The 71,610-nt window shown below is 44.4% G+C and overlaps 3 protein-coding genes across 10 annotated transcripts; 2 read left to right on the top strand and 1 right to left on the bottom strand.

Annotated features, from left to right (window-relative positions):
- The first annotated feature begins 25,570 nt into the window (after positions 1-25,570).
- On the top strand, positions 25,571-31,044 carry LOC136463768 (acetolactate synthase small subunit 1, chloroplastic-like). The gene is made up of 12 exons (XM_066462745.1): positions 25,571-25,898; positions 26,057-26,270; positions 27,358-27,441; positions 27,558-27,626; positions 27,715-27,798; positions 27,875-28,030; positions 28,779-28,868; positions 29,089-29,193; positions 29,270-29,392; positions 29,476-29,628; positions 29,937-30,002; positions 30,425-31,044. The coding sequence occupies exons 1-12, from the start codon at positions 25,666-25,668 to the stop codon at positions 30,506-30,508; spliced, it is 1,461 nt and encodes a 486-aa protein (XP_066318842.1). The 5' UTR covers positions 25,571-25,665; the 3' UTR covers positions 30,509-31,044.
- Positions 31,045-31,294: 250 nt separating this feature from the next.
- Positions 31,295-38,335, top strand: LOC136467271 (DNA topoisomerase 2-like). Of its 8 annotated transcripts, none has more exons than XM_066465905.1 (8): positions 31,295-31,817; positions 32,931-33,094; positions 33,658-33,949; positions 34,022-34,091; positions 34,177-36,211; positions 36,318-36,508; positions 36,586-36,824; positions 36,943-38,334. In XM_066465905.1, the coding sequence occupies exons 1-4, from the start codon at positions 31,478-31,480 to the stop codon at positions 34,036-34,038; spliced, it is 813 nt and encodes a 270-aa protein (XP_066322002.1). In that variant the 5' UTR covers positions 31,295-31,477; the 3' UTR covers positions 34,039-34,091; positions 34,177-36,211; positions 36,318-36,508; positions 36,586-36,824; positions 36,943-38,334. The 8 variants fall into 8 exon arrangements, with proteins under 8 accessions (XP_066322002.1, XP_066322003.1, XP_066322005.1 ...); XM_066465906.1 differs by having other exon boundaries at positions 34,177-35,861; positions 36,146-36,211; positions 36,586-38,334; XM_066465908.1 differs by having other exon boundaries at positions 32,230-33,094; positions 36,586-38,335.
- Positions 38,336-42,340: 4,005 nt separating this feature from the next.
- Positions 42,341-48,078, bottom strand: LOC136463769 (uncharacterized). The gene is made up of 12 exons (XM_066462746.1): positions 47,952-48,078; positions 47,149-47,304; positions 46,814-47,070; positions 46,625-46,693; positions 46,335-46,476; positions 46,074-46,165; positions 45,781-45,951; positions 44,439-45,147; positions 43,970-44,330; positions 43,777-43,888; positions 43,045-43,125; positions 42,341-42,752 (listed from the first exon to the last, which is right to left on the bottom strand). The coding sequence occupies exons 1-12, from the start codon at positions 47,992-47,994 to the stop codon at positions 42,675-42,677; spliced, it is 2,271 nt and encodes a 756-aa protein (XP_066318843.1). The 5' UTR covers positions 47,995-48,078; the 3' UTR covers positions 42,341-42,674.
- Positions 48,079-71,610: the final 23,532 nt, after the last annotated feature.

Here is a 71,610-nt window from a genome sequence, read left to right on the forward strand (position 1 = left end):
CATCTCTCAAGAGAAATACACTAAAGATCTTCTCAAGAGATTCAAGATGGATGAATGTAAGTCAATCAAGACCCCAATGCCTACCAATGGACATCTCGACCTAGATGAGGGAGGTAACTCGGTTGATCAAACTCTCTACCGTTCTATGATTGGTAGCTTGTTATACTTAACCGCATCTAGGCCCGACATCATGTTTAGTGTGTGTATGTGTGCTAGATTTCAAGCTAGTCCTAAGGAAACACATTTAATTGCCGTAAAAAGAATCCTTAGGTATCTTAAGCACACACCAAGCATTGGCCTTTGGTATCCCAAAGGAGCTTTATTTGAATTAATTGGCTATTCCGATTCGGACTACGCCGGATGTAAAGTTGATAGAAAGAGCACATCCGGAGGGTGCCATTTGCTTGGTAGATCACTTGTGTCTTGGTCCTTCAAGAAGCAAAATAGTGTGGCTTTGTCCACCGCCGAAGCGGAATACATTGCCGCGGGTGCTTGTTGTGCACAAATATTATACATGAAACAAACTTTACTAGACTATGGAGTAGTTCTAGAGAAAGTACCTCTTTTGTGCGACAATGAAAGTGCGGTAAAACTTGCAAATAATCCGGTTCAACACTCTCGCACCAAGCATATAGATATCCGCCATCACTTTCTAAGAGATCATGTAGCTAAAAATGACATATCACTAGAAGGTGTAAGATCCGAAGATCAATTAGCGGATATCTTCACTAAACCGCTTGATGAGGCTACATTTTGTAGATTGCGGAACGAGCTCAATGTACTTGATTTTAGTAACTTCACTAAAAATTGAGCTTGTGTTGTCCCTTGCATTCATTGTAATATACAACATGTTTAATTTTTGGCAATGCATATAGGGCTTGTCTAACATGGTTAAGATAACCGCCGAAAAGCGTGTGAAGAAGCTTAACCTTGGATCAAACTTGACAAGCAACTAGATTTACTTACAAGTATTACATATGCATGAATGTTGTTTTGTCGTTTTGTTCCATTTGCCCTCTTGTTGCCTATTTTCTTAAAAAGAATTATAGCCTAAGGCAAAATATTTTGAAAAATATGAGGGTTTGAGAGAGGTCACTCACATCAGTCCCAATTGGTGTTTATTTGGATCTTATTCAAGTTGGGACTTGATTGGGAACAGGCAGCGCGAAGGAAGGTTGAAGGTTTGCTGGAAAAAGGGCACCGGACGCTGCACCGGACGCTGCTGTCCAGCGTCCGGTCAGTTCACAGGAGGTGAACTGCTGTTGAAGGTGTGACCGGACGCTGCGTCTGTGCGTCCGGTCAGGAAAGGTTCAACGTCCGGTCGATCGAAGGGTGATCAAGTTGTTCTGACCGGACCCTGCTTGCGTCCGGTCATGGACCACCGGACGCGTCCGGTCACGATTCCAGAGGATTTGGACCTCTCTGGAATCGACCGGACGCTGGGTGGTAGCGTCCGGTCGCTACCACCGGAGCGTCCGGTCAGTGGATCTCGCGCGTCTTGAGGACTCTTTTCGGTTTCCTTTTCTGTCGCGTTTGGGGTATTATTTATCCAGATTTTTCCGCTGCTGTGACCTAGCCCAAGCCGCCGCCGTGCCCTAGCCCGAGCTGCCGCACCATTGCGCCGCCGCCTCCTCGCACCTCACCACGCGCCCGTGCCTGCGTGCCCCTGCCCAGCCGCGCCGCCGCAGCAGAGCCCGCAGCCGCGCCCCGCGCCCCGGCCTCGCGCGCCACCGAGCCCCGCGCCTCCGCGCTCAGCTGCCATCGCCTAGCCGCGCCGCCGTGCCCAAGCCAGCAGCCGAGCCACCACGTCTGTTCAGCACTTCGCCGCTCCTCCGTTGCCAGGCTGCCAGTCTTCACGACAAAGTGCTCTTGCCCAACCATCCCATTGATTGGTAAGGCAAGTCTTGTGCTTCACTCTTGATCTCAAATTGTGACCTAGATCGATTTGAAGTCACTGATTCCCCATTGCATTCAGGGCATTTGACCTAACCCTAGCCCGGTTCCGAGTATCCCCCACGTGATATCTTATCTCTTCTCGGATCGCCGTTTGTCAGGTAGAAAGCCACTCGATTCAATTTCGCATCTACATTGCTTTCTCTATTAGGATTTCGCATCTATTAGATATATGGTATTTATTTGTATATCCATCTATTCTATCGTGCAGCGAGTTGGTTCCATTGTGTTTCGTCTGGCAGCTGACAGTTAACTCGGAGCCAAGCTCGCGAGTAAGGATCGAGGCCAAGCCTCGAAAGCGGCAGGTTGATAGTTGATCTTCATCAGTGTCAGTTCACCATCTTGTCAGTTCAGATGGCTCGCACCAAGAATGTTGGTGGTGGCCCAGGTGATGATGATCGGAGGCCCCCGCCTCGCCAGCCAGCCGGATCGAAGGGCAAGTCAACCAAGCAGGTGACATCAAAGAAGCGGAAGTACCCCGACACAGAGACAGCGAGAGCAGCAGCTGTTGCAGAGGCTGCAGAGCGTGCCGAGAGAGGAGGTGCCCGCAGCGGAGTTGTCATTGCGGATCAGCCGGTTTCACCAGCAGTCAGAGCTGCGATTGAGGAGGTTGAGCGTCGTCACGGTAGTCCAGCTGGGACTGCCACGCTTGTAGGACGACGGGTCGCCATTGAGGAGGGTCCGTCAGCACAGCAGCAGCCTCCACCAGCAGAGCCTCAGCCAGCCCAGGAGACTCAGGAGAGTCAGGAGACTGAGCCGGCACCTCAGCTACGCCGCTCGAGTCGTACCAGTGCTGCAGTTCCACCGAGGCCAATTACACAGCGTAGGGGTTCACGCCCTCCGCCCAGACCACAGGGTCCGCCTCCAGTGGTTCACCTCGACTTGAGGGCCGCTACAGCCAGGCAGGTTCAGCAGCTGCGGTTTGTTGAGTTTGAGGTTTGGTTTCCTCCCAGGAGGGATGAGAGAGCAGCTGAGGGGTTCTACACGCCACTGCATGAGGATTTCTACAATGCATATCTTAACAGTGGGGCAGTGTTCAGATCACAGAGGGTCTGTCAGATAGAGTCCATTGTGGCAGCAGCCGGAGAGGGCATTCGGCAATACTTGTTATATTTGCCAGGACTGACAGATTTGATTGGACGGACGGGCATATATGTACCTTCTTGGGTCCGTCAGTTTTATGCCTCGCTCTACATTGATCCTCATCACAGATTCATTCATTTTGCTTTCAAAGGCAAAGACTACAGAGTGACTAGTGACAGAGTCAGGGAGATACTGAGACTATAGGAGCAGCCTGTAAAGATGCATGAGGTTTGCTATGGACATCAGGGGCCTCCTAGGCGTCCTCATGGAGGGCAGGTGCCCCCTACAGATCTAGTGCGGCATTGTTTCAAGGAGCCGTTTGGTGAGGGGTCGAGCAGGAACCCCACTGACTTGACTCCTATAGCGAGGATACTAGAGGCCATCATCAGGAGGACACTGCTTCCCAGGTTGGGATACAGGGAGGGCCTGACTCGCTTACAGGTCTGGCTTCTCAATGCCATCATGCAGATGACAGTGTTTGACATCTGGGACCTCCTTCTTTCAGAGATGGAGGATACTATAGCTGAGGGATTCAAGGGTCGCAGGCAGCTTCCCTATGCTCACTGGATCACGTTCCTCATCCGCAGGGTTGTGCTTGATAAGCCCCCTGGCATGATGGATGAGTATACAGGTGCCACTACAGAGTTCCTGGCTTACAACCTGTCACAGAGGGTCAGACACGCCACTCCTCAGGCACCCAGTCAGCCTAGTCGTCGCCCCGACGTGCCAGAGTCTGCAGCACAGCAGGACGAGATCATCAGAGGGATTGCAGCCACTGAGGAGGAGGAGCTAGAGGCACAGCAGGGAGTGAGTGAGTACAGTGACAGCTTTGACGACGACTACCAGCCTATACCTCAGATGCCTCCACGCAGACACGATGCAGAGGCCGGTAGCTCCAGTTCTGCTCCACCTGCTCCACAGACAGACCCCGCTCTCATTGCTATTCTTGAGCGGATGCAGCAGGACCAGACACGACAGGCACAGGAGACAGCTACAAACTTCGCACAGTTTCAGGCTCGTCAGGACGAGTTTCAGCGGCAGCAGCAGCTCCTTCAGCACCAGCAGCTACTTATGCAGCAGCAGCTCATGGGATTCATGCAGCATGTAGTGACAGCCATTGGGATCCCATTGCCACAGACTTCGCCCCAGCTTGCACAGCCACCTACCACTTCGATGACTCCAGCAGTACAGCCCACCGGGCTTCAGAGTCAGGGACAGCCTCTAGCTCAGTTCACGTCACCTCCAGTACAGGTGTCCCAGTGGTTAGCTTCACCTGGTGTAGCCCCGCAGTTCACTCCTTATCACACGGGTTTCTCACCAGAGCAGACTTCTTCGCTATTCGTGCCTAAGTCGTCAGTCTCTAGGAGTCTTGGAGCATCATTCAGCGAGTTGACCGGCATGCCTACTCCGCCTCACATGCATTCTGCCGGTCCGTCTACAGCAGCTCCAGCTATTATGACCACTCAGAGGCTCCCCTCGTCTGTCGCCTCGTCAGATCCGACGACAGACATACTTGCAGCGTCACAGGCAGCACCAGCCCCAGCTGAAAGCTCTAGTTTGGTTTTGGTTAATTGATGAAACCCTAAGTGCTAACCTAGTTTATCAAAGTGATTATGAGATAGGTAGCACTACTCCAAGTAATGAAGCAATGACGAAGATCATGACAATGGTGATAGCATGGTGATGATCAAATGCTTGAACTTAGAAAAGAAGAAAAAGAAAAACAAAAGGCTCAAGGCAAAGGTATAAAATGTAGGAGCCATTTTGTTTTAGTGATCAAGACACTTAGTGAGTGTGATCACATTTAGGATAGATAGCCGTACTATTAAGAGGAGTGAAACTCGTATCGGAATGCGGTTATCAAAGTGCCACTAGATGCTCTAACTCATTGCATATGCATTTAGGATCTAGTGGAGTGCTAACACCCTTGAAAATATTTGTAAAAAAAAAAGGCTAACACATGTGCGCAAGGTGTTTGCAGGGTTGAGATGGGTTTGGGTCCCTCTCGGGATTCGGCACTTTTGGAAAAATGAAATGTCTATTTTCTATTGCGCCAGATGCAGAATTCTTGGTGGTTGGCACATTTGAGCAAGGGTGAAGAAGTTAGAGTTGAAATGGAGTTGGTCGAAATGATGCTGGCGTCGGTCTACTGACCGGACGCTGGGTCACTCAGCGACCGGACGCTGAAAGGCTGCGTCCGGTCGAGCTATCAGACGGCACAGTCGCTGGGGTTGAGCACCGGACGCTGGTCTGCGTCCGGTCAATGTGGACCGGACGCGTCCGGTCGAAAAAACATGCCTCGGGGAGCTTACTGGAAACGACCGGACGCTGGGGCTTCAGCGTCCGGTCAGTTTTATCGGACGTGTCCGGTCATGCTCGGGAGCTTACTGTAAACGACCGGACGCAGGGGCTTCAGCGTCCGGTCAGTTCGAAGGAGCAGCGTCCGGTCGAGGCTGATGACCGTTGAGTCTGGACACGTGGCTGACATTGAGCGACCGGACGCTGAGAGCCAGCGTCCGGTCAGTCTGACCGGAGCGTCCGGTCAGAACGCGTTTTGCCCAGTGAAGGGGTATAACGGCTCTATTTGATGGGGGCTCTATTTATAGCCCCATGGCTGGCTCAAGGGACAACTCTTGCACATTTTTCATTGACATAGCAACCTTGTGAGCTTAGCCAAAGTTCTCCCACTCATCTCCATCATTGATCCATCATCATTGTGAGATTGGGAGAGAATCCAAGTGCATTGCTTGAGTGATTGCATCTAGTGGCACTTGGTATTCGTGTTGCGCTGCGGATTTTGCTTGTTTCTCTTGGTGGTTGCCACCACCTAGACAGTTGGAGCAGCGGTGAAGGATCGGCACGAGTTGGTGATTGTTCGTGGCCGCCTTCGGTGATTGTGAGGGGAGTTGTACCTTCCCCGGCGGAGCGCCGAAAGGTAACTCTAGTAAATTGCTCATGTCATTGAGTTACCTCACTTGTGGGTCGGTTCTTGCGGTGTCCAATCGTGTGGACGAGGTTTGTGAAACACCTCTTAGCCGCCGAACCACCAAGTGTTGGTCGACACAACGGGGACGTAGCGTGTTGGCAAGCACGTGAACCTCGGGAGAAAATCGATTGTCTCTCTTCTTTGTCATTCTCCCGGTGATTGGTTATATATTCATCTTGTGATTGGTTCATCCCCTACACGTCGGTATAATCACCTTACTCACTTATTTACATTCTTGCAAACTAGTTGACACAAGCTCTTTAGTGTAATTAGAATTGAGAGCTTGCTTTATTATTTATATTCATCTAGTTGAGCTCTTTAGAGTAGCAAGGTTGAGAGCTCTTAGTGAGTAATTACATAGCAAGTTTGTGTGCCTAAGTAATCATTGCAACTAGAATTGTTGGATAGGTGGCTTGCAACCCTTGTAGAGCTAGAGCAAGTTTGCATTACGCTTTTTGTCATACTAATCAAATTGCTCTAGTTGATTTGTAGATTTTTAAATAGGCTATTCACCCCCCCTCTAGCCATATTAGGACCTTTCACCAGCTCAGACCCAGACCGCTTCAGCGACACTTCCTGCCTCAGAGGGTCAGTCAGTTCAGAGCTCAGGGTTAGATGATGATGGCGCCCAGTTCCATCTTGCTCCACGTACTTCAGCGCCTGACTCGTCCGCTGCAGCCCCGCCGACCGACCCTTAGGTTTTGGTGTTTGACGCCAAAGGGGGAGAGGGTTTTGAGTATGTAGACTCAGGGGGAGCGAGCTTTAGGGGGAGCTAGTTATCCAGTATTAGCTTATTATATACATTTGGAGTTTTATTTGTGTGATACACTATTACTTATGCATTCGTGTGTTTACTTTCATGCATACTACTATATATACGTGATAGTGCTATCTACGTGATTGTGATATTTGACATGTGTGATTTCTATTTTGCATTATCTATATGTCATATCACTTGTGTAATGCTCATTTGTTTTTGCTTCCGCGTTTATACTTCGAAGCAAATGAGCTTTGTTAATTGTACTCATGCTTAATTCATATCCTTTGAGTACATTGTGTTGGCTTGGGTCACATAAGCTTGACTAACTCTTTTGTTCTTATTGACAAAAGCTTATATGAACCAAGCCCGTCAAAAACCTCACTCCATAACATACTCGAGGTGGTATTGTCATCAATCACCAAAAAGGGGGAGATTGAAAGCATCTAGGCCCCTAGTTGGATTTCGGTGATTAATGTCAATACAAGATTACTATGACTAACGTGTGTTTTGCAGAGGCAATTAAGTTAGGTCATGGTAATGGAGATCGATTGGGCAATCGAGGTTGTCATGCCCCTACGATGGAAATCGTTTCGGTTTTCAAAGGATGGACGACAAGGTTAAGGATGACTAGTTCTAAATGTCGATTGGAGTTGGAAAGACACTTAGAGTAGTTTAGGACTTTGTTTTTCCTTTGGCCGTACTATGAAGGGGGGTATGAACGGGTAGCTTGACCTAGTTGAGTCTAGTGAGTTAGGTGTGGTGCACACTTGTTAAAACTAGCTCTAGGTAGCTCCTATGAATGCCTAAGATCCTTTGGAGCAATCTTCATTCACATATGTTCGAAAGTTGGAAGTGAATGGAGGGTCAAACACTGACCGGACGCTGGCCGCAGGGTCCGGTCAGTTCGTTTGACTGAGGTGATTAAGTCTGGTATGACCGGACGCTGGAAGGTCATGTGACCGGACGCTGAGGGCCAGCGTCCGGTCGACTCCAGTAAGGGTCCAGACTTGGAAAAGAGTGACCGGACGCGTCCGGTCAGTGCTGACCGGACCCTGAGGGTTCAGCGTCCGGTCGAGTCCAGTAAGGTTCCAGTAAGGTTTTTATGCGACCGGACGCGTCCGGTCAGTGATGACCGGACCCTGGCAGCGTCCGGTCGACTCGTTACTACTAGTTCGCGGGTTGAACTGACCGGAGCGTCCGGTCATCACGACCGGAGCGTCCGGTCATCCCGCAGAAGCTCATAACGGTTCGTTTTTCAGGCTGGCTTATAAATAGAAGCTCCACTCGTGAGTGGAGCATCCTTTGCTCATTCCAACAGCTGAGAAACATGTTTGTGAGTGCCAAGAAGAGCAAGATCCTAGTGAGGTGTTTGTGATTTGAGAATCCAAGAGAGTAGCCTCATTAGCAAATCAAGAGTAGCAAAGTGTGCATCCATCTTCTCATTAGGCTTCGCGTGGTCAAGTGAGAGTTCGTGCTTGTTACTCTTGGTGATCGCCATCACCTAGACGGCTTGGTGGTGATTGGGAGTTTGGTGTTCACCCGGCGGAGCTTGTGGGTGACCCAACTCAAGTTGTGAGCGGCTTTGGGTGATTCGCCGCGACGGAGTGTCGAAGAATCAACCCGTAGAGAGCACTTGATCCTTGCGCGGATCAAGGGGGAGCTACACCCTTGCGCGGGTGCTCCAACGAGGACTAGTGGGGAGTGGCGACTCTCCGATACCTCGGCAAAACATCGCCGCGTTCCTTTCTCTCTCTATTTACTTTGAGCACTTACTTTGAGTATTTACTTTGAGCAATTCAATACCTGTTTTTACATCCATAGAATTGCTTGCTAGAGTAAGTTTGGAACTTAGGTTGCGAGGTTGTTGTGCTTTAGTTTGATTTAAACACTTTTCTAGGCACAAGGGGTTAATTGGGCTATCCGTAGGATTTGATTATTGAAAGAAAATTTAGAATTAGCCCAATTCACCCCCCCCTCTTGGGCATCTTGATCCTTTCACCTAGACACATGTTTCGATGAGGACGTCGTCGCGACGTGTTCACCTGCTGGCGGGAGCTCAACGCGGGGGCACGGGCTCCGGCGAATGGATTCAGCAGCGTCACGGATGTCGCCTCGTCCATGAGCGCCAGCCACCCACACGAGGAGCCACACGCCATCTTGCTGCGCACGTCGGGCAGCGTCTTGGACAAGACCTTCTTCTCTGAGACGCAGTAGAAGCCGACGCGGACCGAGTCGGGATCGAACGGGAGCAGCAGGAGCGGCCTGAAGGTCGCGAACGGGACGGCGGCGCGCCATGGGGAGCAAGTGGATCGGAAGGACGCCGCGTCGTGGCCTGACGCGAGGCGCTGCCCGATGGACTCGAGAAAATCCTCTGGCAGGTCGGATCTCCAGTCAGGGAAAGGTATGGACCTTCTTTTGGGATTGGGAGACTGAGCCATGAAAAATAGATGACATCAACTATGGTTCACGCAAGAAACAACAAGCGAGGGCAATGGAACATATGAGCGTGAAACCAAACGAAAGGAGAAAAAAAGATGTCCCTTTTGCAAATGCAAAGAGAGGAAATAATTAAATGTAGACAGATTTGACAAGGTTCTCAGAAATACAAAGATGTTCCTTTTGTCTTAATTCTCTTTCCTTCTGTGTTAATCCTCTTTCCTTTTGCTCGTTGCCATGTATATTGATGCATGTAAACATGCAATGTGTATATGGATAGCACAATAATTTTATACTTTCTATTTTACCGTGATTCCTCTATTATATGACAGGCAATATTCAATCAAGTAGAATGACACGATCAATCAGTAATTAAGATGTCGTGGAATCGCAGGCGTGAGCAGACGGACGAACCAAAATAAATGTCGCACAAAAAAATATCCACACTTTGTTTTTTTTAGTTGTAGGAGATTTGGTAGAGATTTATTTTGAAACCATACTTTGTATCAGGTTTGAGCACGTCAAGATCCATCAAATCTTTATGGGATGGCTACGGGCGATGTTGAGCCAGGAAAATTTCCTCACTCCAATATGGTACAGATGAACGGCACCTACTCTATCGATCTGCATCACCCGACACCCCGTGAGGTCGTGACTCGTGAGGAAGATCTCGCTTGCAACTTCCAAGAGGCTTCGAGTCGTCCCAGAAGTATATTAGTTTGTTTCGGTCCAATAAGAACAGATCCGGCTTCAATCAAATTTTCTTTTGGGCTGGGCTTCCTCTCGAAGCTGATTTCTTCCTGGGCCAGATTGACTTAATATTTCCCTGGATCGGTGGTGGCCTGGTGGGCGATGAAGGAAACACTAACAAACATATGTTTTCCACTAAAAAACCATATGCTTATAGGGGAAAATCATTTTAACCCTCAATCTTTGTGGTCGTCTGATTTTCTCTCAATTTTTAAAACCATTTATGTTTTCATTCTAAGCAGTTTTGTTAACGTAGCGCTAGTGCGCCACAACAGCTATCCTACATGGTGTCGCATTAGCTAAGAGCCTAAGAGAAAGGTAAATTGGATTTATGTTAATAATTCAAGGGTAGATCGAACTATAATTTTTTGTAAAAAAACCAAGATTTTTTTTGAAAAATATGCAATTAAAAAACCTATAATCTAATTTAATCTTACAAATTCATATAAATTTTGATTTAGCTAAAAATATGAAAATAGTTTCATATCTTTAAAATCATTCTCTATCTTATAGTGCCTAAATAGAATTGATTGAATCTTATATAGACTCCTTTACGTGCTTATTTGCTAGTAGATGATCTCATGATCTATTATAATTAGTCTATGTTGACAACCAAATGACTTTGATGACAATACAAATGTCATGTAATCACATCATACTTGACACTATTTATTAGTATTAAACATAAGTGTTGCTTGATCATGTTTGTGTCACTTGATCCTATCTGTACAAACATCATGTCTCATATGCAGCGGCGGACCCAGAAAATATTTTAGGGGGCTGAACAACAATGTTGTTCGATCTTAAGTCTTAGCCCCCCCTATAGAACTTTGCCTAAAAATTCATGGGGGCTCCACAAGGGTTCCACTGCTGCGATATGGGTAGGGGGGCTTGAGCCCCCCCCCCCCCCCCCCTCCCCGCCCCACCGCTGTGTCCGCCCCTGCTCATATGCTACAATCTTGATTTTTCTGTCATACTAAGCTCCATAATTCATTGTATTAAAATTTAATTAAACATAAGGTGTAATGCAACAATGTAGGCTAACACAGGAGCTTTGAAAATTTAAGTAGGGTACCATCGCCCACTATGGTCCTAACGCTTAACAATTCAACATCAACTAATTATAATAGATATGATAACTTATTCTAGCAAATAAATACTAAAATGAATCCATCAAGATTCAAAATAATTTCAAGCTAGGCACCTAACATAGATCATGATTTTTTTTAAATATAAAACTAGTTTCATAGTTTTTAAGATTTTAGAATTTTTATTTGCATCGTTTCTCCAATAACAAATATTTGGACATTTTTCATAAAAATGTTTTTTTAATAAATTATTAGATTTTAAAAATATTTATAGTCCGGTTTACCTCTGTGAACTTTTAACTTAGTCCGATTTATCTTCCTAGTAACTTACGTGGTGTTACGTAGGATGATTGAAGTGGAGCCACATTAGCGAAATCCGCCATCAAAACCGCCTAGGATGAAAAACAAATGGTTTAAAAAGTTTGGAGTTTAAAAAGATTTTATAGATAGCGGAGAAATCAGATGTGTGCGAAAGTTAAGGTGGTTAAAAGAATTTTTTTCTCTATTTATATGTGTTGTTTTTAACCATCTTCCTCCTCGATGCAACGGGTCTTCCACCAACCCTACCGGCACGCAGTCCTCCGATGTCTTTATGAACTTTTTCGTTAGCTCCTCGGACAACTCTTTAGAGATATCAATGAGCTCTGCTTCCTAGTAGGGAATTTTCCTATTACATAACGACGACGATTCGATTTAATCTCCACGAGAATTATGAAACAAGAAAAAAAATTCTCATAAGATTTTGCAGAGACTAAGATAGTGAAGCATTTTCGTCCTTACTTCGAACCAAACCTTTTGCATGTAGCCTAACACAGCTCTCTCCGTCATATTATAGCTATCGTTTTCATTTTTTGAAAAGTCAAATGTACTCAATTTATGTATATACAAAAATATTAATATTTATGATATATAATTAGTATTATTACGTAGATCGTTGAATATATTTATAATAATAAACTTATTTAAAAATATAAATGTTGCTAAGATTTTTATAAATCTAGTTAAAATTAAAAAAATGATCCGAACGAATACCACAACGATACCTAAGGAGTACAGGAAACAGTTCCCTATCTTTTTTTTTCCCAAAGTAGCACAACTGTCACTGGTGACAGGAGCCGTTGCTACAGCAGCCTACAGTCTCGCGAGTTCATCGTCTCGGGACTCAGGGGCTCAGGCAGGCCACGCCCTGTTCGCTTAAACTTATCGGCCATGGTATAATATTTTTCTCTCAAAATAAATCAGCGAATAATACTTTTCAGCAAGGCGAACAGGGCACGCCCGGTGCACAGGTTGCCAAGGGTGTGGACAGTGGAGTGGACATTAGTGCCTCTACTGTTGCAGGAGTTGGACGTATGAACACCGGAGGACCGGGTCACCGAGGCTTCAGAAGAGACCATAGGCAGCCGTCACCCCCAACTTTGCTCACCGTACTTCATAAATCGATAATGATTGGATACAGGTAACCGTCCTGTCCGGACGCGCCTCCCGTGGGTTGCGGAGCTGCGCGGCCCACTCTCCCTCATGGCCCATCTAAAACTACTCTCCATCGTTGAGAACAGACGCATTTCTTTTCCTCCCAGCCGACACAGCTCCTCTCCATCGCGCGCGCCCGCCCCTCTTCATCATGTGCGTCGCTCGCTCCTCTCCATCGTGTGCGTCGCTCGTTCCCTCTATGACCACCAGCAGCCCGCTCCTCTCCATCGCGTGCGTAGCCGGCTCCCTTCCTGGTTAGCGGCGGCGCCCTCCCCCACCGCGACATCCTCCTTCCCTGTGGCATCCTCCTCCCCATCGTAGCATCCTCCTCCACCACCTCGGCGATGCCTTCTCCCACACTGCCGGCTCATTCACGCACCCGACGTCCTCCTCTCCCCACCCCGACGGCTCCTCCCCCCACCTTGGCGTCCCCCCCCCCTCCCCGGCGGCGCCACTCCCCCGACACCGACATCCTCCCCCACAAGGAGCTCCCAACACCCTCAGATCCGGCGGCCATGGCGCTGCCCATGCGAGGCTCTCTCTCCCCCATGTGTTGTAATTGTATGTTTAAATTGTTTCAGACGTTTTAGAGGTATGTTGCAGTTGAATCATATGCATGTTGCAAAAGTAGATCGGGGGATATTGCACATGTTGCATATGTTGTAAGTGTTTCAAAGGCATGTTGCAAGCATTTGTTCAAAATGTTTCACCTGTTTCTTGACGTGGAATCGTTCTAATATGGATGTTTCATATGCTTCACACAAATGTTGCAATAATATGTTCCAAGTGTTTCAGTTGCTTCAGTCTTATGTTGCAGGAGTTGTTCCATGTTGTTTCAATTGTTTTATTCGAGCGTTGTTTCATATGCTTCATACAAATATTGTAATAATATGCTCCAAATATTTTAGCTGCTTTAGTCTTATGTTGTAGCAGTTGTTTCATGTTTGTTGCAAGCGTTTTATTCGAGTGTTTTATGTTGTTCGGCCGGGTTCGGGGGCGCGTGGCTCAGCGGGGGCCTAGCGGACGAAGGCGCTGGGGGCTGGCGGACAGGGCTGCGGTGCGAGCTGGGGCTGTGCGCCTTGCCGAAGGGCTAGCGGACTAGGCTAGAGGCGCGCTAGGGGTGTGCGCGTGGGGTGGGGGCAAAAGCGAACGCGGGGGTGAGCACTTGAGCGGGCATCCAGACGCGCGTGGTGCGCCGAACGTCCGGGCGTTAGATTAGTCGTTCATAAATTGGCCATTTGGCTTACAGGGAAAATTAAAGAAAATTTATCTTTGACAAAAACAAATATAATAAATTTTGGAACAAAGCGAGTGCATGGCATTATTTTTCATACGTGTTACGTAATGATGACACATCAAATACTAAGGCCCTATTTGGATACAAAGTATTTTTTAGAGTTTAAAAAAATACCATGGTTTTGTGAAATACTTTGTTTTTATAGTGCCAGGATGCAACAAATTTTATGGTTTTTGAGCACTATGGTATTGCTGAAACTATAGTCTTTGTGAAGTTTTAAAAACTCCACTTTAGACTTTTTTAAAAAAAAATCACGGTTTTACATATCAATAGTTTTAAAACTATAATTTCTTAATACTACAGCATCCAAACAAGGCCGTCTCCTTCCACAACAGCTAATGCGTCGTAATTTTGTTTCGGCAACTAAAGTCTTTATGCATAAATGACGCACCTACCAACAATATAAGAAATAGACATTTATGGACCACCGACCTGCAACTAGAACAGACCATGATAGTGGAAAAATATATATATTCATATATTCATGGTAGAAGAAGAAACAAGGAGCTTCTTACAAACTCCAAACAAACCGGGCTTTACCTTAGATGGCCTGTATTGAAAGAGAGAGCAGACCAGAGCAGGCGGAAGGGGACCGAAAACGAGAGCGAGATGGCTGCACGCCTGCACTGTACCGACATGATGCACGCGACAAACCAGAGTCTAGCATGATTTTTTCCTTACCCTCGCGGGAAGCCATCCGAGCCTGTTCCTGCAAGCCCGACTTTGGCGCCAGGAGTCCAGGACCCAGGAACAAGAAGGACGGACTTTTCATGCCATGTCATAAAATGATTTCTTTTACTCATATATAAACATAGTTTAGCGACCAATGCCTTTAGTGTCATTGGCCTTATCATCTTCTATCCTTTATGTCCTACGGGGAACTTATCTTAAATAGGGAAAGCTACCTTCAGTATCATCTTAGCTCCCACCCACATGGGACATCTGCTTTTGTTATGCGCTTTTTAAGTTTTAATAACTACTAGATATTGTTGTGAACTGACCTTTTTTTAGTTTCAAGTAGAGGAGTATATGTCTTATATCCGTGAATGTCCCCGGGAGGGGAAGGCTTTGACGCTTTGTCATCCATTGAACCAAGCAAACGCATTGTCATGTCATCCATACATGAGTAAGTCGCCAAGTCTTTCCACGAGAGCATAAGTGTATAACAAACCTCGAAAGTCGAATCGAAAAAAACAGGCTGCGCGTAACAAAGCCTATGTGCCCATAGCACGTGCTGAGCAAGGAAGATATAGGTTTCGTTTGGCATAGCTCAGCTTCACCAATGAAGCTGTTTTTTTTTTAGGTTTTAGCTTTATAAATATCTTTTTTGGTGAAGCTAAAGCTATTTTATAAATTTATTTGGCAAAACAGCTTCAACTGATAGACCAAAACAATGAAATGACTCACCGCCCTTTTTTATTTATTTTATTTTATTTCCTCATCTCCAGTCCTCATGGGTGTCCGCGACTCTTTCTTCCCCCGATGCCGGTCATGGAGTCGCACGCGAGCCGCACGAAGGCCGCAAGCCCGACAGTGAGCCTAAGGCCGCGAGCCCGACGACCGTGTCCAGACGGTCCTCGCGCCGCGCGCTCCTCTCCGATGGCTGCACTCAGCGCCTGGCATGGCGGCGTCACCCTCGCTCACGTACGGCACGGCGGCGGCTCCCGCTCTCGCGTACGGCACGGCGGCGGAGCCCACGCTCGTGTACGACACGCGACGGCACCCAAGCCCCACACGCCGGCTCCTTCGCCCGGCCGCATCCCGACAGCGCCCACAGTTCCTAGCTCCGCACCTCCGTCACCCGACCGGCTCCCCCGGTGGCGGCGTCCCCGGCCTCACGCGGGAGCCCCAGCGGCTACGCCAGGAGCCCCAGAGGCCCCGATGGTCGTGCCCCGAGCCCGGCGGCCGTAGTCTATAACACCCTCGGTGTTACCGCTTAAACAACTTGCTAAACTATGTCATGAGCATCATGTTTTTGTGATAATGCACGTGATAAAGTGTGTAGATCAATTTCTATAACTCAAAATGATCAATAAAATACTAAACGAAAGTTGGTTCAATAGTCATGCATATTAAGTAGGGTTTGAAACTAATTTTTATTGAACAAAAATACTATAGAACATGTATGTGATACTTAAATAAAGTTCGAAGTACAAACTTTGTAGATGACAGTGAAATACTTGCGGTCGAAAAATGATATTGCTAGCTAATATTTCCAATAGCTTAGAAACGGAACTTGAAAACAAATCCAGCTAAAAAACTTAACAATTTCTTGTGAGAGATCGGGTTAAAGGGTGGTGTAGTGTTACAGCTCTATTTGGTAGTCTCATGTGCCATCTTGAGCATGGTGAAGATGGTTTAGGTCCAGAAGCAACCGTTAAGTTTTTATGGCCGCTTTAAATTTTGTGCACGACACAGGTTTAGGCTGGTTGGCCGCATGGCCGCGATCACCATGCTCGGGCGCTCGGCGTCACCGCGTTGGTCGCGCATGCGCGCGCTGCTGCGCGCGGCCAGCTGTGGCCGCCTCTGGCCTGACTATGGCTCGGCTGCCGCTGGCCCCGCCGCATGGAGCCACTGCTGTAGCCACCTGCCCTGCCCCACGTCGCGACGGAGCCGCTGCCGACTCCATCACCTCGTCATCGTGTCCGCACTGCTGCCCTACCTCGCGTTGCCGCTACCAATGCCACTGCGATACTGTGCTGCGTTGCCGCTCGCCTTGTCCTATCGCGCATGTGGGTTGTCCCGTGCCATCGCCTCGCCTTAATGGCGCTGCGGCCACCCATGCCACGCCCCCACCTGCATCCGCGCGCACACGTGGTTTGGCCGCATTGTTGTGTAGCGGATGCGCAGACGCCACCTTAGGTCCGGTCGGCCACATCCCGCCAAGGCGAGGACGAGCCGAGCCCACCTGTCGCGTCGTCTCTCTCTCTCTTTCTTTCTCTCCGTCTGCTTTTTGCCGCCGTCGCGTCGTGGTCATGGTGAGTCAGAGAGTGTCGACGAAATATGGTCGACAGTCCACCGAGGGGGGTGCCCGTGGTGGTGGATTGTCGGTAGACGGTGCAAGTAATCAGGCAAACCAGATGGTGACACAAGGCGCAGAGACAGCGATTTAGACAGGTTCGGGCCATCTGATCGACGTAATACCCTACGTCCTGTGTCTTTGGTGTATTGTATTGAGATGTATATAGATTAACCTGTCCTCTAGGGGACCCTTGTCTCTCCTTATATACTCCGAAGAGACAAGGTTACAAGTAAAGTATCTAATTTGGTACTATTACAATATCTAGTGCAACTTGTAATCTTGCTATGCACACCTTGATCTTACGGGCCGGGCCACCTCGGATGGTGCGGCCCATGTACCATCTTGTGGTACCCGGGGGTATATCCCCCACAGTTAGTCCCCGAGCGCCATGTATTCTGATGCGACACGCCATTTTAACCTTCTCCAAACAGTGAGGCTTGAGTTCTTGACATCTCCGACCACCGTTGTCGCCGGAGAAGTAGGTTGTTCGAAGGATGTATGGTGCTCTTAAGAAGAAAGAAAAAGATTTCCGTCCCGGGAAGTGTGCCCACTTGTATTTCTGAAAAGAAATGTAAGTGCGTCTTGAAGCGTAGCATCTTTGATCATCAGAGGCGTAGTGGTCGAAAAACAAGCACATTCACCGCAAGGTGAAGTGTGCCCACTTAGTCTCCGAGCCTGGTAGTAGGTGACGTAGGCACGTGGTGCCAGGGTCTAAAAAGAATTCCCAGTTAAGTTGAGAATCCAATTGTCGTACAGGCAATACGAGATGCACCGGCAGGTGCATCGTACCGATGTAGTCCCCGAGCTTGCTAGAAGGCGAGGTATGAGCCTTGTAGCAAGGTCCAAAAAAAAATCCCAACTGTATGCGAGTTGCCAGTCACATGTAGTCGAGACACAAAGTCCCTGAGCCGTGGTCGGAGAGTGATCGAGGCAGTCCCCGAGCACAAGTCGAGGAGCGAGCGACGAAGTCCCCGAGCCGTGGTCGGAGAGCGGTCGAGGCAGTCCCCGAGCACAGGTTGAGGAGCGAGCGACGAAGTCCCCGAGCCATGGTCGGAGAGTGATCGAGGCAATCCTCGAGCACAGGTCGAGGAGCAAGCGATGAAGTCCCCGAGCCGTGGTCGGAGAGTGATTGAGGCAGTCCCCAAGCATAGGTCGAGGAGCGAGCGACGAAGTCCCCGAGCCGTGGTCGAAGAGTGATCGAGGCAGTCCCCGAGCATAGGTCGAGAGGCGAGCGACGAAGTCCCCGAGCATAGCTCGAAATTCCTATAGATAAATATGTAGAATGGTAGTACATGATGTACAAAATAATAAATTATGGAGAAAAAATCAGCGGTGAAGAAATAACGCTCAGCAGTCATTTGCAAATGAGCATGATGTGATAAAGCAGTTGGTGCTTTGTAAACATCAGTGTTAATGTGAAGTTTGTGTTTATACTTAATATAAACCGTCCGACCAGTTAGTATGTAGCTGAGTCTCCAGCCCTAGCTAGCCCGTGAACCATAACGCGGGGCGCGGAGCCCGTGCACGTGTAGGAAGAACAAAGCGTCGCTAAGGAGCCGCTGCCGACCACCCATAACACAGAGGGTAGACGCTCGTGCACGTGTAGGGAGGAGCCGGAGACAGGGCCGTCTCTGTAGGCATCGAGCGTCAACATGACTGGTCGAGGATTTGCATTAAGTATAGATGTATGTTATATTTAAGATTGTATACATGGACAAACGTTATTTGAAGAATAATTATGACAAGGACGTTGTGGAGAAACATCGTAATGAAAATTATATTGAATATAAATATTAGAAGTGTACTTATCTTTGGATAGAAATCTGGTCGATGGCGATGAAGTTGTCCAGTCCTCGAGTTTTTCGGCCTGTCGTCATGACTGTGGTCACGATTGTCGTAGCGCCGTTCTTCGTGGCGATCATCATTGCGACGTGGTCTGGTGGTCGATGTGGTCAGAGCTCAGCGGAGCCGCTCGGGACGTGGTCGACATGGTCGCGGTCGACATGGTCGGAGCTCGGTGGAGCTGCTCGAGACGTGGTCAACGTGGTCCGTGGTCGACGTGAGCTCGGATGGCTTGCTCAATCGGTGATGGTGTTGGAGCAGTAGGAGTAGCCTTTGCCGCTGCTGGAGTACTCGTCGTCGTAGTTGGCTTGTGTGTTGATCAAGCTTGGCTCTTGGAAATTGACGTAGAGCTACATGGCACGCGTATATGCATGCATACTTGGCCTTGCTTGCTTGCGTCGGCTTCATGGTGATGTTGTCGTACGTCCTTGCCTGCTTTGCCTCGTGTTGATCTGATGCCGTAGTCCACGGATGCGAGAGGTTGCCGAGCATCGCTACGAGTGAGCAAGAGGCGCGGCCGACTATGCAACGTATATGCATGAACATGAATACCTGTAGCCCCTGATTGCTTGCATGGCCATGACGTTTGCATGCATATATCCATATACAATGCATGCATATATCCATATATGCCTTGTCCCTGCTTGCTTCCTGTTTGCTTGCATGGCCATGACATTCACATGCATATACCCGTATACGATGCACGTATATATCCCGAGCACGGAGTGGTCTGGCGATATATCCTGAGCACGGAGTGGTCTGGCGAGAAGTCCCAGAGCACGGAGTGGTTTGGCGAGTCCCCGAGCGTGGAGTGGTCTAGCGAGAAGTCCCAGAGCACGGAGTGGTCTGGCGAGTCCCCGAGCACGGAGTGGTCTGGTGAGAAGTCTTAGAGCACGGAGTGGTCTAGTGAGTCCCCGAGCGCGGAGTGGTCTGGCGAGAAGTCCCAGAGCACGGAGTGGTCTGGCGAGTCCCCGAGCACGAGCGTGGTCTGGCAAGAAGTCCCAGAGCACGAGCGTGGTCTGGCCAGAGTCCCCGAGCACAAGCATGGTCTGGCCAGAGTCCTCGAGCACCGTAGTGGTCTTGGCGAACCCCGAAGCATGAGCTCGCTGACCGAACTATGTTCCTGAAAAATAAACACGGAGAGCGGTAGTACATGATGATGTACGAAATATATTGACCTCTCTGTAGGAGGTGAAGTAAACACTTGGTGTTCGGTTGGTGATGAATTATACTTGGTGTAATATTCGAAAAATAACATTAGCTGTTTTTAGCCCTTTTGTTATGTAGTGGCGTAGCGCGATGTATTAACCTGTCCTGAAGAATGCGCCAGCCCTGGGCTGACCAACATCTCGTAGCGCGAGGTACGGAACGCTGTCGCGCGTAGAGTGCCAGTGTTACCAGGGAGCGACTGCCGACTACCCGTAGCGCAGAGGGCGGACTCTCATGCACGTGTGGGGTGGAGCCGGAGACAGTGCCGGCTCTGGGATTCTCAAGCAGGAAGGAAAACGTATCGGCGAACCGTTGTAAAAACTTATACATGTTTTGGATTGTATGTATGGAGAAAATTCGACACGGAGCGCACCCTAAGGGTGGTCGGCGGAGGTGTACGATGATCGAAGAAATTTTCAATTAAAAATAATACTTAGCTTTATTGACGACCGGTGGGTGTAGTCGGCGTGTTACGATGTTCGAGAGATGGCTTGACGTGGCTCGCTTGTGGCTCGGCGCGGCTCGCTCAGCGGCTTGATGGCTCTCGACGTGGCTCGGTTCCGGCTCATTGTCTTGGCGTGGTCGGAAAAAGGCTCGAACGAGCAGGCAAGGGAGTTTATCCCGTACGGACGAGTCTCATACAAACACGTACTAGTAGTACCTTGCTAATCATCTTGCATGTAAGATGTACGTCATCCTTGCTTATTGGCTCGTTGAATCTTCTTCTGTTTGGATTGAAATCTTCATGCATGCATGCTTATATGCACCGGCCAATCAAATATCTTGGATCAAATATCTTTGATTAAATCTGACTTGCATGCATTTGCATGTACGCGTGCATGCAGCAGCCAACTGATGGATGTGGTCGTGCTTGCTTGACGTGTGGTTGTTGCTCTTGGCTTACATCGAACCGTACAGGAATAGGAGTTCGTCGCCGCCGCCTGCAGGAACACCGTGAGGCCGAAGATGGGTGCGCCGATCTAGCTGTCAACCGTGAAGTGGCCACGATATCTGAAGCCGTGTTGCTGATCGTCGACGCAGTAACCACCGGTCCACCATGGACATGTGCGTGTGGTGTCAAGTTCCGTCTCCTCGTGCAGCCGCGTGTGACATGAAAAAAAAAACGCTCGCCGCCGAGCGATGAAGATGAATCAGATCGCGGATGAGAGAGACGGGTTGGCACATGCAGAAACAATCAATCTGTATTAGATATTCGAAGAACAAATTGATCTAATCAACAACGTTGCTAAGAACGACTCACCCGATTTTTAGCAGATGTTAAGAGAAATTTCCCATCTGATTCGCCAAAGGATCAGCACGCACGACCCCTAAAGGGGACCCCTACCAGGCGCGCCACTGTCGATGAAATATGGTCGGCAGTCCACCGAGGGGGGTGGCCGTGGTGGTGGATTGTCGGTAGACGGTGCATGTAATCAGGAACCAGATGGTGACACAAGGCGCAGAGACAGCGATTTAGACAGGTTCGGGCCGTCTGATCGACGTAATACCCTACGTCCTGTGTCTTTGGTGTATTGTATTGAGATATATACAGATTAACCTGTCCTCTAGGGGACCCTTGTCTCTCCTTATATACTCCGAAGAGACAAGGTTACAAGTAAAGTATCCAATTTGGTACTATTACAATATCTAGTACAACTTGTAATCTTGCTATGCACGTCTTGATCTTACGGACCGGGCCACCTCGGATGGTGCGGCCCATGTACCATCTTGTGGTACCCGGGGGTATATCCCCCACAGAGAGCGAGCACCTCTCATCAATTTCTCGTGCCCGCGTCTCCACCTTTACGTCCTCTTGCCGACCGCCCCCACCCCTCCTTGATTACGACCAGACCGAGCTCCAATTTTTAGGGCTTTGCTCCCGCCGCCGTGCCATTAAGGCCCATCTCGTCTCATCGTGGCCAGCTCCAACCTCGCCATCTCGCGTCGAATTGATCACACCACTAGCCTCGCCTAGAAAACCTCTTTGTTGTGCGCACGCTAGTCGCAGCCCTAGTGCCGCCTCCACGCCGCTGACATGGCCGTGTCGCTGCGGTTCGCCGTCGAGCTCGTCGCGCGCACGCGACCAAACTTGCTCGAGGCGTCTCCATCCAGGGAACCGCCATGGGTAGGATCATGGTGCGTCACTGATGCTTAACCATCACCTCTATTATCTGTTGTACGTTGTGGCTCACCGGAACACGGTTGCCGCCGCTGTAGGTCGCTCGCCGCTGGGGAGAGCCCGCTCTGCTTCACCCCCGTTCGTGCAACCACCGCCCATTCTCGCGCGTTGGCCCATATGTGAGCATCGGTCTTCTAGTTGGGTCTGCAAAGGTCCCGGGTGGCCGACGTACCGTCTAGTGCCATCGCCCGCCGCGCAGGGACCTCTCTGGTGCGAAGGTGAAATGATACGAGGGCTCTGTTGTAAAGTCGCTGTCTATAGAAATAGTACGTGTAGTGTTCACGCTATTGTCTGATAATGCGAGGGCGTTTTTTGCAAAAGTGCCAGCGCGTGCGGGCTCCCCGCCGCGGGCCACCTCCGTACGTGGGCCGCGTTGGGCCGAAATGGGATTATCTTTTTCGTGGAATATTGAAATAGTTTTTTATTTTAATGCTGATCTGAACTTTGGTAATCAATATAAAATAATATAGATATCCAAAAATTATGAAATAAATTTTGTTGGGTTTCTAAAATTGTGCTCTACTTGTTAGTGCAATTAGTTCATATATGTGCTTGTTGATACCAGGAGCTATTAAATTATTTGAGAGTACTCAATATTATTAAGTTAATTATTATAGGAATTTTTATGGTAGATTGGTAATAGCAAAAACCCTAAAATTTTTATAGTAGCTTTATTGTATTATTATGTGCTCACTGCAGAGGCTCACTGTAATTTTTGTAGCCCTAAAATAGACTATTTAATATGGTAGCTAAATACACATTAAGGCTAAATGAATAATAGCATGATATTGGTTTATAAAAATTTAGCACTTGTAGGGTGAGCTTGGAATCTATTTGGTAGAGATAATAATTAGCTTAGTATCTTAGTCATTAGAGCTAGCTTAGTAGATTAGCATGTGTATTCTTATTTTAAGAGTTGATGTTGTCAAAATACTAAGTGTTGCATCATCGTTGCATGCATATAGAGAATGAGCTGGTGGAGTTCGTGATCACCGAAAAGTAGGGGTACGAGAAGGTGATCGAGGAGTACGAGGAGGAGGTCTCGGAGCCATCATTGACTGACTTAGATGACAATTCGCCTGTCAAAGGCAAGCCCCGACGCATAACCCTTATTTTGAATAATCACTGGATATATATATATATATATATATATATATATATATATATATATATATATATATATATATATATATATATATATATATATATATGAGATGTGCATTTACGTTACAGGATTTATATTGAAACTACATGCATAGATAAAGGTACCTATGAGTCCTACTAGCATAGGTCGAGTAGTTGCTATGTTTGGACTATCGGTAGCGTAAGTAACCTATCGTTACTCACAATATGTGGTTATTATTATTACTCTCATAATAACATGGTGAAAGAAAATGGAGACCGTGCAGGGATATGGTACGGATATTGATGGGTGTAATATGTTGTGTCCCGCGGTTAATGGGATATAGCTTGGTTATACTGTTTTCTCTGTCCATGTCGGTTAAGGACCGTCTGTTGCTGTGGATTCAAGTTAGGTCACAGACTTATTATCCTGAGCACATACTTACTTATGGGAGCGGGAATGCTTGTTGCTATCTTGTCGTGGGTTCTGGCTCTTTTCGGATCGACTGATTGGAAGCGGGGATGGTGGAGGTCTAAGCACCACACTGAGTCCGGGACTCAGGAGTGGGGGCTTGGAGTATAAGTTTGAACGGGGACATGGACCCCTTGACATGAGAATGGTGGGTTGGTCTTGCTTGTGCCTGGGGTAAAAGCGGGGTGTGTGTTTTGGGGTACGGGATACATTGGTTCGTGAATCGTCGTATGATACGGTACGGCTTGGCTATGATCTAGCACCGTAGTAAGAACGAGAAGATGAAAGAGAGTGAATGAATCTGATTGCTCAACTCTTACTTGAGAGTAGAACATGTGCTTACATAAAATGGTTAGCTAATGAACTAATCATGACTGCTAATAAAACACATACATAAGGATTCACTACCAGTAATGCTTTTCGCAAACAAAAAGAAAACCCAGCAAACCATAAAAGCTTATCATATCCTTGGAGTCGGAAAATTATTCCCACTAGTCAGGTAAGTCTTGCGAGTATATTGTGTACTCAGGGTTTATTTATCCCTATTGTAGATGCAGCTTGAGGAGTGGCTGTTGTGTGGAGGATTCTTCTGGTGGGCACAGACGGATCCTTGTATCATATCGTTAGATGTTTATTTCAATTCCGCTATTTAAATTTTACACTCTAAACTTGGTATTGTAATAATGTATTTCCGAAAACTCTTGTGGTATGAAATGGACTAAGTATTGTAAACTCGTTCTCATTATTGGATCCGGAATGAAAAACGTGGATTGTTCGAGTTCTCCCTTGGGATGTACTCGATAGGACCGTCCGATGTAGCTCCCTTTCGAGGTGCTTAACGTCTAGTGGAAGACGAGCGTCTCTGGAAGCATGTTATTTCGGGCGGTTCTGCCACACAGTTCCACGCGGTGGCGAGCCCACATGGCCCTGCCCTGACCCCGACCTTCGGCAGCAGGTCGCCCACGCGGTGGCGATCCCCAGCGGCCATGCCCCAACCTCCGCCAACTACGCTGCAAGCGCTCCGACAGCATACCCGCGCACGAGACTAGGTGCAAATCTGACTTGGGCAGGTGCTAGGGCTTACTTGTGCAATGTAAAGCTGGAATAAGCTACTATTTTCAGCTTGATCCCAACTCTTGTTTTTATAAGAGGAGAAGAAAAATAGCTTTGCCCATAAAGCTATTTTATATATGAGTGTTTGACGAGAAAAAAACAGCTCACGTTATGAGCTGTGACCCATGATACACCACCCGAGCAAAAAAAAAAAAAAATGCGACAGCAACTTTTGGTCCCGGCCAAGCACCTATAACACGACAAGAGTCCCCGACGCGGTACGATGAAAGCGGAAAGCCAGCACAACACAATGCGGCCACGCCGTACGCGCGAAAAGTTTCGTTTGCAAAGGATGTTGTGGAGAATAATGACGGATTAGCCCACCCACGGCCACGGGCCACGGCGGCGCACTTATCCGCGCTACTCACAAACGGCTAAAAAGTCCCTGCGCCGCACCGCACGGTGGTAGAGTCTTGGGCTGCAGCTCGATTGCCTTGGGTGGACGACGGGCAGGCCGGGCGCGCGAGGGGCGACGAGTGCGAGAGCGTGCCGCCCCGGCCACCTCGGGCGCTCGGCTCGCGCTCAACGTCAGCGAGATACCGAATGGAATCCGCGGTCCGGCGCGTGCCCGGTCCGAATGCGACAGCAGGTCCACACCACCCCCGTGACCCCACCGGCGATTTGCGCGCGGATCACACGCGTAGCGACAGCCTCTACTCCCTCTCTCTAACAGTCGAACTGTGGGCTGCGTCACTGCGTGCGGGGGCAGCCTCGTCATTTCGCCCGACGCCACTTTATAAACGACCCTTGGTAAACCCTACGGCTAAACCAGCCCACCAAACAGCCCAGGCCACACCGAGCAAGCACGCCCGCGGCCCGCCCGCCCCCGGCCTAGTGCGCACTGTCCCCAGCAACCCCCGCCACCTTAGCGCCCGACGGCATGTCTGTCGCCTCCCACCACCTGCGGCCGTCGCTGGCGGGCCCGGCGCGGCGCCCGGGCTGCGCCGCGGCGCCGCGCGTGTCGCTCTGGCCAGCCGGTGCCTCGCCCCCGTATCGCGGCCGCTGCACCGTCGTGGCGGCGGCGGCGCCTGCCGCGGGCGGCGGCGGCGGCGAGGCAGCCTCGGCCCCCGCCGCCGTGTCGGCGGTCGCCCCCGCGGCCGCCGCCAGGGACAAGTAAGCGGACCCCCTTGCCCGCCGAAATGCTGGCTCCGTGTTTCTCAATCTCTCGCGGCGCGCGGGACTGGTGCTGTTTTGTTTGCGCACGCGCCGCCTTGTCTGTTTCTATTTTCTTCTTCTGATGAGGCTGGTCGGGTGTCTGGCGCCAAATGCAGGGTGCGGCGCCACACGATTTCGGTGTTCGTCGGGGACGAGAGCGGCATGATCAACCGGATCGCCGGGGTCTTCGCCAGGAGAGGCTACAACATCGAGTCGCTCGCCGTGGGGCTCAACAAGGACAAGGCCCTCTTCACCATTGTCGTCTCCGGGACCGACAGGGTGCTCAACCAAGTCATTGAGCAGCTCAATAAGCTTGTCAACGTCCTTGCTGTGAGTCCGCCTTCTCAAAATTTAGCAGAGTCACGCGAATCCATACTTGAGTTTGATGTCCCCAATTTGAGCACCCGGTGACAATTCTGTAGTACAGTGAGATTTTGTTCCATGAGTTTAGCTCGCCCGAATCTTCTGTCCTTTTTATTCTGTTATAGGACCGTTTCCACTTTCGTGGAGCATCTTTTGTATAGCTAGACAGAACATGCGTAACTTTTTTCTTTCCTGATTTGGTCATAATCATCTTCAAAGTATTCTTTTCCCTTTCCCCCGGAATCGCTGCCAGCCTGACAGTCATGTCAACGTCAGGGACATACTCCTTTCTAGGGGATATACCTCAAATGCACATCATTATTATACGCCCTGTATTATGTTTATGTAATGCACTTTCTGTTTGTGCACCTGTGCCGTGTATGGTAAACACAGTTGCTTTGGTTAATCATTTGAAGAAAAAATAAGATACTTGACTTCATTATTCTGACTATGTGGTAGTACTTATTTAGGCCTTGTTTAGATTGAAAAAAATTTCAACCCGATGAATAGTAGCACTTTCGTCTTATTTGGTAAATATTGTCCAATTGTGGACCAACTAAGCTCAAAAGATTCATCTCGTGATTTCCAACTAAACTGTGCAATTAGTTATTTTTTTTACCTACATTTAATGCTCCATACAAATGGTTAAAAATTGATGTGATGGAGAGAGAGTGAAAAAACTTAGAATTTTGAGGGTATCTAAACAAGGCCTTAGTTCAATTTTAATGCTACCCTGTACATGTCTATATCCTATAACCTAAAGCAGCCTTTCAGTTAGGAGTTATTCTGAGTTTTCTTTGTTCTTGCGATTTGAAGATGCTGATTTCTTGGGGAAAAGATTTATTGTTCTCTCTGAATGTACTATGCAGATATTACATTGCTTTACTTTCCTTCTGAATTCTTAGCCACAAAAGCTTCATGGATTACCATTCCTTCACTGTTTGTGTCAACTAAACATTTAGATGGTTTTAACTACCATGATATTCTCTCTCTGAAAATTATTTACTACTACTATTTTGTTGCCAACTTGCATTAAGATTAATATCAATTACAGGTCGAAGATTTATCTAAAGAACCTCAGGTTGAAAGAGAGCTGATGCTTATAAAACTAAACGTTGAACCTGATCAGCGCCCTGAGGTATGATGTAGCGTTGAGTTAGTCTTTGTAATCCAAAAGTTCAATTAGCATCCTGTACTCATGATTCTCAATTGCATGGTGAGCCTTACAACGGTGCTTCTTGTCATGACTGACAGGTCATGGTTTTAGTTGATATTTTCAGAGCAAAAGTTGTTGATATATCTGAGAAAACACTTACCATAGAGGTAAAAACTCAACTAGTGTACATATTTTGATTGGTATCCATTTTCCTGTACTGAACTGTATGTTTAATGGGCATTTGACCAATGTTAGGTAGCTGGAGATCCTGGCAAAATTGCTGCAGTGCAGAGGAATCTAAGGAAATTCGGAATCAAAGAAATTTGCAGGACAGGAAAAGTAATTTCTAATGTTCTTTCCTTGCATGGACACATTTTTTTTTCTGTAATGCTAATTTAATGCCCTATCTTCTTAGATTGCTTTGAGACGTGAAAAAATTGGTGCAACAGCCCGTTTCTGGCAATTTTCTGCTGCTTCTTACCCAGACCTTATAGAGGCATTGCCGAAAAATCCAATTACATCTGTAAATAGGACAGTGAATGGCAGTTTTGATCAACCATCCAATGCTGGGGTATGTAACCTTTTACTTTTAAAACTTTCTAGAATTTTCTTTTTCTTATACCATGTCCTGCTCTGTTTATAATTTTATACTTAGTTTTGGTCGAATGATGCATATAACCAATTTGAGGTGGATACATTAAAGAAAAAACACCTGTGATTTCAGTAATGCCTATTCACTTGAACCAAATGCAGGTGAACTTCTTTGTTAACGGATAAAAGTACCAATAATCATTGGCTGTATTTAAGTAATTACCTGCAGTGATGCTGGCATATTAGTTTTCTGAGTCTAATATGTTTGAACAATTACCTCGAGCCTTGAAAGGGGTTAGTTCACCAGAGTCAATACATTTCCACTGAATGATACTACTTCCAGAAGCTATAAATGCACGGTAATGCAGAATGGTCTTATGAATAATCAACTGGTAACTGAATGTACATATTTAGTATTTGCACATATAAAACAGTAGTACTGATGGGCGAGTCGTACAGTACCATGACACCTGGTACATTGAACTTGTGTGAACTGTATGTATTTACTATTGTGTTAATGGTAATGTATTGTTGGGTGATACCCACCATAGTGCACAATCATAGTTCACATTTGCTCAATATGTAGTTTGGACTAATACTAATACCATTAATGGTTACAGCATGCTAGTTGTTCAGACTTCCATCGGATGCATTTGATACAATATTACAGTCTACACACTATTCCTGGCTCTTATAACACGTGTTGTTTTGACTTTGGAACTGTCCAGGGTGATGTCTATCCTGTGGAATCTTACGAGAGCTTATCAGCAAACCATGTACTTGATGCTCATTGGGGTGTTCTGGATGATGATGATGATGTAAGTATAGAGATTTCCATCATGCGATTTTCATTTAGTGCTACATATAATGTGACTGGAGTGTGTTTTCATCTACACTTCCATTATGTTTGCAAGAAGTCAATTTGTAGGCAAAGCCTATCTAGCTTTAAGAAATGGTAATAATGCTTAACCTGCATGTTTATGTATACTGTTGTTATCTTGCAGCTGCTAATCCCAGTATTGATTTTGTGTGGTACAGGCAACTGGACTTTGCTCGCATACCCTCTCCATCCTTGTGAATGACTGTCCTGGTGTCCTCAACATTGTAACAGGAGTCTTTGCTCGCAGGGGCTACAATATACAGGTTTCTTTTTCGAAAAGCTCTTTCTTCTTGTTGAATATAGTGCCAGACTAGTTATTGACAAGTGCATACTTGTCAGAGCCTTGCTGTTGGCCCAGCTGAGAAGGAAGGCATTTCACGTATTACAACAGTTGTTCCTGGTACTGTTGAATCCATTGAGAAGTTAGTTCAGCAGCTTTACAAGCTTGTTGATGTGCATGAAGTAAGCTGCATGTAATTCCTACCAAAATCATTTGTGTTTGCAAATTTATTATGTTAACTAACAAAAACATGTGATTCCTGCAGGTTCATGACATTACCCCCTCACCTTTTGCTGAAAGGGAACTGATGCTTATTAAGGTTTCTGTAAACACTGCTGCTCGGAGGGAAATCCTAGATATTGCCGAAATCTTCCGAGCAAAACCTGTTGATGTTTCTGACCATACAGTAACGCTTCAGGTTGGCATCCTAACAATTTGTGTGTTTCTCCCAGATTTCCATCAGTGCCTTTGCCAACACTGATGATACTAGAGCCAGTTTTAGAAAAAGCGCTGTGCACACTGCACAGCCACAAATTAGATCACATTGCTTTTGTTGATTTTCTGCTGCATAGTACCGCTTGTGGTAACAATAACAACATCATACCCATATAGAAACACTGAATGTTTGACACCAGTACTATTTTTTCATGCTGCTTCATCTAACTGCTCCAAGCTATTAGCTATTGCAAAACTCCTGCATAATGGATCCCTTATTGATGATTGCAGCTTACTGGAGATTTTGACAAGATGGTTGCACTACAAAGGTTATTGGAGCCATATGGCATCTGCGAGGTATGTTGCTTGTCACTTCACATCAACTTAAGTGTGAAAAGGCAATTTTTGGGTCCTTTGGGATGAATGGACAGTCGTATACTTTTTTATTTGATGCCAGCAGTTGTTTTGTTTTCTTCTGAGATTACTTTTGATTGTGAAACAGAATATAAGCAATTGTGCACAATGCCACATGGTTAAATAGTCCTAAATAAAAACTATTCGAAAGTACCCAGTGATTTTCTGTTGCAGCCAATTAGTACCGCCTTTTGCAAACGAGACCATTTCTAAGTTCTGTTAAGACTATAATGAAGCATATTCTAATTTGATTCCTCAGAGAAGCAATTACTGTACTGCTTAAGCTCTGTCATCAGATTTTACACCAAAAAAGCTTATTTGATGTTTTGTACACGGTCCTCACCATTGTGTTGCACACATGACAGGTCGCCAGAACTGGACGAGTGGCACTGGTCCGTGAATCGAAGGTCGACTCCAAGTACCTACGCGGCTACTCTCTTCCATTGTAGCCTGGCATTTGTGATGATGGCTGGCCCGATAAAGGGCTTGGGCCTTGTTTAGATTGAAAAAAATTTCAACCCGATGAATAGTAGCACTTTCGTCTTATTTGGTAAATATTGTCCAATCGTGGACCAACTAAGCTCAAAAGATTCATCTCGTGATTTCCAACTAAACTGTGCAATTAGTTATTTTTTTTACCTACATTTAATGCTCTATGCAAACGGCTAAAAATTGATGTGATGGAGAGAGAGTGAAAAAACTTGGATATTTGAGGGTATCTAAACAAGGCCTTGTTTGGTTGTTATAGAGCAGACCATCTCGCGCTGGGTTGTGTTGTGCAATTACAGGACTTGTTTCTTTTATGTGGTGAACTCCCTGGCCTCCGTGTTGAGGTTGCATATGTATCCCATCGACGGTCAGAATAAGATGCATAGCGTACCTGTTTACTTCAGCGAAGAGAGATGCAGGCATCGTTCGAAATCAGCTTGCCTGCGTTTTGTAGTTCAGTTCTATTTATATATATACTGTATGGTGATTTCTGATTTGGTGAGAAGCGGAACATGTGGAGTCGTGGACCTCCACATCAAACGGGTAGGGTATGGGGGGAAATTATTTTACCCATTAGAAACGGGTAGGTTATGGGTAATATCTATATCTATATACCTAATATTAAAAAGGCTTTTTTTTTTGTTTGGTCCATTCTGTTAGACCCAACCGAGTCAAAATTTCTGCCTTTTTTTGGTCTGGCCAATTCTATTAGACCCAACCGTTCTCACTCGCACGCTTCCGGCCCACTCGCTTGTGTCTAGCTTCTTCTCAATGCCGTCGCTCCTCCCGTCGTTTCTCTCAGTCTTCCGCACGCGACCAGTACGGCATGCGCTGCCGCCTCCCGGCACAGCGTCCTCCCCACCATCGCCTCCCAGCACAGCGCCCTCCCCACTGCCGCCCGCCCGTCTTGCCGCGGCGTTGCGCCACCGATGGCTCCACTCCTAGATGCCCCGAGCTCCGGCGACCCTACACCCCCACGTTCTCCGGCGACCCTACACCCCCACGTTCTCGGCAGCTTCGCGCCGAAGCCCGGGCCTAGGCCCTGCTCGCCCCCCCGCGGCTCCGCGCCCGTTGTCCTCCACCCAGAGGGAGACACCGCGGGAAGCGACGGAGAGTGGGCGGGCGCTGGTCTCCTACGGCGGCGGAGGTGCTGCCACAGGGGAGCCAGCCAGCCAGGTCCCAGTGTAGTGAGTCGGAATCAGAATCCAATCCGACGAAGACACCAGCTCGGATCGGGAAACCAGCATAGACCCGGAAAAAAATTCCATGGTAAGTTCAACAAGAACTCCACGTTCAACAGAAACTCCTTCACTTTTTCCCTATTTATATATATATTAGAGATTTCGGTTGAAAAAGGTGCCATTGGGATATCATGTTCTCACATGCTTCCAATCTTGATCTTGCCAAGCTGAACAAATTCAGAACCACAAGAACTGTATGTCTGTATAAAGATACTTATTCAGGAAATATAATATTTTGCTAACCACAAGACCTGTATAAAGATACTTACGGGCCCATAACTATGAATGAGAAAACAATGAAAATTGGTTAGATGCTATTTGTCTCCTTTGCTTCAGATATGTAGATTGGTATCATAGGCATCTGTATGTAATTTAAGCTGTGCTAATTGCCCAGTGGTTAAATTGCTCTATCTAGGTTAATTTGCTCATATTATCGACAGAGAGTTGATGAAGGTTACAAAGGTTTGGTTTTCTTTGTGCTTTGCATGGAACAAAAATGGTCTACAAGCATTTGGCCACACTGTACTTTGTTTTTGTCTTTGATAGCTCTGAGAATGAGGATGCCATGCTCGATCTCATACAAGGTAATATAATGGTTTATCGATGAAAGGGGAAAGCATTGCCATTTTTCTAAGAAACGAATTATATTCAGTGTGTTATCATGCCATTCACCTGTTTGGTCTGCCTTACTCCATAACCATTTAGCTATTTATTGTGCTTCTTTCAGCATTCAATCACCCTTGCATTCAGTTTTTTATTCTTTTTTTTTTAACATAATGGCAGGAGCTTTGCCTTTCAATTAAGAAGAATTCAGCTTTTTATTTTGTACTAGGTTAATGCCCGTGCGTTGTAACGGAAGCAAAAAGAAATATTATGTTCCGATGATTTTTTCTGGTTGGCACCTAAATTTCTGTCCACTGAATTATGGTTTGAGGTGTTTGTTAAGTGGTCAGCTGCTGTTGCTTGATGTTTGGGATTCATTTGGGTCGTTTTTAAGTTGTAGTCGACCATGTGTGTTATGCATTTTTGATGGGGTTCTCATCAGCGCCGCCAACAACAAGCAGCATGGCGCTGGTATGAATGAAATTAGAGTCAAAACTGACGCTGACAATGGTGCTATCTTCCTGTACTACAACGGAAGCGGCGTCCCTGTCATTTGTCAACATCCACAAAGAGGATATCTACAGACCGGAGGCGGTATTCAGCAGCTACCGCACCAACAAGTACAAGGACGTTGTGGTAGCCAATATCTTGTCCACTCTATGCATTGTCCAGACATATGACGGGTACAAAAAGTACAAACAGGTAAGTAGCCTTTCCAAATGGTGTCAATTTTATGTTTTGGATTACTCAAGGTTTAGAAGTGGAGATTCTTTGTGCAAGTTGAATGATAAGAATGTAGGTTTAGTAATAGAATTTCCAGCTATTTAGGGGTTTTTAGTATCTGTCCATAATCTCTGGTCTGGTGTATCAATCATGGTACAATTTTACAGTTGGATATCTGTTTTTTAGTGCTTATACATAATAAAAAGACAGCTAACCAACCAGTTAGATGACGATGATGCCCTTAATCTGAAGTACTTAACTAGTTTTGTACTGGTAAGTGGATGCTAAAGTTGTGAGGAAATTTCGGTAAGGTTTAATAGTAATGGATAAGCCTTTAATTTTGAAAAAAAGAAGTCATTGCTTCACTCGAAAAAGGTTATTTTAATCAAGCTAATTTAAAGCTGAAAAATGGACTTTGATGGCATAGTCAGTGCAAATTCATTATATATGTCTGATGTTACTTCAGAGGAAGAAGGCTAATGAAGTGCAGCAGACCCCTTTTCCAGAGACAGACTTAATGTTCCTTCTTGAATAAAGTGCAGATATTCTTTGAAAACATGGTCAAGAGAAAGAAGGCTGAAATTTCCAATTGGAAGGATAGAAATAAGTGGACTAGTATTACTTTCAAGCCTGATCTTGCAAAGTTTGGTATGTCTAAATTAGATGATGATATTGTTGGCCTCATGAGGAAGAGAGTAGTTGATTTTGCGGGCTTGCTTAGCAACACTGTGACTGTCAAATTGGATGGAGAAAAGCTGCATGTAAATAGCTTCTTAAAATATGTAGATTTGTACATTCACTCAGCTTCGAAGGACATACCTCAAGCACCCCCAGGTTTATAAAGTTTCTTGTCACATCCGCAAATAAAACCTATATTGTCTCTGATGACATTCTCATTTCTTTCAGGATACATGAGATTGTAAATGACAGGTGGGAGGTATGCGTGTGTCTAAGAGAAGGGCAACAGTTTGAACAAGTAAGTCTGGATTATGTTCCATGCGAGTAGCTTCTCTATTGTGGTTTAAGTGACCTACCTAAATAGTTTTGTTTGTTTGTTGCAGATCAGCTTTGTCAACCAGTTTGCAACAAGGGGTGGAACTCATGTTGATTATGTGGCTGACAAAATTGCCACCCATGTGGCAGATACAATGAGTCAGAGTAGCAAAGATGCTACGTTCAAAGCACAAACTGTGAAAAGCCATTTATGGATTTTCATTAATTCTTCCATTGATAACCCGACCTTCAATTCACAGCCCAAAGATAGATTAATAATATCCCCCATTACAAGCTTTGGATCAACGTGAATATCACCCATTACAAACTTAAAAGGCCAAGTTTGATTTTGGATAATTGATAAAACATATGCACTAATCTTTGTCATGAGTGGTGATATGAGCTAGGTTGGTGCAATCCAAGTATGGAGCATGGTGGCATTCAAGAGAAGGTGACGATCACATGAAATGATGAGATCAAGTGCTCAACTTCGAAAAGAAGAAAGAGAAAAAACAAAACACTATAGAGATCAAGGCAAATGTATAAATAGGAGTTTTGTTTCGGTGATCAAAACACTATAGAGAGTGTAGTCACATTTAGGATAAATGGTCGTACTATTAAGAGGGGTTCTTAACTAGACAACTCGGGCATCTAGTGTCACTAGGTGTTGGACTTCATGCATTGCATTTAGGTCTAGTGCACATCGGAGAGCAAGCGAAAATATTTGTCGAAAATGTTTTGAGAAATGCTGACTTAGGCTCTAACATTTTTTGAGAAAACACTTTGATAGTTAGCATCGCTTGCGGGGAGTAGCTCGAGTTGACGAGGATCGAAACGCGAAAAAGTTTGCAACTCGGAAAGCTAGTGGTGGCATCGAGAGCAGCAACTTCGGGGTGGTCACTGCCCCTACCGGTGTACACTACCACTGGCACGGCAGTGCACCGCCGTACGACGTCTGGTGCCACTGTCACTTTTCGGCAGAGAGTAGAGGCAACCGAGGGGGGCACCGCCATGGGTGCGGCGGTGCACCGCCCTAATTATCCAGAGAGCAGGGAAAACAGGGGGCTCGGCTGGGTGGTCACCGCCACCCCCATGGCGGCCCTATCCGGTGACCTCGCAGAAACCAGCTCCAAGGGGTAACGGCTCTATTTGCTTGTGTGGCTATAAATAGAGGGTGTGGCCAGCTTTGGCCACTCTCTTGTCACCTCTTACACTTGTACACACCCTTTGGAAGCTGAGCAACACACTCCACTCACTTGTTTACTTGATTTCATCATCTTAAGTGAGATTGGAGAGCCTCTAGTGCATTGCATTGTGTTGCATCATCTTGTGGCACTAGTTGGGTGATTTGGGCTGGTTGTGAGCTTGTTACTCTTGGTGTTTGCCGACACATAGATGGCCCGGTGATTGGAGGATCGTTGAGCGGAGTTGGTGATTGTCTCCGGCCTCGATCGGTTGCTTGTGAGGGGTCTTGTGCCTTCCCCGGCGGAGCGCTAAAGGCAACTCTAGTAAACTGCTCGTGTCATAGAGCTACCTCACTTGTTGGTAGGTTCTTGCGGTGCCATTTGTTGGCGAGATTCGTGCAACATCTCTTAGCCACCGAACCACGAAGTGTTGATCGACACAACGGGGACTAGCGTGCCGGCAAGCAAGTGAACATCGGGAGAAAAATCTTATGTCTTTTGTGTGATTGGATTTCTCTCGATGATTGGATTGTCTATATATTGTGATTGGTTCATTCCTCGACGCGACGGTATGACCACCATACTTACTCCATTACTTTCTTGCAAACTATTTGTAGCAAGCTCTTTAGTGTAATTAGATTTGAGAGCTTGTTTGGTAGCTTAGTTTCATTTAGTGGAGCTTTTTAGTGTAGCCTTGTTGAGAGCTCTTAGTGAGTAGTGATTTAGCCCCTTGTTTGTCTAGAGATCATAGCAACTAGAATTGTTAGATAGGTGGCTTGCAACTCTTATAGAGCTAGAGCAAAATTGCATCACGCTGTTTGTCATACTAACAATTACTCTATTGTTCTTGTAGATTTTTAAATAGGCTATTAACCCTTCTGTAGCCATATTAGGACCTTTCAAAGCTTTGGATAAACATGTGAGCTTTTTGATAAGTTTTGGAAAGATGTTATGTTCTGTTCACTTTGGTAGTCTTAGATTGTGTGACTTGGATGCGCACTAATGATCACTTCTTCTAACTGTAGTTGAAAACCTCGGCAAGGTCTTCCTCCATTCTAATTTGAAAATAAGCAAGGAGGATGTGGAAACTGATGGACCGAAGAAGTCCATAGTCACTGTCATATAGAAGCTCGAGGATGCGCTTTGTGCTAGTACCAAGGGATCCCATAAGTGCACCCTAATTCTAACCGAAGGGGATTCAGCCAAGACCCTTGCTGTGAGTAATACAACCTTGTCTAATGCGGTATTGCATTTTACTACAAAATTGAACAAATTTGAGCCTTTATCTTGCAGATGGCTGGTCTATCTGAAGTCAGGAGTGATTACTTTCGAATATATCCTCTAAAGGGCAAAGTATCAAATATTAGGAATGCAAATCCTTAGGTCATGGGAAATATTGAACTACATAACATAATGAAAATTCTTGGTTTACAATATAGGAAGGAGTATAATAGCACAGAAGGGTTAAGATACGGTATACTGACGGTATGGGAAGGAGTATGATAGCATAGAAAGGTTAAGATACGGACAAGGTAAGATGCGGACAACTTATGATAATGTCCGATCAAGTTCGTGAGAAATTCTAACGATGTTCCGTATTATTTATATTTTCTTTAATGTTACTTATTTATTTATTTGTTTATATTTTAGGATGATGAGGGTGCTCACATCAAAGAATTCCAGATAAATTTTATTCATTCTTATTAGCCATCACTTCTTAAGCTTTTTTTTTTTGTCAGATTTTATCACTCCAATTATGAAGGTAGGGTACCAGTCGACATGCATCTTTTTTGTATTACCAATGTTTATTCGTGATTTTTTTTATTTTCAGTTTGAAAGAGTTATTATAATTTTTATATATCCATATTTTGTGAATTTGCTGGTTGGTTGATAATTTATCGAGGACAGAAGTGTGCTGCCGTTTTACACCAAGGCAGCTTACGATGAATGGAAAGCATGTGTTATGAAGATTCAAGTGATTTGTGGTCTATAAAATACTACAATGTTTTATTCTGATTTTTTCTAATCTTGCCTCACAATTTCCATATGATATAGTCATTAGCTGAGAAGTCTGTTGTTAGTTTTTTTGTTAATAGAATCGTGATTGGCAATAGGGGCTTGGAACAAGCACAATTGAAGAAGAGGGGCAATATTTTAAGTATATCAGCTCATAGGAGAAATTTTATATAAGTTGAGGAGTGTTACTAATCTTGGGATCGGAGAAGATAAGCACTCACTCCATTAGTGGAGAGGTATATATAGACACTCAAATGGGTCATATGCCCATACAGGCCAATAGTAAATGAGTCTTCACTTAAGGAAAAAGTCCACGTTACTTCCTTCTAACTCATACGAAAGTCTGTTTTTTCTCCCTGAACTCTAAAATCAGATAAATCACTTTCCTAAACTTTTTAAAACCGTTCGTTTTACCTTCCCAACTGGTTATAAGCGGTTTTCAAAGACAATTTTGTTTTTTTTGTTTTTATTTATTTTGGCTGAATCTTTAAAAATTATAGTAAATCATAGAAAAAACATAAAATAAAAAATACAATTTTGTTGGATCCCACATGAGTAGATCTGCAGAGTGAACATATAATATGATATGCTTTAGTATAATTTTTTTGTTGTAGCTTTAGATCTATACTTTTATATAATTAATTAATAGTTGTAGTTTTTATGGTCTAATTATGGTGAAATTTTTATGGTAGTCTAATTGTAGTGCTATAGTTCAAACATATAATAGTTAACCCACCATAAAAATTTCACCACAATGGGATCATAGAAACTGTAGCTATGAATTAATTATAAAAAACATAGATCTAAAGTTACAAAAAAATTTATATTAAAGCATACCATATTATATTTTCACTGCGTAGATCTACTCACGTGGAGTTCAATAAAATTGGATTTTTTATTTTATGATTTTTTTGTGATTTGATATGAATTTTCAAAGATTCAACTGAAATAAATAAAAAAGAAAGGAATAAAACCGTATTTGAAAACAGCTTATAACCGGTCATGGAGTTATAACGGACGGTTTTAAAAGTTTAGGGAGGTGATTTACTCGGTTTTAAAGTTTAGGAAGAAAAAATAGACTTTTACAAAAGTTGATGGACATAATGTGGACTTTTTTTTTCTTCACTTAGCACCCTCTTCAAACTTAAGGCGAAAGTTTTGTTTTTTGAGAATCCTCAAGGCGGAAGTGGAGGGGGTGGCCAATGGGTTGGCCGTTGCACGAGACGAAACAAACGAGCGCGGGCCAGGCCTACTGGGCTTCCGACCGACTCAGAGGCCCTATCCCTATCTACGGGGTGGCCGGTGGCCTGCCAAGCCAATGCAATGCAGCCCAGGAGTGGAGATGGAGGGCGTGGCACTGGCACCCGATTCCGGGTCGGAAGGTACGGCGAGGTAAGCGAAGAAGCATCCAGACTCTCGCTCGAGGGGGCAGGGCAGGGTAGGGCCGGGGCGGGCGGCGATCCGAATCCAATCGCCGGAGGGAGGAAGCCACCGGTGGCCGCAGGGAGGGAGGCGGCGGTAGAGGCGGAGGGATGACGCGCGGGAAGCAGAAGATCGACGCGCAGCGGCGTAACGCGGAGCGGAACCAGAAATCCAAGGGGTCCCAGCACGAGGCCCGCGCCGTCGGCCTCAAGGTCGTCTGCCCCATCTGCAAGGTACGTAAGCCGGAGCCCCTCTCCGATCGCTAGCCATCGCCTGGACCTGGTGGGTTTGCCTGGGCAGCAGATCCGGCCAATTTGTCCAACTTTGCCCGCATGCATCACAGCGCACCGACTTATAAAGACCAAAGTTATTCAACTTTTGGCAGGGACTGCTCTGCAGAGTATCCATCCATCTAGCGCCTCACTTTATCTGGAAAGTTTTGTGCCAGCAAATTGAAATGTCCCTGCTGCATACTATATACCATCAGTATTGCTCTAACCTCCTTAATCAGCCAGTTTGTAGGCCAATCATTGACATATGTTGTTCCAGCGTACTCATATTGTTCTTTGTTGCCTTGATTGTGACCGTTTAGTAGTGATACTAGGCATCGTGACTAGAATGAGAGATTGAGAGTACTCGAAGTGGAATCTACTGTCCAGTGTGTCTGACACTTTACCACACCACAGATAAAGCTAGTGCTACAAAGAAGTGGCCACATAACCTTCTCCTAGCGTGATTTGATCTCACGAGTACACGACTTTCATCACCTTTTTTTTTCCCAAAAAGCGGAGTCAATACTTCAGAAAGAATTCCCTGCTGTGGAACCTTTTTGTGGGTTCGTCTAAACATGGTTTAGCTCTACTGTCTCATTACCCAGTACTTTCTTCATATGGTAACTCAAGGTTACTATCAGTGGCGGAGGGTGAAGTAGAACCAGGGGGGGTGGGGGGGGGGGGGGGGGGGGGGGGGGAGCAATTTACGTGAACATATAGTGTATTAAAAAAAAGCTTCAAGAATTGCTAAGACCAGGAATATACAACTAATGTGAAGAGAGAGGTGTACTTTTTTTTTCTCGAATACGCAAGAGCATTGCATATCATTGTATTAAGAAGATAGAAGTTTTAAAAATACAAAAGAGGCCGTTCCCGGCCCGACTGATATCTCCAGGGGCTACATTTTGGTTAAGACATCCATGGGATCCATTGGGATCAACCTAAACTACGTGCGGGATCAACCTAAACTAAGTTGCCCTTGAAGTAGGAGTCGTACGAGCGCTTGGCCGCAGAGGAACTCGGCGCTAAAGGTGCCATGAGCCCCATCTTCTTCATGAGCAGAACTTCGCCATGTTTGGACGCCGAGATAACTTTGATCCTTGCACGCATGGTAACATGCAGATGCATTGGTAAAGTAACATGCATGTATTGAAAAACTTCACACGGCAGGGGGGCCGGAGCCCAGTTTGGCCGCTACTAGGCTCCGCCCCTGGTTACTATTGGCTCTCGTCTTCTATATTTTATGAATTCCTTTTAACTCAGGAGTAAAGTTGTGGGTTCATTATGTGGATGCCCTACTTTTTACCTGGCTAGTTGCATTTGAGGAACATATCTGCTCACCGGGCGTCGCTATTTCCGTAGGTACAATTGGCAAATGAAAAACAGCTGACCGACCACTACGGATCAAAGCATCCAAAGGAGAAACCTCCAAGCACATCGAACACGGAATAACCATTACTGGTTGTGATGCAGGATCTTTAAGTCTGATCCATGCCTTGGACCTTAACGCCAGTTATTATACACTATAGTGTGTTTATTTCCTCTTGTTTCAGGCAACACCCTTAAGATGAGTGCGCATTTCTGCTAGTATGTTGTGTTATCGTACTGCAGATGTATCTCCAAACTGTATGTGATCGCCATGGAACTGGGATGATGCGAAAAATTTATGATCATAACCATGTTCCAATGTTTGTGGCTTTTTACAACATGGTTTGTGCCAGTGCGTTCCCTACTCCGCTGGATCCTAATGGCCGTGCCCCTGTTGTTTGGTCGGCGCCGTGCTTCAGTTGGTATCTCCAAATGAATGAAATGAGGAAAATGAGCACGTCGACCCCAACCAAGGAAGGCTTCTCTGACTCCGACGGAGCAGATTGACCATTCTTAAACGGCCACTGCCATTAGCAGCAGAATCAGTGAACTGGCATCGTGGCAAAGTCGCTATCACTATCGACAGGACAAGTGTATTTGCACGTCACCAACGCCACGATTAACTCATGCTGTAATATTTTGTGGAAATAAAACGTGCTTATATATTCTTCTTCTTCTCATGCCGTAACATTTTGAGGAAATATAACTCATGCTGTAACATTTTGAGGAAATAAAACGTGCTTATATATTCTTCGTCTTCTCATTTTTACTAAGTTCCTTTGTTTTGTACTTGACGAGTATAAAAAGGGTTAGGACAACATATAATTTCACTTGCAAGGACTATAGTTGGTAAATTCCCAGTTTACCACATGGCACGGTATCATTCTCCAATACAATTATCTGGTGATTGGTGAAGTATCACAAATGCTGTTTGTCTGCTTGATGACGGACGTTTTCTTTTGGAGAGGCTACAAAGTCTTTTTTCGGTAGTTGTTTGGTTACCGTTGGAATGCTAGCTTTGATCTTGTGTGCTGTTTGGTTCCACAGCAGGTAACGCAAACGAAAATAATTTAAGCCTGCAAACGTTACCGGCCGCAGATACAAATGAACTAATTTGATTACATTTGCGTTACTGTGCACGTTACCAAACAGCACCTTGGTGTACAACAAGTTTTGTAACCTCCCTAATAACGAAGAGAGAAGAGAGAAAGGTGCTCTCAAGCAGCAGCTGACTGCTGTTGGGCTTATTAACACAATCGAACACGCGTTGCAGCAAGCTACGACACTCGCCGCCGGTGCACAAACTGATGAGCAGAAAACATGCAAACCAAAGGTACCAATGTTGAGAGCTACACGACGCTGATGGAGAAGGGGAACGAGACGAGGTACAGGAAGATGTAAATCAAGATGCACACCCGGTCCTCGATGTTCACCAGAAAGCAGGCGTCTCTGGTGGCTGGTGCAGCAGGATTGCCGACGTGAGCTTTCAAGTTCTGGCAGGCCGTGCAAAGAGCTTCTGAATTGGGGATTCAGAAAATTGTTCTGGCAACTGATGCGACTTCAGTAGTTCAAGCATTGACCTCTACAATCGCTGATCCTAGCTCAGCTTGTGGTTTGATCTGGGAACTCAAGGATGCATTAACTTTTAATTTTGTGTCAAAAATTGTAGCATATAACTCTCGGTCATGTAACTCAGTAGCGCATGCTTTAGCGAGTTTAGGTGCTAGTCTTGATTCAGACATGAACTCGATCAGGGATTCTATCCCGGCTTGTATCCAGATGTTGGTTGCCAATGATTTGGCACCGGTTGATGAGTAATGGAGTCTGCTTGCATGTAAAAAAAAAGTTCTGGATTGGCCTGCCCAACTCTCAAGGAATTCGATCAGAATATCAGATATCCCATTTGGAATTTCAGACATCAATATTAGTCAGCTACCAATGGCCAAAAAAGAGCAATCGAGATGAACACAAAAGAGCCTCTCTCTCTTTTTTCCCTTCTTGTTTACCAAGCGTTTGCTTGGAGCGTGGTCTCAGCAGTATTTCACAATAACAAAAAAGGGGAGGCAACAAATGCAGATCAACAAGGCTGCTGAACTACATCGCAGTAAGGTTGGTCAAAATGAGAATCGGTGGCAGGTATTTACACCGTGTTCGCCTCGGAGTCCCTGACCTTACTTATCACAGTGGCTGTACCATGATAGAATGTGAAGGTCAACGTATGCAGTTAGGGTACCGGATTTTCGGATGCCCTGACCTTATCACCGTGGCTATACCATGATAGAATGCGATGTCCAAGGTCTGCAGTCAGGTATCAGAGGTTCGGATGTTTTTGGAGAACTTGGTACAGTCAAATGGTCCAACATCTTGCGCTTTCCGTTTAACCTGCAGTGATTTGCAATGAAAAGCTGTTACATTATACACTGAATGAATGTTTCGTAAGGAAGTCATTCATCGGTTGAGCTAATTTTGTTCTTGGTTAGGTGACCTTCGCATCTATCAATCTATTCAAATAGTTTCAGATTACTGTGAATACAAATTGTCGACTTTAACATGAGAATTTTTTGTTGGTATAAATGTACTGCACATGAAACATCATGGCTTACTGAACAATGAAGTTCCACTCCTGTGTTTTGAGAAACTATATTTCAAATTTGAAATTTTGCAAGAGCATTACCGGCGACCAAGGACTGGGTTCTGGAGCTGTTTTGTCAGGAGGAGAATTTTGCACAGCACCAGTCTTTTGTTCCAAAACTTCCTGACAAGAATGTATCACACTCAGCTCAGTGACAAAAAAAGGAATTTGCAAGCTGCTAAATGCTACCACTAGTATTCTATGCTCAGCTAGTCAGTTGCTGGGAAAAATATAAGACTGAATGATCTGTACAGTTAGATTTATCGATTCAGTTAAAAAAAAGGGCGTACCTAGTGCAGAGAGCTCCCGCTCTGTGCGGGGTCTAGGGAAGGGTGTCAGTGGCAAGCCTTATCCTCGCTCGTGCAATGCGAGGAGACCACGACTCGAACCCGGGACCTTCCGGTCACAGGCGGTAAGACTCTACCGCTTGCACCAGGCCCGCCCTTCATTTATTGATTTAGTTACTTGTTCCTAAATATTATGGCTCATTGCCATGGACTGCTAGTAACCATATAATGCAGCAAAACCCAGGAAATATGGAAAGCCTTTTGCTAGTACCAGGAGAATGGATTAGTGGCATGCAGCCAAATATAAAAAGCAAAGGCCAAAAATTGGAAAGCTGACTTGTGCTGCCTGTACTAAAGGATTGTAAAGAAATTAGCATGGTAGCAAGTTATGAAAATAAAGGGGAAAAAGAACCCATAGACTACACTTGTTAACAAGTCACAATAGCATGTACTTTACTACTTCTATTAGGTAGCTAGGTATGCAGACCTGCCCACGAGCCTCCATTACAGCAAGCCATTCTTCTGTAAATGGTACCAGGTTCTTCAGATGATCTTTAAGGATTGTATTTGCTGGTGATAAGTCTGGTGCCTTGTTCTTTCTGTAAAAGATGAGAATGAAACATTATAAATGCAGTTGCAAGTCAACTGAATGTATGCAGTCAAATATTAAACAGACATACTCTATATGTGGTGCATCCTGTATAGCTGACAATCTGTCTGTGTCAAGCACCATTTTTTCTTCAATATTTGGTTCTACTAATAAAGCATGCCGTCTTTCCACACAAGGTGTAAAAGCTTCCAATTTCATAGGAGAACAATCTGTGGTCCTATAAATGTGAATACGCCCACACCTCACATCTAACAAAGGAGTTGCCTTTACATCTAATGTACTGTTTGTTTCAAGCTCCATTTCACCTTCAGTATTTGGTTCTTCTGACAAAGCTGGTTTAGTTTCATCACACAAAGAATCATTCAAATCTGAATGACTGTCAGCTAGGGTTGGCGTTTCATCTCTTAAACTGCCACAATGTGGCAACTGATCTGCACATATTGTAGATGATGATTCCATTAGCATAGGACATTCAATATTCTGGTGATCAAAGGAATAAAATCCTTGCAACAAATCAAGAGTTGGAGTGCAACTGCTACCTTTCAACAAAGAAGCTCCAAGTGCAGTCTCTCCAACATTAGAGTTTTCCAAGTCAATTGCTGCACTGGAATCACTGTCTGACTTGACTTGACAACTAAGCTCACTAGAGGAGCATACTTCAGAAGAAATGCAAGAGGGTGACAATTTACTCCCTACAATAGGTTTGGTTGAGGAATAACTGGCTTGAAGAGGGAACGAATCCTCAACAGGTTCAATGGTTGAGGAACAAATAGCTTCAAGAGAGTCGGAATTATCAAGAGGTTCAATCTCTCTGATACCGCCCCTTCCTTCTACATGCAATGTCTCATTGTACACAACTGGCAGTGGCACACTATTTCCGGCATCATCATTCTTTTCTAAATTCATTGGCTGTGGAGTAGTAGTAGCTCCAGTTCCTGCCAATGAGAAATCAGACTTTGGCCTTGCTTGATTATTTACATTTCCAGGTTTTTCTATGTATGTAGTAATAACTTTTGACAACGATTCCTTTTCTGGAATCACCAAAGATTTGAGATTGCTCTCTCTAGTCACAGGTGGCACAAGATTGGAAGCAGCAGTGCAATTGGTTGACAGCTGCTTTGTTAGGTGGGGTCTGCTTTCCTCAGACTGCCTGTATCTGGGTGGTTTATCAAGCGCTGAAGTATTTGAAGAGAAGCACCTCCCCACGTTTCTTTTAGCTGCATCACCGTGTGACACAAGCGCTTTTTCCTGAACAGATCAGTCAATCAATCATATTTGACAAATGAACCCTCACAGGAAAATATAAAACAAAACACAAGTGTAAAACCAACAGACTCAAAGTTACAGAATAAGATATTACGAATAAAAAATACACCAAGAATAGTGCAAGAGTGAGCATGATAGGCCATAGGGCGCATGGATTTACATATATTGATCCCCTAGGGACTCTGTTTCCTATAGTGATACAAGATTACAACAAATGAACAGATTGATATGAACTAATGAAAGAGTCCCAACAACTATATCTGGAGAGGGTAGAAAGGAAAGCAATCTTAGGTACCTAATAGGCTAATATACAATATGTTGACAAATACAAAACAGTTTTTCAGGTAACTTTCATATCATACTATGTGTTTGCACAATTAATCAACTATGCATAACTATGTAACATTCAATAATTAAATCTCCACATGTACCAGGCCTCATATTTTCCCATACATTTGATAAGAACTTAGCCCAGAATCACACATTTGTTTATTTCTCAAATTTGCTATCAAGCCAGCTTATCATTATATTTTTTAGAAAATAGGAAATGCACCAATGCATTACACCACAACAAATAAGGCAATGTTCTAAAAATGGAAGGACAAAATAGACTACCTGATTGAAAAAACCAACTGAAGGTGAAGGCATTCGAAGTGCTGATGGCTTAGCAAATTTTGACGCAGTGCTATCAAAGGGGCTGGATGGACTAATTTGTGGGTGTGGTGGAATTTTTTTGCATTTCACAGAAGCACTGGCTTCTTCACGTACTCCAGTAACAGCAGGCACCTGCAAAAGAAAACAGTTTGTTTAGGAACACTATTAAATATTGATTGACAAAAGATGCAGGCAGATTGGACAAGTGGGGATGCAGACCATATCAGTTATGATGAATTGAATATATAACTCACCGCATCCTTCTCTATGCTAGGTCCAGAAGATACAGAATTGATCTTCAATCTAGTAGGCAATCCAGTTACTCTGTGAACTAGCTCAGCTTTAACTGAAAAAATAGCAGTATATTGCATCAGACAGCTAGTAACAACACATGAGTGCTAAGAGCTAAGTCAAATAAACATACTTTATCACTGGGAAATCCTGCATGGTCTGGTAAAATAGAATTCCAGAGTTCGCCAGAAACCCAGTTTCTTTAGGGCATATACAAAGATTACCTGGAGCTATTTTTTTGTGTGATTCCAAACTGTTTGTCGCAGATGAAGTACTTCTTGGAACCTTAGGAAGAGAAGGTCGTGATTGCTTTGGTATTCTTGACATCTGAGCTGTAGAAGCAGATGAGTTTGGTACTTTCTTCTGTGTATATCTAAGTTAAGACTAACAACATTTGTAGTGATGAATGAATACTTAAACTTGTGGCAACGTATGGACAAATAAGTCAACCCTACAGTTATCAAGGGAAAAACACTAAGGCCTGCTCAACCCTGCCTAAAACTTCGTTAGGATATATAGATCCTGCTGGTACTCTTGGTGAGCATATTTGGATGCTTCTTGCAGAGCTTCTGTTTTGTGTTACCTGCAATTGGTTGGGCAGAAAACAGCAATGTTATTGGATGATTGTAAGTGCTACAAACATAACAAGTAAACTGTGTCTTTAAAAGAAACAGGTAAAGAATGTGTTGAGTGATGAACTGACAGCAGGTTCTTTCTGTTTGTCCCTCTGAGGAGTTTTTGCTGAAGAAAACAATTTCCTTCCCTGGCTTTCTGCCCTGTGATATCTTGCAGGCAATTTTCCATGTGAATTCTCTGCAGCTTCCTTCCGTACATATGTGTTACCATATCTCCCTGACTGACACGATGGGGACATTATACTACTGACCCCTGAGCCAGGGCTCCTATTTGCCATCGGTTGGGAGCAAGTAAGCACAGAAAGCTCCGAATTATCCAAAACACCTACAAAGTTCATTGATGTTACTATTAAACCAGATCCAGGACAAACCAAAGCGCAGAGTTGACGAAGAAGAACCATACCTTCTTCAGTGAAAAAAGCAGGGTTCCAGGCAATGCTTTTCCTCAAGTTGAAACCTGCAGTCTTCTTCTTCCACCTTGTAGAGGCAGACCCTTCTTTAGGCAAGGTTGCAAAATCCAAGGGAGCATCTCCATCTTGAGAAATATTCTCTTTGTTGCCTGTGTTTATGTGTGGCAATAATGAATATATATTTAAGATTAGGATGGTATCCCTGAGTTCATGGTATAAAGTGGGCACAACCTAATGAACTGAACTTTGTAAGTTAGCAAGCATGGGCCTGTGGGAGCAGGAGAGCACTGCATCTAAAAGTATGCGAAACCGTGTTTTTCGCACTATAACAGTAGCAAGGAAGCACACTGGCACAGACCTAAACAAGGTCAAGCGCATTGGACTGGATTAGCCACTGACGCAGAACCGAAGTGCCAGGCATCTTGTGAATCCCAGCGAGTAAACCAGAGACCACAAGTCACTAGGGCCCCGTTTGTTTCCGCTTATAAGCGGCTTGTCGGTGGAAATAAGCGAGAATCCCGCCAAACGCTTTGCTTATTTCCACCGATTCTCGCTTACGTGGTAAGCCGCTTCAGAAATTTGAACTGCGAGAAGCGAGAAGCGAGAAAATCTTCGCTTAGATTATAATTCAAGCGTGGCCAGGAGAAGTGGAAACAAACGGGCCCTAGACCCGAAGAAATTAAGCGCCATCCATGCAAAGAAATGTAACAACTACTGGGGCTGGAGCAGGAAAACCCTAGCAAATTTGGGGTACAGAAGCGAAGACAGAGAGATTGGTGGAGAAAGAGCGCCTCACCGGATCCGGCAGGCACGGAGGGAATGCGGCGCGGCGACGCCATGCGCGTATCTGAGGCCCCGTTTGAGATTTTGGGATCCGGAGGACGGAGGAGGTAGGGGAGAGGGAGACGGTGCTATGGGCCCCGAGAGGCCAAGACGGGTTTGGTTTGAATCGTTTGAAACGGAAACGCGAGGCAGCGGGAGCTGCGGGATTTGATTTTTTTTATCCCTCATCACGTGACGTTTGGATCATTGGATTTGGATGCCAATGCCATACGGATTTGGGAATTTGAAAAACTAGACCAGTATAGATGAATATACTCCACGCGTTGCCGCGGGACGTTTGTGTCATTCTCCATCCTAAATTATAAAACATTTGATTTTTTTTACCTAAATTTAACCACTCGTCTTATTTAAAAAATTTATGCAAATATAGTCAAATTTAAATTATTCTTGAAGAATTTTTATTAATAAAGCAAATCACAACAAAAGAAGTGATATTTTGTATAAATTTTTAAATAAGACGAGTGGTCAAACTTATGATAAAAAAAGTCAAACGTTTTAAAATTTGAGATGAAGTACACTGCTTCAGGGCATTTCTTCATTGCATGGATCACAGGTATAAAAGGAACGTGAAAAAAATGAAATAGCATAAATCTATTGCTAGTAAGATGGAATTCTACTCCTAAAAACAGATAGAATTATAATAAGTATATAGAAATATTTAATGATATGTTGTACATATGATGGATGGTGGCATCATTACGAGAACACCATGTGAGGACCCTTCCTCATACTCCTTCTGTCGAAGAAAGAATGCAAATACGAGTTACATGCCAATAAAAATAGTTTATGTTTGATCAAACTGCTAGTAAATACTATTTATATTTATAGCTTCAGATTAATTTATTATAAAATACATTTTATAATTAATCTAATGGTATTTATTTGATATTATAAATATCGATATTTTTTAATTTATAATTAATCAAACTTAAAATACTAAACCATGACACTGTGCTAGAATTATATTCTTTTCTGGACGTAGGAAGTCTCTCTGGTCACATATTCTTTATCATGAATCATGTGACGTAGTACAAAGATGATTCATTGATTCAACCTTTTCAGAGACTGGGTCTACAGACCCGGACGGAGACATAGCGAACACGTCTTCCTCCTCGAAAGCGCCGGTCCAGATCCAGTCGGCCCCCTCTCTCCCGCCTCCGGCGAGCTCGCGGGAGAAGGCTAGGAGTAGGGGGGGGGGGGGGGGGGCTTCTAGTATCGTTCTTCTTCTCAACAGATCTCTTCAACATCCCAATTCCCGCCTTCACCGCCTCCGTCGAGATATGCTCCCGTTCGATCCATGTCCTTCGCCGCTCGCATCCATCACCATACAGCAGCCTCCGGTCCTCGTGCTAAACTTGAGAGTCTTGACCAATTCGAAACATTGTTTGGTGTAGTTGAAATAACGGAATTAGAACTTGTTTAGTCGAGTAACGGAAACTCAATCAAACTCATAATTGTCTCAATGGAATCTTTTCCTTCTTTTTTTCTGAATATTCAGTTAAGACCATTCCAAGGCTCCTTTTCGCCATGCATAAACTAAACCAACAACTAGGATAAGCACAAAAATGAAAGCTTCGATAAAAACGGACACCCAATACGTCGAAACTCATTGCCCAAGGGTTCCTCTTCTGGTGTTGGTTCGTCGACTCCGCCTCCACCTGGGATCCTGGTTTGAGTTTCCTCTCCAAACTCCAGCGACGACTTCAATAGCATCCTTCGGTCATCGCCGCGCTACTCCACCGATGGCTCAACCGACCCACCTTTAACCGGCGCTTTGCGCGATCAATCCATCTGGGTGCATGCGTCCTTGACGCCCCTGCGGCCCCCGCCGGTGGACTTGTCTTCCCCATCGTTGTCGATTTTGCAGCCTTCTCATCCAGCTACAGGACTTTGATGTATTTTGGTCTTCTACGGAGGACCTTCTTGTAAAATGACTACTGTGATAATATAATATATCTTTATTGTTGTAAAAAAAAGATGATTCATTGATTCCAGCACATCCCTGCCCTCGCGGCCAGTGGCACTACCGCCTATGCCAACGGCGTTCCTCGCTAGCCTGCCACTCCATTTGCCAAACCTGTCGCCCTGAATGTGCATCCCATCCTTGAGCACATCCCTGCAAAACCGTTCGTCAATTGGAGCAAGGATGCAGGAGATATAGACGCCGCCGTGCTCACTGTTGTTGCTGTCCTCCACGTCCAGTAGCGCTGCCGCCGACGGTAACAACGTTCCCCGACAATCCGTCACTCCGTTTGCCATGCCTGTCATCAAGAAAGTGCATCATAACCTTGGACACGCTCCTACAAACCAGTTCGGCCATTGGATTCATTGTGCTTGAGATATGGACGTCACTCTGCTCACTGCTGATGCTAGCCACGTATTCAGCCTCGTCGCCACCAGTGGCATCCGCGTTCTCCGGTGATCAGAGCCTCGAGTTGTCAAACCCTTTCACCACAACGTGCAACTCATCCTTGGACACATGTATGCAAGTTGGATCAGCCATAGGATTTGCGACGCAAAAGATATCATTGTCGCTGTGCTCAGTGCTCCTGCTGTGAGGACTAATGACAGCCGTGCAGTGCTGCCTTGTGCTCGCGTTCCCGGTAATCTGGCACTCCAATCATCAATCCATTTTATCACAAAGTAGTAAATACCCATGCACATGTACCTATGAAGTGGTTTGGCCATTGTTTCCGATGCACCATAGATATTCATGTCATCCTGCTCCCGCTGCGCTCACAGCCGCCCAGTCCTGTTTTGCGCCTGCGTTCCCCGGTGATATAACTATCCAATCACCATGCCCTTTGGTAGGCATATATATACACTAATCTTGCACACGTTTTGCCAGAGATATCAATGTTATCATGCTCGCTGCCCTCCGGCTTGCGTGTCCAGAATACACTGATGTTCCAATCACGTTTTCCATCCAACCATTGATGTTATCATGCACCGTTTTGCATGTGAGGTCTTGTTTAGTTGGGCGAAATTTGGAAATTTGGCTACTGTAGCATTTTCGTTTTTATTTGGCAATTAGTATTCAATCATGGACTAATTAGGCTCAAAACGTTCGTCTCGCGATTTCCAACCAAACTGTGCAATTAGTTTTTTTTATCTATATTTAATGCTTCATACAGTATCACAAAATTCGATGTGATAAATACTGTAGCACTTTTTGAAAAAAGTTTTTGGAACTAAACAAGGCTTGAATGCATACAATAGTTGAAGACGACCTTGTAATCTGTGCTACGCATTGGGGTTGCAGAACCCCGTTGTTTGATGATCACTGTGCTTGTTGCTCAGGGCCTGTTTAGTTCCATCCCAAAACACCAAATTTTTTAAGATTTTTCGTCACATCGAATCTTTGGACGCATGCATGAAGTATTAAATATAAATAAAAAATAAAACTAATTACATAGTTTAGACGAAATCTACGAGACGAATCTTTTAAGCCTAATTAGACTATGATTAGATACTAATTACCAAATAACAACGAAAACACTACAGTGCCTATTTTACCAAAAATTTTGGAACTAAACTGACCCTCACTTCTCGGTCGACCGACACCTTCAACGCATGCCTTAAAAATCTATTTATGAGGTATCCTCCTCTGTCCATCCCTTACAATGTTGATATGTGAGTTGTGCGTGATTTTTTTTTTGTAGATCTAGATAATCTCTAGCTTCCAGGATCTGTCGGGTTTTCTCGGCCATTCCTTTAATCATGGTAACTAAATCTCTTAATTATCAGTAGAAAAATCATATCTAACCCTATATTTATAGTTGAGAGAATTCCTTATTTGACACTGGGAAAATGAGTCGTTTCTTTCTTGGCCCTGAAATTTTCTTCGTTACCTATTTGACACTCACTTCAACTTTCATCCCTAATTTGACACTACCGTCAAATCCGTTAGCTAACGGTGTTAAGTGGATGTTAAAAAGACGTTTTTGCCCCTAGAAAAAAAGCGGCGAAGCAAATTTGAGAGAGAAAAAAACCGCGCCTTTTTTTGCAGCTGGGCGCATGCATCAGAGGCGGGCGCAAGTTTTTTTTCCTCTCAAATTTGCTTCGCCGTTTTTTTTCTAGGGGCAAAAACGTCTTTTAACAGCCAGTTAACACCGTTAGCTAACGGATTTGACGGTAGTGTCAAATTAGGGATGAAAGTTGAAGTGAGTGTCAAATAGGGAACGAAGAAAATTTCAGGGCCAAGAAAGGAATGACTCATTTTCCCAGTGTCAAATAGTTTACTAAAGTGTCTAGCTTTTGAAATTTTAGCCAAACATTCCTAATTATGAAGACTTTATCTGAGGCTTGGATGCTATCTGTCAGCAATCTATTGTTTGTATCCTAATCTATTCTAAAGAGAATCAATTATTACATGTTCGGACTGGAATAATGGTTGCTTCAGAAGATCATTCGTGCGTTATTATGATATCTAGTGATTTTATTGAAAATCGTGGTGGACTTAAAATTAAGAATGTTGGTGTTATTGAATTTTTTATGGTACTGTACACCAACTTGATTGGAGCAGATGTAATACTAGAAAGAAAATAACTGTTATTGGTATTTTTTTATACTCTCGTTGTGAGATTATGAAGTTCAGTGCCAATGAAGATATGGAAGGCCAAAAAGTATTTACTATTGGCTATAACTATAATATACCAAATAGAAGATATATATCAGGAAACATTGTATGGTTAGTATCTAAACTTTTCTAAGTATATTTTATTTTTACTTTGGGCTGTTACCTGGTATTGAAATTATCTTATATTGAATTAACATAGTGGAGCTGATATAATAAACAAAGACGCTAATTAATTCGTACATCAATTCTCAACTGGTAAACATGAACATCAAGGATCAACTGTGTTTAATGAAGCAGGGCAGCTTGTTGGGATGAATGTTTTCTATACAAGATCTAAAGATATAGATTATTCCAAAGAACAATGAATCCGCCATAAGTGGCTTGCTTTTTGCCTTGGACTTGCAAACAATAAACTGCAGACTTCAATATATTTGTTTTAAGGCTGAAGATAAGGTAAAATTTCTTTATTTCCAATGAACATGTATATTGATTTTTTCCATTGGTTATAATACATACGAGACCTTTTATAATGGTTGGGGATGCTTCTCAATGCCTCTAGATGCCTCTACAAAATAGTCATTTTAGTTGATTTTATTTGTCCAAGGGTAATATGGTCATTGCACTGCCCTCCCACTCCCACACCCTTGCCGCGCACCACCCTAGACCCCACGTCGAAGCGCTCATCTCCCCCAAACCACACGCACCTCACGCGACGCAAGGCTGCTCTCTCCCTCGCCCTAGCCGCCGCCGCCCTCGCACGGCGTCGCGCCGACCACCCTGCCCTCTCCCTCACTCGTCGCGGCTGTCGTCCTACTCTCGCCCTTGCTCCTCGCCCCGCCGCCAAATGTCGTCGCCTTGCCCTCGCCCCCCTCGGCCGCCATACGACCTCCCGACCGACGCTGGTGTCGAAGGCGCATCCAGCTTCAGCACCAACCCAACCATCGCCACTACCGTCGGGAACGACGGTGAGGAGCCCAAGATCCGGAAGGCGCGCCCCAGCTTCGTTGACACCATGTACGCGCACCTGCCTTCTTCCGATTCCATCGCTGATGACCACTAGGTATGCCCTCCTAGCCCTAGCTAGCTCTATCCTTCTTGCCTTCCCTTCCTGCTGTGCCCAAACCCTAGTTACAAGTTGTAGCTATCTAACCTCGGTTCTGTCAGTGTTAATTCATGATTCTCAAAGTCTAGATGACGTGCTGCTGCTGTAGTTATTGTTTTCAGTTACCAATTTGTTATTAGTGTTGTATGGGGCTGCAACCTGAGAGAATGACAGAGATATGACTTTTAGTAGTGTGTAATCCACTTGAAGTGCTGGACTTTCAGTAGTGTTCAACTCAGGAAGATGTTGATATTGTACTGAGATAGCACCTGCAATTTTGTCATTAGAAAATGATTTTGGAAACTTGAGATGATGATCCTTTTAGTTCACTCATCATTGACCTGAGTTGATGACCTGCACTTGGAAGTCATAGCTATATGTTCTATGACTGTTATTCCAGATGAATGAAACATGTCATATGTGCTGGATGTGATTCCATTTGAGGGTGTAGATCGCTTTTGTATGCCAAATGAATGTGGACATACCATATGTTTCATATCCACCATGTCTTTCTTCAATTTTTCTTATTTGTTCTGTGGAATTTAAATTTGTTTAATGTTGTTGATGGATGCAGGAGGAAATGCAGGATCTTGATTCTTTGCTGGAGTACAATAAAATTGTTAGGAAGATGTTTGCTAATGAAGAAGAAGGAATTTAGTTTTATAACAAATACAGTTATGATAAAGGATTTAGTGTGAGGAGAAGCTATTGTCAGTGGGACAATGGACACAATGAGATGTGTCGCGTGCCTAAACACACCACGACAGCTTCAAGATCTTTTTAATGGTCGAGTGACACGGAACACCCCATGTGGCAAACCAACATGTGTAACTTCCAACATCATGCCCAAATAACGAGATTATTATGCTTACAAGAAATTACATGATTAACATATGTATATAATCATTATTATCCCTTTTAGGCTCGTCTCTTCGATAACTCTCTCAGATCCTTATCGGAATTAACTGTAGCTCATCTTGGATTCGCCCAATCCAAGGTCTACTATGCAGCGGTGAACAGAACGCTACTTCACATCCACCGGACAACAACACCTGCAAAACAACTTAACGGCAGCACCGTGAGTACATTGCGTACTTGCAGGACTTAATTCCAACATATAGTATTTGGTGACGCATAAGGGAGTTATTGGGTATTTGTATAAGTGCGGAAAGCAATGATGTTCATTAGGAGTGTGACATGCTATGCTCAACATAGAAGTAAAGGTATTCATCATTATATCAAGTACTTATAATCCATTATTCATGCTACCATGGGTATAGAAAGAAAGAAAAACCAAATAGTTCCGTCCTGAAGGACTCCAGGCTTTCAAGACTCTGCAGAGGTGTACAACTGTACCCACACGGAAGAATGGGACTAACCTCCATACCTTGTGCATGGGATAAGGGTTGCCTCACATCTCCCAACCTTTCCCTAATCCGGCCCGAGTGTCCTACGAAAGGTTCAAGCGGTTGCTAGGACATTCCCGACCGACGCCAATCCCCTTGCCAGTTTCACGGATAAACCGATCGCAACTAGTTACTTGGCTTGTGGACCCCATCTGCGACATGTGGTCTGTATGGGTGGTTACTCAGACTTACGTATCCAATACACGGTCCTTACTGCTCCACGAGCTACATCCCCCGAGATTCCACACTCACGACGACCTATCCCTCGCATAAGCAATATCTAGGTTATCATCAAGATTACCATATTAGAGATATTAGTCCTTAGCTAGATTAGTTAGGTAAGTCAAGTTGTACCCTCATTGGTTTTAGTAGTTAATTATCCAGGGGCAACATCCTACATGCACGAGTATGAGTTTCCTTCTCATGCTCGACTTCTATCATTGCCCAAGCAACTAAGAAATAAGCATTAAGCGTTCCCATTCCTGTTGTTTAGATGAGAGGCTTCTACATATTATTAAGCTACTCTAGGTGTAGTATAAGAGTGATCATTATCCAAGTCTACATGGAATTCATGACTCATAATGCAACTTGATAAGTATCCAAAGTAGGGTTTATAATAGTGGGGTGCCTGCCTGGGTTTTGCCGCTCGAACGAAGTCAAAGTTGTAGACGACAACTCTCACATGTTCCTTACGCTACTCGGCTCCTGAAAGAGAACAAGGATCGAGACTGAGGACGACCGAGGAGGACTTAGGAACATACCTCAATTTAGAGCTAGGGATAGATGCTTACCTATGGCTCTACTATTGCCCTTGTGGAAGCTATGCTTAACCTAGTGCTGTTAACTCCTTGGGTAAGAAGGCTGGGTAATCTGGCACTCTCTGTATGCTATCGAACACTCTGTCCTAGCTGACGGACACTCTGTTGTACCAAGTACTAAGGTGGGTTATCTTTGCTCAGGCTATCGGATACTCCGTGGGAAACACATATACTTCGGTAGGTTTGGGACTTAGGCATATCTAGGGTTCTCTGTTCACATCGGATAGTCTGGTCAGTTGACGGACACTCCGGTGGGAACTAGGTTCTCTCGGGTTGCTGGGTTACTGTTCTCTATAATTCGGCGGATGCTCCATCGTGGGTGATGGACACTCCGCTGTGTCACTCAGAATGGAAATTAGACTGTTGTGGCTAGACTCGGGATTAGCGGATACTCTGTTCTAGTGTCAGACATTTTGTTAGTTGGGTGACAGAACCTATGCTCTTGGGTGGTCTTGGGATTCAAGCCTAGAGTGCTCAACTATGATCTATGCATGTGCATGGTATTCCTAGGATAGCTTAGGTAGTTCACTAGGCTCAAGGTAGCTAGGGTTAGAGCTTGTTTTACTAAGTGTGGCTAGGGCTTTAGGATCAAACTTAGAGATACAAGAACTCAAGGATAAACCATGAGATTGGGGTAGAACCTTGACTCTAAGATCTGAGAGCTTCCATAGCAAAAGGTTGAGGATCCAAGCTTCCTTCACTCACACATTCCTCATTCGAACTTGGCTTCGCTCCATGTGAACTTCCTCTTGCATCATACCAAGAGATGGATCAAAGGATTACCCAAGAAATGGAGATGATTCTTCTCAAGCTTACCATGAAGGGGTTTTCCTCTCCTTCATCTTCTCCAATCTTTCCCCTCTCTTGCTTCTAGGGTTCTTGCTTGTTCTTGAGTGAGTTAGAGAGAGAGAGAGTGTGTTGCAAATGGGAGGATGAGTGAGAGAGTGAGGCCTCATCTGAGATATATCCATTCCTATTTCATGCTGACATGTGGGTCCCATTCCTCAAGTGGCAAACAACTCATTTCCTAATTTCTGTTGCTACTTCGTGCTCTATCGGACGGTCCGATAAGCTAACGGACTATCCGGTAGTCTCTACCTTTGCTGAATCGACTAAGTCATTGGGTGGTTGGTCATTGGTGGCCAATGCTTGCTCCTAGGTAGTCCTTGGGGTTAAATTGATGTTGATAATATCAATAGAATGAACTCTTAAATTATTTTGGTCCTTTTCCTTCATTGCTCTGGGTGTAAGCCTGACCATGGCTATCTGGGCCTGCATTGGGCATTTTTGCGTCTTGTCTGGCTAGCGTAATTTGTTAAATAGGCTTCGGGTGATTTAGAAGGTGACTTCCTAGATAGTCGAACATGACTGTTTAGGGTGTACTGAGTTTGGGTCGTTACAAGATGATTGTTGGTATTTATTAACACAAATAGAATATAAAGGATTCTGCAAGCACACAGAAAACCATTATAACATTTTACTGGGAGTATTCCAGGCATCGTTATTTATATTTTACCACAGGAAAACAATAGAGTAAAGATTTATTAGATAACAAAAGAATGTCTACTAATTAACATACCAGCATAGCTAAAGTAGGGGTGAATGTAATGATACGAATAAAGCATAATGACACTCAAGGGATAGATCACTAAGATAATGTAAACTAGTCAACTCGGAAGAACAACGGGTGAGGTAGATTTCTATGATATTCTTATTACATGGTCAAAGTATATATACACCCAACTATAGCTAAGACTAACTCTACTCTTGTGCACTTCGGGATGTCGCTTGGACAGTGGAGCATCCATAATAGATAACTCTACTGACGCGACTACAGTCCTATAATTTAAAAACCTGCTCAATTCGGTATGGACTACAAAGGATAAACGGGGCTATCACCTTCCGCTCCTACCACATAACCAGAGAACATGGTGTACTCATAGGTAGAGCATCATATAAACACCATTCTTACACGTGGCTCAGCTACTTAACCCAATCATGGTAAACTAGTAGGCTAAGCGCTCTATGAACAAGTACAAAAAAGTAATGATAACCTCAACTAAGCAAGATACATATTTAAAGTAAGCATAGCCATGTAGATAGGAAAATGATAAATTAATAATAAGTCTTACAAGATGTAGAAGTGAAGATACAAGGCTTTGCCGAGCCTCCAAGACTAGATTTGGAACTTGAGCATGAGCCCAACTTGACCCTCACTACCGAGCTACTAATCTACTACATTAGAGAGTTCTAGACCTAATCCTCCTGGTGTGTGTTGATCTGAATGAGAGATATGAATTAGGGTTTCCAAGATGACTCTAGGAAGGGGGTAAGGCTGCTATATATAGGCCGAGGTGGAGTAAGGGGCAAGAAATCGCCACGTCATCGATCCGCATCAACTCCCTCTATCACTGTTGGATAAACCGACCTTGATCAACGGCGGAGATGGACTCTCAAAGGCGGTGGGAATCGACGTAGAAAGGAGACAGGTGGGGCTAGCCGGCCTATCTATGTGATAGGTAGGCCCCACCCTTCGGTGGAAGCTTCTAGACTCTGTCTTGAGTTGTTTTCCACGAGTTTCGCGAGCCAAATCTCTTTCTAATGTCAGTTTGCTTGTTTAGAGAGTATAACGGTGGTCCCAGGGGCTATTTTCTGGATAAATCCTCCTGCATTCACATATTCACTAAAGCTCATAGAATTCATTAGTTTAAACCCCTATTCCTATGTTTGATGATGAAATTAAGTACATATGCAGGATATGTTGACAATTTATGATTGACATTAACAACCGTCAACAAGTTCCCCCACACTTACCCTTTGCTAGTCCCTGAGCAAAGTTAAACTTGAACAATGAATCAGGAGTTGCTACAATGCTTTCATGCCTCAAAAGTACACAAGTGTTCAATCAAAAATTCTCCTCTAGATTAGAATAAACTGATCTGACTTTCAAACTTACGATATTACTTTCAACCATGGGGCTTCTTAGCCTTCACTTGGGTCTTGAGTAATTGAAAGATAGAACATTCAAGTCAAGCACTATGTCTTAAGTTATTTGTTCCACCATTGTTCTAGAGTTTTCTTATAAGTTTTTAAAATAAAACTATGAGATTCCATTATATGACACTCTAAAGTCTCTCAATATATGTGGTATTTATAGATCCTCACCAAGGCATAATTTGTTGTTGCTTTTTTTCTTTCCTACCACTAAGGCTTATGTGGAGTTCATAGGTAGAGAGAAAGCTTAAGCATACTTGCAATGCATATGTTGTAAAGTTAAACAACGGATCCAAAGAGAGTTGAGTCATACAATCAAACCAAGATGTGCATGTGTGTGGATATATGGTGGATATATAAATGGTGGCTAAACTAATTCTACTATGCTCCTTGAAAACATATCTCTCTTTTGAAACTTGGAAATATTTTTACAAGAGAACATGAGCTATCTTATTTATCTTTTTTTTCTAGGCGGGCATCTGAGTACCCATTGTTGTAGATATCTTGGATACTTATCCATTTTTTCTCAACTATCTTTTTTTATGAATAGCTTTTGCATAGCCCATACCTCTTCTTTGCAATAAAACTTTTGAGAGATAGCAACAAGAACTTTGGAGCACTTATTTGGTGGATGGAAAAACCTATCAAGCATATTTTTTGGTGTTCACTCCTAGTGTAGGAGTAAAACATTTTTAGATGAATCTAGATGGAAGGCATGTTTTTGCGCCTACCCCCAATGTAGGAGTAGTGCATATATGGATGGAGTGTACGTGATCTTGATTTTAAGAGCATGAAAAACCTCTCATAAGGGTCAACAAAGCTTGACAAAACTCAATGCAAAATAAGCAGCATATATGTGAAAGTTTTCCTAGCCTAAATAATATGTATGGCTCTAGTGGAAATTCAAGCTTTGTCATACAGGAACTCATCATGTAGTATTTTTATGTTTTTCAAAACAAATCTCTAGAACTTTAGTGTCACTTGGAACAAGATAAACAATAGCTCAGACCTTCTCATATCATATCCGTCAATTACCTAGACTTAGATCAAGCATTAGCCACGGGTTTCAAGTTCAGAGTAAATCCTTATATCAAAACAATCTTACCCAAAACTCAGGAGAATTCAAGGCTAAAAACTAGGTACTTGAAAGGAATTACAACAGAGCAACTATTTATCATTTCTATTTTAAGAGATTATCTTAAGAGTCCCTTATTGTTTATTTAGCTCTTGAAAGAAATTAAAGCAAACTAGACACACTCTTTTTATTTTGTTTTTATTTTTTTAGATCACACATTATAACTATATATATTTCTATAAAGATAACTTTTTTACTTTACTTTTAGTTATTCATCTTTTTTCTCTAATATATATAAAAGCAAACTAAGAATAATAAAAAGAAAAGAAATACTTATCTAGATACATGGGGGATGCCTTCTTCCTCAAGCTGGTTGTTGTCGTGGTTGCTCAACGAGGTGGCCGGATGTGGAGGTGCTGGAACAGAGCCTCCCAATTTTGATTTTTGTTGTTGCTGTAGGTTGGCCATCTCGTGTCCCATGCTTACCTATCGTTGTGCATGATTATGTAACGTACCTTGTATGGCAGCATTTATCTCTACAATGGTTGCAAGTCTATTGTCGAAGCCATGGTAAGCCTCCTAAGAGTCATGATACCCTCGGCCACAGAAAGACATGCGTCCTCCCTGATGCCCACTTGAGGTTGCTTCATAATCTTGGCCTTGGTAGTTGTAGAGGTTCATTGATCGAGTACCTTAGTTCACTCTTGAAGATGAGGAATCTTGTGGTGGCGCCTCCAGTAGTGGCGCTTCCATTGGTGATGCCACCTTCTTCTGCCAAACCTGTATTGGTTTTGAATTTGATTTAGGTTTGACAAGCATCCTTTCTTGACTTGTTCCTCCTCCTTCTTCAGCGTTTTGAAGTCAACCATCAGTAGTAGAAACTGGCGACATCTTGTGTGCATCATTATTACCGGTTCAGAACTTTCTCTTGTAGAATTTGGGGGATCGACTCCCCCACACTTGCTCGAAGTGTGTTCTGCTTATGAAGACATGGTAAAGATCAAGTGCATGGGCTCTATTGGTGGAAAAACACCAACAGAACCAAAACTTTATTTATTCTTCTCTAGCCTTAGGTACATCGAATCATGTTATGATTGACGTTATGTGCATTCATTCTTATAACATGGGTGATAAGATCAGAAGGATGAGTATTAATGTGGCATTTGAATACATTTGTCAAAAAGAGTGGAGTTGTTTAACCTATGGTAGGACTGTCTATCTTTACAAAATATACCAAACTTTACATGATTATGACTATCATCTTCCAAAGGTAAGATATGCAAAATTTTAGCTCATTTGGATAAGACTATGAGATCAAGAAAGTGGTGCTATGAATAGATTTAAGACATGTTGAGTTAATCAGGTTGGATCAAACAAAGTTGTAACTCAAACATGATTGTTTCTTTGTTTATGTGAATATCGAGATTAAGGGAAAGCTTTTTAAATAATGACCACTTACCTTAAGATGTTACCTTCTTCATTGGAGTGTGATGACATTTTGTTGACACGAGATTGCACGCCATGATATAGTGGCATCTCGTTGTCCTGGTTCTTGCTGTCGACGTGTGAATTGATGTCTCTGAAGATGATGGGAGCAGATGTATTCTGGAAAATACAAGGTGGGTTGCATCCTGCTTCTCATCAGCATCCAAGCTTGATTCTTGAGAAAGCTTAATGCTAGGTTGTCTTTTGATGTTGCTCTTAGCCTATCGATTTGTTCATCCACTTCCATAGTTGTAGTGGTGGTTCCATAGGTTCATACCAAATCTTGAACATGCCTAGCTTATATTCATTCTTCCTACAAAATATTAATGGACACATATCCGAGGGAATACAATGAATTTAGAACACGGGTTGTTGTCTATAACTTCTATAATTTTCCTCTATGCTAATGAAAGGATGGTCTTAGGATTACTTTAGCATAGATTTTGTTCTTGTAGCAAATTTTATGTGGTTGTTGCATTCTAACATGGTTTAAGGCACAGGTAACTTGCAACAAAAGATAAGTGAATAAACTTTTGATACTCACAATTCTTTCTTCCATGAAGAATGAGCTGGGTCTTCTTTGCGCAAAGTTATTGGAGTTCATCACATGCCTTGATTCATCTTTGATGTGAATTTATCTCTTGACTTACCCGATTGAATTTGAGAGTTTCCTGTAGGGGTTAGTCCAACAAAAATAACCAGTGTCCACTAAAGTAATTTTTAGTTCAATAACCAAACTAGACTCCATGTCTAATTTTGATTAGGGAAGGCATTTCAACCTAAGCACTATGCTTAATTTAAAAGCCAATGGAAGTATGTCCAGTACTTCCAAAGCAAAACTTACTATGGCAGACAAAGGTAGCATGAAAGCACTATAGAGATGTACTTAAATGGAGATGAAAGAGCATGATTACGACGAGGAATTTTTGTTTTTTATTTACTAATCATGAGCCTTCATGTGCTCATATTTTTTTTCTTTTTTTCATAGAGATGCAAGTGGGATGGATATATGAAAGGAACTAAGCATGTTGTGGTTTTGATATGAGAAAATTTCAAACTAAATAGAATGGATGCATGGATTATTCCAAGTAAACATGCAGTGGAATGCAAGAAATTAAAAGATAACTACTCATCAAGTTTAGAGTCCATGAGTAAGACTTTCTCACCTTTCTTGATCATACTTACCATGACTCACATGATAGAATTTGTGAGTAGTGCAGCGTCTGTATTCGTCACTTGAGATGTGATTTGAATTCTTGTGACGTCGACCTTTTTCTCAAATCTACACATGGTTAGAGAATATATATATGTCTATACAAACCTGTGAGATGACAGGGTTCCAGTGATGATGGATCTTGAATGTTCAGGCACCCTAGGATTCTTCAATGTTTCTTCTTTTCTTGTGGAAGCTTGCCGAAAGGTTGAAACGTCGTTTGTTGTCCTGTCTTATTCCACAATTTAACAGAACATGGGTAATCCTACTCAAGCTAGTGATATGTTAATGATCTAAATCTTTACGCCAATTGTCTCCCCGGCAACGGTGCCAAAAATACTTGTTGGTATTTATTAATGCAAATAGAATATGAAGGATTCCGCAAGCGCACAGAAAACCATTGTTACATTTTACCGGGAGTATTTTAGGTATCGTTATTTATGTTTTACCACAGAGAAACAATGGAGTAAAGATTTATTGGATAGCAAAAGAATGTCTACTAATCAACATACCAGCATAGCTAAAGCAGGGGTGAATATAATGATACGAATAAAGCATAATGACACTCAGGGGATGGATCACTAAGATAATGTAAACTAGTCAACTCGGGAGAACAACGGGTGAGGTAGATTTCTATGATATTCTTATTACGTGGTCAAAGTATATATACACCCAACTATAACTAAGACTAACTCTACTCTTGTGCACTTCGGGATGCCGCTTAGACAGTAGAGCATCAATAATAGATAAATCTACTGACGTGACTACGATCCTACAATTTAAGAACCTGCTTAATTTGGTATGGACTACAAAGGATAGACAGGTCTGTCACCTCCCGCTGCTACCACACAACCAGAGAACTAGGTGTACTTATAGGCAAAGCATCGTATAAGCACCATGCTTACACACGGCTCGACTACTTAACCCAACCATGGTAAACTAGCAGGCTAAGCGCTCTATGAACCAGCACATAAAAGTAATGATAATTGTTGGTATAAATTAATACACATAGAATAATTAGCAAGCGTACGGATAATATACCGATGTAGCACTTTACCGGAAGTACCTAGTTTTATATCAAATTCGAGGAAACGTGTGTGAGAATAACCAAATCTAACTTAACCCAACTTCACAATCAAGGCTAGATAATTGGAGCATAGAGGAGACTGCTAAAGTCTTCTAGTTTTAATTTTGGTAAGCTTTGTCTTCTATTGTTTAATTCTGGAGATATTACTAGAGAAACATGGGAAGAGTATGTTTCCTATTGCAACAAAGTCCTACTAGGCCTACTAACGGGAGGTGAACTACAAAGGATTCAACGATGCTATAAGAGTCACCCTCGTGAGCTACCACTGATCTAGAAAATAGGGTATATCCACGAGTAACCTAGTCTAAGCACCAGCTTACACTACGAATACTACTTTAACCTAGGAGGTACAAGGATTAAAGTATTCAAAAGAGAGTCGCAAACCTGAAGAACAATATGAACAAGATGCTTACTTGAATTAGAAGTCGATTACTAGAGAAATCACATAAACAAGATGAAGAAGAACTTGATTTTGCTAGGGTACAAGCCATAGAGAGAGCACCGACAGGCCAGGACTCCTCCAAACTCTTCCCTCTCACTCTATCTCACTATCTCTACTACAAGACTAGATTCTATTGAGGACTAATCTTCTCTTGATTGCTAGCCTTGATCCTAGTGGACATATAAATTAGGGTTTCTGGCTTCTCAGCTCTCAGGTTCAAATCCCTATTGCCCTGGAGGGGGGTGCAGGCTGGTATATATAGCCCCATTGAATCATCCTGGACCCTCAATCAAACCGACTTGAATAAACGGCGGAGATGCAATCCTTAAGGCGGTGGAAAATCGACATAACAATAGGAGGCTGACATAGGGGGCCCACAGGTCGGCCGGCCTGTAGGTGGGGCTGGCTAGCCCCACATGTCAGGGACACGAGCTCTACTTCAGTTATTCACCTTCTAGAGTCTTCCCACATTGATTGCGCGGTGGAATTCCATGATTTCTTTTGATGAATAGGTCCTCCTTGGCGATTTTCTGATTAAATCCTATTGAAAACACAGATTCACCAAAACTCATGGAATTTGTCAGTTTAAACCTCTAAGTCTATGTTGGTAATCCATTTTAGCCATTTATACAAGTTATATTGATGGTTTATGATGAATGTTAACTACCATCAACAATAACCTCAACTAAGCAAGATGCATATTCAAAGTAAGCATAGGCATGTAGTAGGAATATGATAAATTGATAATAAGTCTTACAAGATGTAGAAGTGAAGATACAAGGCTTTGTCGAGCCTCAAAGACTAGATCTGAAACTTGAGCATGAGCCCAACTCGACCCTCACTCCTGAGCTACTAATCTACTACATTGGAGAGTTCTAGACCTAATCCTCCTGGTGTGTGTTGATCTGAATAAGAGATATGAATTAGGGTTTCCAAGATGGCTCTAGGGAGGGGGTAGGGGCTGCTATATATAGGACTAGGTAGAGTAAGGGGCAAGGAATCACCACATCATCGATCCATGTCAACTCCCTCGATCACCATTGGATGAATCGACATTGATCAACGACGGAGATGGACTCTCGAAGGTGGTGGGAAACCGATGTAGAAAGGAGACGCTAACTGGTGGAACCCATAGGCCGGCCAGCCTATAGGTGGGGTCGGCTGGCCTGTCTCTATGATAGGTGGGCCCCACCCTCCAGTGGAAGCTTCTAGACTATGTCTTGAGTTGTTTTTTACAGGCTTCGCGAGCCGAATCTCTTTCTAATATTGGTTTGCTTGTTTGGAGAGTATGACGATGGTCCCAGGGGCTATTTTCTGGATAAATCCTCCTGTATTCACATATTCACCAAAGCTCATGGAATTCATTAGTTTAAACCCCTATTCCTATGTTTGGTGTTAAAATTAAGTACATATGCAGGATATGTTGATGGTTTATGATTGATATTAACAACCGTCAACAATGATCCTTCAGAAGTGTTGGTATATTCTAAACGCACATAGATAAATCTACAAGTGCACGGATACCGTTGTAGCTTTCACCTGGGAGTATTCTAGTGTATTGTATTTATCCACAGGGAAACAATGGTTAAAAAAGTTGATAGTTCACCATCATGTATCTACTAACTAGTATACCGACTAAACTAAAGTGGGGGTAAGTGTTGATAATGATAAGAGTTATGAATAATAACACACACATAGGAGAATAAATGAGCAGTCTAGCTAAGTTGAGAGGACAACGGGTGAGTTTAGATTCCTAAATACTTCTCTATTACTTTGGTTCTATAGGGTATAACTAATTTATGGGTAGATATAGCGATCACACACAATAACACTTTGGGGCAATAGTATATTTCCAACTCTCGTGGGAGGTGAGAAAGCGTAGTTGGGGGAAGGTTGTCTAAAGCTCTACGAACACCAATCCTAATGTGGTGGATTACAATGGCCTGACAGAGCTGTCACCCCTAGGGATACCACAACTAACTGTAGGATTTAGCGCAATCTCAGGTTACCTATAGTCTAGACACCATGTCTATACTATGGATTACTACTCTAGTCACATATGATAACTAAAGCACTCAATGCGAACGAAGATCCCATGCTAAGGTATGATAACTATACTAACCATACACATGAAAGGCATAAAAGTACATAGAGAAGATAACTATATTAAAGCATAAGTCTTGTAAAAGTGAGATACAAAGATATACCTGACCTCCGAAGATTTCCCTAGAACTTGAGCATGGCTCAACTCTCAACTAGAGCTATTCTACTTCTACATCTTGAGAGCTGGCTTTGATCCTAATGAGGAGGATATGAATTAGGGTTTTAGGATGGCTCCCCTGGAAGGGGTACAAGGCCGTATGTATAGGGGATAGCGTCAATTCTGGTCCCTCGGATCAAACCGACTTCAAAGAACAGCGTAGATGCAATCTAGGAGGCGGTGAAGAACCACCGTAATGAAGGGAGGCTGACATGTGGGGCCACTAGGCCGGTTGGCCCCACATGTCATCCACTTGTGGCCTGCTTCGGTGGTTTGTCTCCTAGAATCTTCTAGAACCTTCTAGAGTTGTTTTTGTCGTAGATAATTGAGATTAAATTTGACGAATAGGTTCACCTTGATGGTTTTCTGGTTAAACCCTGCTAAAAACACAGATTCACCAAAACTCATAGAATTTATTAGTCTAAACCCCTAGACCTATGTTTGGTGATGGAATTAAGTATATATGTAGGTTATATTGATAGTTTATAATTGATGTTAATGACCATCAACAGGAAGCATGGTGATGATGGCATGATCTTCTTGGCGGCGAGGCGTTACAACAGATGACTATGCGGCCTCTAGCCAACCGCTCCTAGTTGTAGGGTTGAGAAGGCGGGCTAGAGGGGAGGGGTGAATAGTCCTTTCTTAAATTAATCACGCTGGCTAACCGAAACAAATATGGAATTAAAATTATTGGTCTAGCCAAGACTACACCTCTCTATCTAAGTTCTCAAGCACCTTATAAAGATCCTAATTGGGCAATAAAGGTGTCGGGCTAGATAGAGTTCACCTAACCATTCTAGCTTGCAAGGTCACACAAACCTATGCAACTAGTACTTCAAGCAACCGGACGAGCTCCTACACAACTAGTGAAGCAAAGCGCACAAAGCTTCTAAGCTCACTAGCAATGCTCAATAACAAGGCTACACAAGCCAAAATAGAGAGCGCAAAATACTTAGCTACACAAACTAAGCAATGTGACTAACAAGGTTACTCAAACCAAATTAGCCACGCAAGGAAGCTACTTCTATGCTACACAAGCAAGAAGGTAACTAGCAAGCTACACAAGCAAACTAATTACAAGAGCAACTACACAAGTGGAATGTATGTGTCGGTGCAGAAAGTGACCAACACGTAAATATTTGTAGTTTTGCTGTATGTTGTAATCAGATGTGGCCTAGCACTCAATGACCCAAGATTTATACTGGTTCAGGCAACATGCCCTATGTCCAGTTTGAGTCGGTCGGTGACTTTATTCCTGAGCCCAGGTGCTCAAAGTTGCTGTGGGGTTACAAATAGAAGGGAGAAAGATGGGGTGCAAGAGGTCTGGTCAGACTCCGGTCTGAAGGGCCAAGAGTGACGGGAGCTCTGTTGTGCGCTAAGTGTTCGAACGTCTATTGTTTGTTGGGATCCTTGGTCATTCGGATCATGTGTGCGCTCTATGTAGCTTTAGAGTGTCTAAAGCTAGCAGAGGATGAATCGATGTAAGTGAACTAATCTATCCCTTTGTTCAGAGAGAGCGCATCCCCTTTTATAGATGAAGGGGATGACCTTTACAGGTGAGAGAGAGTGAGAGTATGTATGCTACTAAGTCTTGTTGGCCACGCCATCGGGTACAAGATGATGGTAGGCGCCCATAACACTGTTGATGTCAGACGCATGTAGGGGAGCCTTACCGTGTTTGTCATGGTATGGGAGTTGATGGCGCCTACAACACTGTAGGGCAAATGTCGGCGCCCATAACACTACTTGGGTTCTGACATGCCTGAAAGGTTGCAGGGCACCCTTCTGATATGTCATGTCGGTACTGCAGGTGTATAGGGTACGGTCTTTGGTTTTGCGGTTGACTTGAGCGTCCTGCTTTACTTGCTCCGCCCGTCTCCTGGTCCTCACCGAGCGGGCGTCCCTGGTCGGTTGGTCCCAGTCGGCTCTGACTGCACCAGTCAGAGAAGAGCTATAAGCAGAGGTTTGGTGTATCTCTGGTTGGAGATGTGGGTCGGAGTTAGAAGCGAGGCCTTTTGGTCAGAGAGGCGGGCCAGAGTCGGAAGCAAGGCCTTCCGGTCGGAGAGGCGGGCCAGAGTCGGAGGCGAGCGAGCGTCGTTCTTCCTTGGCTAGGCCTTCCGGTCAGAGACTGGATCACCCTTCTAGCCTATCATTAGGTTTTTGGGCTGGCCCAGGCGTTGCACGTCGTTCGTGACATTGTCTATTGGGCCGAGCCTTTGTTTGGAAGCCAGTCCATGAGGGACCCCGGGTTTATAAACCTGACAGTATGAAAAGTAAATACAAGCATGTGTGATGAGGATACAAACCAACGAGAAGACAAGGATGACACGATGATTTTATCCTGAGGTTCACATGCTTGCCAACACGTTAGTCCCCATTGTGTCGACCGCTCACTTTGTGGTTTGGTGGCTAATTGGCATCACCCGCCAAGCCCACACGCTAGGCTCCACAAGAACCTACTCCAAAAGTGAGGTTAGCTCAATGACACGCTCTACTAGAGTTGCTCTTCTTGCTCCCCATGGGGTGAGCACAATCCCCCTCACAAATCCTCCTCTAGAGCACCGCACAATCTTCTCACGTGCTTCTACGGAGTCACAAGCCATCAAGTCGTCTAGGAGGTGGCAACCTCCAAGAGTAACAAGCACCACCAGCTTACAACTTGATCACCTAGTGCCGCTCGATGCAACCTCACAATGCAATCATACTAGAATCACTCACTCACTCGATCGGATGATCACTATCAAGCAAGAGTGAGTTAGAGCGCTCCCAAGCACTACTACACAGGCCACCAAGGCTCTACTGTGCTCAGCAACCGGACCAAGTGAAAGGTCCTAATATGGCTAGAGGGGGGTGAATAGCCTATTTAAAATCTACAAATCAACTAGAGCAATTTGATTAGTATAACAAATAGCGAAATGCAAACTTGCTCAAGCTCTACATGGGTTGCAAGCCACCTATCTAATAGTTCTAGTTGTTATGATCACTAGGCACACAATCCACTAGGTCACTACTCACTAAGAGCTCACACAATTGCTACACTAAAGAGCTCTACTAGATGAACTTAATCCACAAAGCAAGCTCTCAATTCTAGCTACACTAAAGAGCTTGATATAGCTAGTTTGCGGGAATGTAAATGAGTAAGTGAGGTGATTATACCACCGCATAGGGGAGTGAACCAATCACAAGATGAATACTTTATCAATCATCGAGAGAATACCAAAGGGCAAGAGACAACCAATTTTCTCCCGAGGTTCACGTGCATGCCAACACGCTACGTCCCCATTGTGTCGACCAACACTTGGTGGTTCGGCGGCTAAGAGGTATTGCACGAACCTCGTCCACACAATTGGATATCACAAGAACCTACCCACAAGTGAGGTAACTCAATGACATAAGCAATCCACTAGAGTTACCTTTCGGCGCTCCGTTGGGGAAGGTACAAATCCCCTCACAATCACCGGAGATAGCCACGAACAATCACCAACTCATGCCAATCCTCCTCCGCTGCTCCAAGCCGTCTAGATGGTGGCAACCACCAAGAGCAACAAGTGAATCCCACAGCAAAAACACAAACACCAAGTGCCTCTAGATCCAATCACTCAAGCAATGCACTTGGATTCTCTCCCAATCTCACAAAGATGATGAATCAATGATGGAGATGAGTGGGAGGGCTTTGGCTAAGCTCACAAGGTTGATAAGTCAATGCAAATGGCCAAGAGAGTGAGCTTGAGCCGGCCATGGGGCTTAAATAGAAGCCCTCACGAAATAGAGTCGTTGTACCCCTTCACTGAGCACAACACAGGGTGACTAGACGCTCTGGTCAAATCAACCGGACGCTGGACCTCAGCGTCCGATCACGCGATGCATGCCATGTGTCCCCTCTCTTCAAAAGTTGATTGCCCGATCTCAACGGTCAAGTGATGATCGGATGTAGCAGCTCAAAGTGACCGAACGCTGAACCCTAGCTTCCCGTCATTTTCAGTAAGCAACCAGAGACGACTTTTTATGATCGGACGCGTCTAGTCATGCTCAACCAGACACACCCAGCGTCCGGTCACATGGCAACTCCCCTATGCGCTGCCACGTTAGCAGGACCAGACGCAACCTTCCAGTGTTCGGTCACAGACCGACGCCAGCGTCTTCATGCTTCACCTGACCGAACACGCCGATCCTACCAAGACCAGCATCCGGTCACTTACAGTGACCTCTGTCTTTTTTGTCTAGGGCGCTGGTGGCACCGTCGGACTATCCACATTTCGATACGAGTTTCACCCCTCTTAATAGTATGGCTATCGAACCTAAATGTGATCACACTCTCTAAGTGTCTTGATCACCAAAACAAAATAGCTCCTACCATTTATACCTTTGTCTTGAGCCTTTTGTTTTTCTCTTTCTTCTTTTCAAGTCTAAGCGCTTGATCATCATCATGGCATCACCATCATCATGTTATGATCTTCATTTTCTTCACCACTTGGAATGTGCTACCTATCTCATAATCACTTTGATAAACTAGGTTAGCACTTAGGGTTTCATCAATTAACCAAAATCAAACTAGAGCTTTCACCAAGGCCAACCAACACTTCTATTTATTACCCCATGGCTCAAAAGAGCAGTTACCCCTTCACTGGGCAAAACATGCGCTGACTAGATGTGCAGGTCACAATGACCGGACACGTCGGTCCCTACGTCTGGTCACTCAAACACTGCCACATGTCACTAGCCATTTAAACTAGCCGTTGTCGCCAACGGCTACTTCACGCGCGCACAATTAACTGTTGACCGGACGTGCCTCTACGATACGACCTGATGCTCCATCGCTAGAGTCCGGTTGTTTCCAGAGAGCTCCTCAAGCCTCTATTTTGTGATCAAATGTGTCAGATCCAACACGACCGGACACAGGCTAGCGTTCGATCCCTTCAGCCTCCGCGCGCCAAGTCTAGTGCCACCACATCATCTATCATTAGCAATGACCGGAAAGGCCCCTGCGCATCAGGTCACCTTTACGCACCAGCGTCCGATCACTTGACCAAGGCTACGCCCAACCTGACCGGACGCCCAGGTCCTGCCAAGGCCAGCGTCCGATCACTCACAGTGACACCTTCTCGCCTCTGTTTCTTCTCCAAGTTGATCCATTCCAACTCTAACTTC

Source organism: Miscanthus floridulus, chromosome 7 (assembly GCF_019320115.1).
Source record: "Miscanthus floridulus cultivar M001 chromosome 7, ASM1932011v1, whole genome shotgun sequence".
Lineage (NCBI taxonomy): Eukaryota > Viridiplantae > Streptophyta > Magnoliopsida > Poales > Poaceae > Miscanthus > Miscanthus floridulus.

Bases quoted from the DNA above. Each gene is read 5' to 3' on its own strand.
- LOC136463768 (XM_066462745.1), top strand. From the start codon at position 25,666: ATGTCTGTCGCCTCCCACCACCTGCGGCCGTCGCTGGCGGGCCCGGCG. The intron at 26,271-27,357 runs GTGAGTCCGCCT...TATCAATTACAG, and splicing joins AGCTTGTCAACGTCCTTGCT to GTCGAAGATTTATCTAAAGA. The intron at 29,194-29,269 runs GTTTCTTTTTCG...CATACTTGTCAG, and splicing joins GCAGGGGCTACAATATACAG to AGCCTTGCTGTTGGCCCAGC.
- LOC136467271 (XM_066465904.1), top strand. From the start codon at position 31,478: ATGGCTCCACTCCTAGATGCCCCGAGCTCCGGCGACCCTACACCCCCA. The intron at 31,818-32,930 runs GTAAGTTCAACA...CTACAACGGAAG, and splicing joins ACCCGGAAAAAAATTCCATG to CGGCGTCCCTGTCATTTGTC. The intron at 33,095-33,657 runs GTAAGTAGCCTT...AATAAAGTGCAG, and splicing joins GGTACAAAAAGTACAAACAG to ATATTCTTTGAAAACATGGT.
- LOC136463769 (XM_066462746.1), bottom strand. From the start codon at position 47,994: ATGGCGTCGCCGCGCCGCATTCCCTCCGTGCCTGCCGGATCCG. The intron at 47,071-47,148 runs GTATGGTTCTTC...TGAACTTTGTAG, and splicing joins TGCTTTTTTCACTGAAGAAG to GTGTTTTGGATAATTCGGAG. The intron at 45,148-45,780 runs GTAGTCTATTTT...TGATCTGTTCAG, and splicing joins CAGTTGGTTTTTTCAATCAG to GAAAAAGCGCTTGTGTCACA.